The sequence below is a fragment of the Aotus nancymaae genome, unplaced genomic scaffold, assembly GCF_030222135.1.
Source record: "Aotus nancymaae isolate 86718 unplaced genomic scaffold, 86718_ANA_hifiasm-v0.15.2.pri h1tg000115l, whole genome shotgun sequence".
Lineage (NCBI taxonomy): Eukaryota > Metazoa > Chordata > Mammalia > Primates > Aotidae > Aotus > Aotus nancymaae.
Genome location: NW_026988530.1, coordinates 8,832,743 through 8,904,831, shown reverse-complemented (window position 1 = coordinate 8,904,831; position 72,089 = coordinate 8,832,743). Strand labels below are relative to the sequence as shown.

The window sequence follows — 72,089 nt, the reverse complement described above, 5'->3', positions numbered from 1 at the left end:
TTATGACTGGTAGAAGTCAGTGACTGATTTAGGGATGAGCATTTCACTCAGGGCTCATCAATAAGATGGGAGGTGATTCTGCCTGGCACACTTATGAGAAAATTTCCCTTCCTTAAAACAAAACAAGACAAACAAGAGGCAGCAAACATATTCCTTTTGTATTTTCATTACCAAATGGCAGGTGTGAACAGACAACACCTCCAGGTGCTTTTGCCATCTGGATGCCATGAGGGAACCTAGGAGAAAGACCAAGGAGAAAATGGGTCTGCAAAGGCTGGAGACAACCTTGGTACTTAGTTGTGCTGATGAGTTCACCAATCTGGAAACCTCTTTACTTCCAGAGTTCTTGTTATGTGAGATTTTTAAAAAAAGAAATCCTAATATTGTTTAAGTCATTTGAGTTGGGTTTTCTGATACTGACAACGAAGCCCAAAGCATCCCAAACCATTTCATGTCTCCTTGTTTGCTCAACCTGTCTTTCTAATTCCCCTCTCTTCACTGGTCTGGGGACTGCCGAACAACAAGGAGACTTTCTAGTAATTACTATGTCAAGTTATCAAAGATGTTGAGCCTCCATTTCCAACAGAAGACTAATTATTGAGATCATTTTTTAAGTGCTAGAAAACTCAGTGTTTTTGTATGGCATTTTCACTATTCAAAATGCCATTGCGTATTTTGCTATTTCAGCATGATTTCAAAGTCCAGCCATGTGAAGAATCCAAGTACAAGAAGACATTTAATAATCCCAAATTTACTGGGAGAAAGAAAACAGTTCTGTCAAGTCCCATGTTCATATATGCATCTATGTCACTCTTAAGTAGCTAAAATGGATTTTTTAAAATCACAATAATAACTTAGAATTGTTCCAAACATTCTGTTTCCTTTATGTTCTCCTCCCTATTTCTGCTAATGGTGCTATCATTCTCTTAGTCATCCACACTGGGAATCTCTGATATCTTTTTGGCTCCTCCCTCTCTCTTGCTCCAGAAACCATCTGTTGCTGAGTCCCTGATGATGCCATCTTAGAAATCTCCCTCACAACCCTTCCTTGCAAACCACCCTCGCCGCCACTAACCTAGGCCAGACTTCATCAGCATCCTCCCAAACTGCTCTCTTGCCGCCACTTTTCCCCCATTCATCAGTCTAAAGCTGGGGTCTGCCAGGCCCACTCACTTCTTGGTGAGTCCACACTGTCCAAGGGTAGGGCCAGAGCTTGCACACCTGCATTCAAGGTCCCTGAGCTAGCTCCAGCTGATGATGCCCAGCCTTCTTCCTCATGCTGCCTGCATCACATTCCAGAGTCCAGCTGAGTGCAGCTGTGCCCTTATGGCCATGATCTCTCTTTTGACATTGAGTCTCTTTCTTGGAAAGTCTTTCTTCCTTACTTTTATCTATTCAAATCATACCTACCATTCACAGATTTTCTGAAATCATCTTTTTCTTCACAAGGTTCTCTTGATTCCTCTCAGTCAGAAGTATGTTATGCCCTCTCTTGAATTTCACTAAGATTCTATCTCTTTATCAATGAAGACATTTATTACTGGAATTTATTACGTTCTACTGTGTATAATAGTTATTCACTGCATATCTGATGCAGTCTCCAAAAAAGGTGAAGTCCTTCAGGACAGGAACCATTTTTGTTCACTTTCATGTTCTCTTTGGAGCATGTTATTTCCTTGACTCTTGCAACCCTAATAAGTAAAATGGAATCACTGCAAAGTGAGTGGCTTTCTGCCAAATCTTCTCCTGGGTGTCCAGACCTTATCATCTGATTAATTAAAACATCATGAAGAAAAAAAGGAAAACTATTATTTGATTCAGCTGATTAGTCACGAGGGCAACTTCTTTCAGGGGTGATGAATTTAGAGTTATATCAGCTACAAAATCACATGCCTTAGTTTTCTGTTTCAGAGCTACTCTTAATTGAAAAGACACTTTTTCTATTTTTTTGAGATGGAGTTTCACTCTTGTTGCCCAGGCTGGAGTGCAATGGCACCATCTTGGCTCACCACAACCTCCGCCTCCCAGGTTCAAGTGATTCTCCTGCCTCAGCCCCCTGAGTAGCTGGGATTACAGGCATGTACCACCACACCTAGCTAATTTAAAATTTTCTTAAACAGAGATGGGGTTTCTCCATGTTGATTAGTCTGGTCTTGAACTCCCGACCTCAGGAGACCCACCCGCCTTGGTCTCCCAAAGTGCTGAGATTACAGGTGTGAGCCACCTCGCCCAGCCTGAAAGACACTTTTAATAATATAAATGCTTCAGGATTCTTTACCAAATTTATAACTACTTTTTTGGCTTTCATCTGAAGATTATTACTTGAACTTTACAAAAGGATGATTGCTTTGCTTCACTGAGAAACATCACTTTCTGATGAGTCAGTATGTACCAATATCAAGATGAGGGATATTTTTATAAAAACAAATGTCTATTTTTTCCTGGCCAACTTTTCTACTCCTCAGAATTAGTGCACTGCTGTTCACTTGTAGGCATCCTGATGAGACATTCAATTACCTAGTTACCAATTAACATAAAGGAGAGCCTGTGGAACTTCAGGAATCCTGAATTCACTGACCCGCAGAAAAGCAACACCACACACAGGCATGCAGGGGGGGAATTATGAGAACTACCTGGAACCACTGTCCACATTTTCCAGCTATTTATCCTAAATTTAATACACAGTATAAAGTAGAAATAGACCCAGAGTTATTAGATCAGGGAAACTGATCAGGGTAAATATGTCCTATTCATTTCTTTTATTTTTTTCTTTTGGTGAGACAGTCTCACTCTGCCACCAGGTTGGAGTGCAGTGGTGCGATCTCCGCTCACTGTAACCTCCACCTCCCAAGTTCAAGCAATTCTCCTGCCTCAGTCTCCCGATTAGCTAGGACTACAGGCATGCAATACCACGACTAGCTAATTTTTATATTTATAATAGAGACAGGGTTTCACCATGTTGGCCAGGATGCTCTCCATCTCTTGACCTCGTGATCCACCCGCCTCAGTCTCCCAAAGTGCTGGGATTACAGGGGGAGCCACTGTGCCTAGCCTGCCCTATTCATTTCTATGAACTTATTGCTTACTGGGTAAGAAGAGAATGTAACTCCATACCATAGTAGGATTTGTTCCGACTCAATCAGTTTAAGAACAGATTACAAAGTAAGCACTTTTATAATTGGTAAAATGGAATTCCTGAGTATTTAGTTAAGAACAATGAAGATTTTATTTGCACAATATTCTCGTAAAAGTAAAAAAACAACTAAGCCCAACTTCTATCCATATCTGGATCTAACACTTCCTTCAGGTCATGATAAAGAGGCCACGAGGCACTCAGAGACGCACAGCACAAAGTAGAAAAAAGTGATTTACACAAAGAGTTCAAAAGGATTTCTACCACTTAGTTAAATAATACCTAGAGTCCAGTCTCTGGTGACCCTGCAAATGCTGGGAAAGAGGATTTACGGCGAGGCTGGGAGGGGCCGATGTTACATAAGAAAGCAGTGGCTGAGCCACATACACTGCCAGATGCCAGGTCAGCCCGGAGCTCAGGGACCCAAGGCCCTTCTCAGACTCCCGTAGCAGTGATGATAGAGTTCAGCCATTTAGGGGAGTGTGACAGGGCGGGGAAAGAAGGACTCTAGAAGAAATAAGTTTGGAATCTGGTTCTGAATCCCACCCCTCACCGCTGCCTCTAGAGTATCATTAAACTTTAGGAGAGGAAAAGAATTTTAGAACAAAGACAAAGAACTGTCTTTGGTTGAGAGGGTGTTCCTGTCCACATGGTATGCCATGCAGGACATGAGAGGGGACAGGGAGATTTCCTGCATGTCATAGGATGATGTGGTTCTGCCATTATAAGATCAGCCCTCTTGGTTGGGCGCAGTGGCTCACACCTGTAATCTCAGCACTTTGGGAGGCTGAGGCAGGTAGATGGCCTGAGGTCAGGAGTTTGAGACCAGCCTGGCCAGCATGGTGAACTCCCGTCTCTACTAAAAGTGCAAAAATTAGCTGGGCGTGGTGGCGGGCGCCTGTAATCCCAGCTACTCAGGAAGCCGAGGCAGGAGAATCACTTGAACCCGGGAGGCAGAGGTTGTAGTGAGCCAAGATCATGCCACTGCACTCCAGCCTGGGCAACAAAGCAAGACTCTGTCTCAAAAAAAAAAAAAAAAAAGATCAGCCCTCTTGATAAAGTGACTGTTTCCGAGAATAATCAGAATGAATCATGAATCACAAACCTGTTAGCACTTCTTCCTCCTCCTTACCTGCCTCTGGTTGCCGGCCAAGTGCTGGGTTGAAAGTGTGTGGAGTGTGTGCGCAAACACATATGAACACATGTGCAGGTATGATGGGAAGGGGCACATGGGTGTGTAAGCAGTTTGTCACATAGGGAAGCAGTTTAGGGCCCAATTGCTTGAGGCCTCTGAGTGAGTTTACTTGTCCTGAAGAACACGGGAGAACAAAGGCAGGGTTCTCATGGTGTAACAGTGGCAGGGAGCAGTTCAGGAGAGGCTCAGAAATGGGAAAATGAAAATGAGCCATGAGGTCCAGGGATCAGGCCAATAAGAAGCAGTCAGGTTAGTGGCGATAAATTAGGCCTGATCCCCTGAAATCCCAGCACTTTGGAAGTCTGAGACAGGCAGATCACTTGAGGTCAGGAGTTTGAGACCAGCCTAGCCAACATGGTGAAACCCCGTCTCTATTAAAAATACAAAAATCAGCTGGGTGTGGTGGCACGTGCCTGTAATCGCAGCTACTTGGGAGGCAGAGGCAGGAGAATCGCTTAAACCTGGGAGGCGGAGTTTGCAGTGAGCCAAGATCATGCCACTGCACTCCAGCCTGGGAGACAGAATGAGACTCCATCTCAAAAAAAAAAAAAAAAAGAAAAGAAAAGAAATCTACCCAGAGAAACCACTGTCTTAGTCTCTCTGGGCTTCTGTTAATAGCACAGCCTGAGTGAATTATAAACAAGAAAATTTATTGCTCACAGTTCCAAGGCTTGGGCTGGAAAGTTGGACATGGACTGCCCAGCCCAAGCCACACCAGTGATGTCTGTATCTGCTCCCTTCTCAATCTTGAGATCAAGGTGAGCAATACGTTGCTTGGAACTGTGAGCAATAAATTTCTAACCAAGGGGCTGGCTGACCTAGCGAGGGTCCGTTCTGTCATAGATGATGCCTTCTTATTTTGTTCTCACATGCTGGAAGGGGCAAATGAAAGGGGTCTCTTTCATAAAGGGATTAATCCCATTCATGAGGGCTTCACCTCCATGCCGTATCTGCTCCTAAAGGCCCCACCTCTTCATTGCACTGGGGGGACACAGACGTCCAGACCAGAGCAAGCATCTGGAAAACGGGGTCTGGACAAGCATGGTTTTAGGTCCAAAGAGGTTCTTCGAAATGTACTTTTAACCTTTCACTGGGCTTTATGAATAAACACATTTAATCCAGTCCCCCCAAATCCTAATTCGCTGGAGGACAAACTGTTTCTTTTTACCAACATTTACTAAAGCCAGCAATCCTTAAAGTTCCCGGGAAGCATTGTGGAGGTAGGGATTTGATCTCTGCCTGCGCAGAGTTCATAGCCAGTAGCTGCAGCATCTACTGCGGACTTGCTATTCTTGGCCTTGGGAAACTGACTTTGCCTTTTCATTTTTTAAATATGGAACTGCCTATTACTTGAGCTAAATTACCTGTAAGACAAGGAGGAAGGAGAGGGAGTATTGTTATAAAGGGTAAACCAGACTCAAGGGTTTACCTGGCTTTATCTAAATACTCTTTGATAACAAAAAAAATGATGGGAACTGTTACCTCCTGCTGTTGATAAATAAGTATAAACAATTTCGCAAAACTAAAATACATCATGTGCAGAGAAAATAGAACAAAAGTTAGGTATTACTGAATAAAATTAAACATCATAGTTGGAGTGTGGACTATAGATTTTTGTGCTGAATCCTGAGTTTTGAGTGGAAAATACAGTATAGCAGTGTCATGGATGCTACAAGTATAAAGAACATTTTTGAGCTTAATGGAAATAAAGTATCCTAGTTTATCACTCTCAAAAAATGAGCATTTGAAGAATGCTTTAATGTTGCTCTTAACTCACAGGCGGGCCTTCCACTATCCAAGAGAATAATTTCTGGAAAATAATTTGACTAGCTAATTTTTTTGTTTGTTTTTTTGAGACAGGGTCTTGCTGTCACCCAGGCTGGAGTACAGTGGTGTGATCTCGGCTCTCAGCTCACAGCAACCTCCACCTCCCAGATTCAAGAGATTCTCCTGCCTCAGCCTCCTGAGTAGCTGGGATTATGGGCACCTACATGTCCAGCTAATTTCAGTATTTTTAATTAATTAATTAATTAATTAACTTATTTTGAGATAGAGTCTTGCTCTGTTGTCCAGGTTGGAGTGCATTGGCATGATCTCAGCTCACTGCAACCTCTGCCTCCCGGGTTCAAGTGATTTCTGGCTAATTTTTATATTTTTAGTAGAGAAGGGGTTTCACCATGTTGGCCAGGCTGGTCTTGAACTTCTGACCTTAAGCGGTCTGCCCACTTCAGCCTCCCAAAGTGCTAAGATTACAGGCATGAGTCACTGCACCTGGCCTAATTTTTGTATTTTTAGTAGAGACGGGGTTTCACCATGTTGGCCAGACTGGTCTCAGGCTCCCGGCCTCAAGTGATCTCCTGCCTCGGCCTCTCAAAGTGCTGGGATTACAGGCGTGAGCCATCGTGCCTGGCGACAAGTTAATTTTTATAACAGGACCACCAGATGGCTTAGACCAAAGTGCTTTAAGCATTGAGGTTTGCATCATTTAATAGACATCCAAGATTCAGACTGAAGGGTTATCTTGACTAGAAATTAGGTTAATGAGTATAACTTTCTGTGATTTTCAGGATTAATTTACATTAAGCGGACAGATTATTTGCCGTATTTTAAAAATTCATTGCTACCCGGGATGGCTGATCCTGGGGAGTAGGATGATGAAGTAGAAGTTAGTTTTCAGTTTCCCCATGCTTCTTTTAGGCAACTTGTGTCCTGCGCTTCTAAGAGGTCCGTGTTTCTGATGCTTTCTGGCTGTTCAGGTCCTCCAGCCAGGCCAGCTCTCCCAGAAGTCCCGCTGGAGTCAACATGGCTCTTCTTCTTTACCGTCTTCAACACCCCTGTCCCTCAGGCTTTCTGAGTTCAGGGGGTTGTTAGGTAGAGTTATGGGATTAAATCAGCTCATACTATGAATTAACAATTCCTGACAGGGCTAATGGTGATTACAAGTCTAGGGTGTTTGTGTAAAAAGAACAACATTCTACTGAAATAAACCTTTCATGGTGACATTTCAGTGGCTTTGAATGAGAACCTTTCCAGTGTCATTGACCCTGTTCCAGGGATCCACCCCCTGCAGCCTCCTTGGAGTTTGGGCCAAGGTTCTTTTCCTCAACACTGTGGCCATTGTTTTAACTTCAATATTTGAGATGGCAATTGGCATTAGGGGTGTTTTACCAAGCTCCTTAAACATTTCTTAATATAACAACATCCGAATTGAGAGATAGCTCATTATGGCCTGGGTGCTGGACGTATGGGTGCTCATACTAAGCACCTTCATAGCCAAGGGAGAAAAATGTAAGGATAAGACAACCAATATTACAGGGGCTGTCTGAGCCTTTATCTGTGATTTTCTTTTTCTTTCTTTTTCTTTTTTTTTTGAGACGGAGTCTTGCTCTGTCGCCCAGGCTGGAGTGCAGTGGTGTGATCTCGGCTCACTGCAACCTCCACTTCCTGTGTTCAAGCGATTCTCTGCTTCAGCCTCCCAAGTAGCTGGAATTACAGGTGCCCCCCACCACACCTGGCTGTTTGTTGTATTTTTAGTAGAGACAGGGTTTCACCATGTTGGCCAGGCTGGTCTCAAACTCCTGACCTCATGATCCACCTGCCTCAGCCTCCCGAAGTGCTGGGATTACAGGTGTGAGCCACTGTGCCTGGCCAACCTGTGATTTTCTACACTTGGTGGCCTTCTGGAGCAGTGGTGAGTACTAGACATTTTGATAATGGAGGCAGTATTTCTCTTTGAGACTTTAGAAGCCATGTACAAACCATGTCTTTCTTCTGTGTTCTGCATCTGTCGGCTGCAAGGGCAGTTAAGGGTGTAAACTGGATGCCCAGGAGTCCCCACTGTGACCTCCAGCTGTCTCAGGGTGAGTGTAGCAGGTATTCCTGCTTTTCAAGCGTTTTCTAGGCCTTCAAGTGTATGCATGTCTCCGATTCACAAACCAGGTCTCTATCTGCACTGTACAAGTTATTTAAAAGTGACGGGAAATCAGATGCCAAGAAACTGATAAATCGGCACGTATTTTTATGGAAAAACACTCACTACAATTGGTTTCAGACACGCTTCAGTTATCTAATGAAGCAGAGTTTACTGATTTTTAAACAATGTGTTCTTGGGTTGGGAGGGATGGAGGTGTGTTTATATATGGCAATGTGAAGGATCTTTGTGGTGATGGAACTGTTCTATATCCTGATTGTGGTGGAGGATACACAACATACAATGCGATAAAATTGTATAGAACTAAACACACATCCACATCCACACACACACACACACACACACACACAAATAGGTACATGTAAAACTGGGTAAATCTGAGTCAAAGTTGAAAACTGTATAATGTCAATATCCTGGTAATGACAGTTCTGCAAGATGTTATCACGGAGAGAAACTGGGTAGAGGATACATAGGACTTCTCTGTACTGTTTCTTACATGTAAATCTACAATTACCTCAAAATAAAAAGTCTAATTTAAAAATATGTGTTCTGGCTGGGTGCAGTGGCGCACACCTGTAATCCCAGCACTTTGGGAGGCCGAGGTGGGCAGATCATCTGAAGTCAGTAGATCGAGACCAGCCTGGCCAATATGGTGAAACCCCGTCTCTATTAAAATATACAAAAATTTGCCGGGCATGGTGGCAGGTGCCTGTAATCCCAGCTATTTGGGAGGCTGAGGCAGGAGAATCGCTTGAACCTGGGAGGTGGAGGTTGCAGTGGGCCGAGATTGTGCCACTGCATGCCAGCGTGGGCAACAGAGCAAGACTGTTTAAAAAAAAAAATCTCATAAACAAAAAGTCTTAAAAAGCCAGTTCAAATCCATATGTAAGAACTTGGAGGAAATGTGTCAAATGTTTTAAGGGGTCCTTGCAGTCTTTTTCCCACCACATACCCCATTTGCATGCATAGAGTAACAAGATATTAGCAGAAAGTCTTCCCTTTCTAAGCTTCAGATAAAGAAACATTTATAAATCTCTCAGCTGCTCTGCTTTTATAATCATACTGTAAATTTCTCATTGATTCAAAATGATTAAGGGTAAATACTGGGAGTTTGTGAGTATGTATGAAATACAGCAATTACCAGTTTTGAAGGATTCAAAGAAAGTAGAATATAGTTTAACCCAATCACCTCAAATTCATTATGGAATGAGAGAAGGTAACAAAATAGTCATAATGATAGTAAAATATTTATTTTTAAATTTGGATTTTTTTTTCAGGACCTGACAGGGTTCAGAAATATTATTAGTGTATCTCAACTATTATTATGAAATCAAATAATGGAGGCTGAATTGATACAGAAAGTTATTCTGCACATTAAACAATCTAACAATAACAGATTCCTCTTACTGACTGTCATTTTTTCCCCTATAAATACAATGTAGACTATGCAATTAATTTTTCTGAGGTCTTAACACTTTCAGATTTATTTAAAAATTTTCTTTTTCTTTTCTCAACAATCAACACAGATCAAATTTCTTATTCGATGAAAACACTTCTATAAATACGATGCTGAGTCCTAGTTTTTGGAAGGTTTGTTTTAAATAATTTCAGACACACCCAGCATTAAACTGATAAAGGGCCTGCTACATGGCAGATGAATTTTCTCCCGAAATCTATTCTATAACGAAGCATTTACATCATGCATAAGAAGTTGGTCTGCTGGTCAGACAGCTGAGGTAATGCTAGCAGGGAAGAGAATAGAAAACACCAGCTAACAATGAGGGCAATCTATGCAGCTGTCACAGGATCACTTGACCCTCTTCAGACAAACGTCTTTCTTTCCATTTTGTGTCAAAACTTTGGTGGTTTTCAGAATTCTGAATCCTCTTAAAGCTTTGGGACTTTGTTCGTCTATCTCACCAAGGATCTAAACAGAAGTCTACAGCACCAGCACACACAGTCAATCAGATTTAAGTAATAAATCTGACTTAAATCAGAGACACTGATCACTTAAGATGTCTCCAATATACATCAGCTTCATATAAATCATGAAAACTTTCAGGAAAAGGACGCTGTTCAGCATTTATGCTGAACAGCAGAAAGTCCCCTAATTTCATTGGATATCTATGCTCAGGTGATTTTTTGCATGGTTCACTGGGATTCCTATTCCATAATGAACTTTAAAACACAAATCAATTGAAAGAAAATCCACTCGTTTAGTTAGTTGCAAGGGCTCACCAAACCTATTCACCTTTTTCAATGAACTGGACCAGAGGCAGAAAATACATCGGTAGTGAGAAACTTGTTTTTTGAAAAACTCATATCACCCAACCTCCATTCATTTTTAAAGATTATTTAATATTTGTTACTTCATGTCTTAGGAAAATTATTTTCCCCTTAGTATCCTCATTTTATCTAATAGTGTAAATGCAATTGGTGCCAAATCTAATTCAATTGCTATTTAAAAATACCTCAGTATACCACTCCATCCATCCATCCATCCATCCATCCATCCATCCATCCATCCATCTTTCAGAAAGTTAATTCTAATGGTCCTTCAAAAACATACTAATCAATCGAGGCAATTAATCTGCTGGTTAATTCATTTTCTTCCCTGGTTATTGAACAACTCTTTAAGGAGCTGTAGCTTTATGGCGTCTCAGGGGGTGGGGGGTGTAACTGATTCTGTCTTCAACATCCCTGTTGGCAGAAACCATTCGCTCAAAAGGGGGTTAACCACATGCCATATAGCTAATATAGCAGTATTAGGCACACCCAATCTGTTTTTGTAGTCTTCTCTTTCATATATTTATAATTTTAGTTTTGTCTTGACAGTAAAGATGATTTTATTGTACCAGGACTAACTCATGTTTCCAGCTCCACATGGCTCCATAAGGACTGGTGGGGTACTATTATTAGGATTCTTGACTCAGCATTTGAAACCTAACAACAGAACATGATATCATGAGATCATTAGCTCCCCCTTTGTCTCAGAGATTTTCAAACAGAGCTGAACTACTACTTGGCAGGGATACTGTAGAAAAGATTTGTATAACACAAATCTTGAAATAAATCAGACACCCTCACATGTATTTTCCAACTCTGTGACTATATGCTTCTTTGAAAATCACTGGTTAATGTTAAGCCTTACTATGAAGGCCAGGCAGAACACGGCATTCCAAAACCTGAAAAAAAATTAGCAGCTATTTGTTCTGGGTCTTGACAATAGGGATCAGCCAGAATTTCCCAGTTAGGACAAAAGTTCCCTACTTTCTCTTTTGTGATGACACACGGTTAATTTTTCCATTTATACCAGTGTAATTTGCTAAAATCTTTTTTTTTTTGAAATTTTTTCTTTTTGAGATGGAGTCTTGCTCTGTCACCCAGGCTCCAGTGCACTGCTGTGATCTCTGCTCACTGCAACCTCTGCCTCCCGGGTTCAAGCAATTCTCCTGCCTCAGCCTCCCAAGTAGCTGGGATTATAGGCATGTGCCACCACACCTGGCTAATTTTTGTATTTTTAGTAGAGATGGTGTTTCATCATATTTGCCAACTGAGTCTTGAACTCCTGACCTCAAGTGATCCGCCTGCCTCAGCCTCCCAAAGTGCTGGGATTATAGGCATGAGCCACTGTGCCCAGCTTAAATCCTTTTTTTAATAGAGCAAACCTGTGGATGGCTGCAAGCAGAAATTCTGGATAACTCACTCTGCTGTTTTGTTTGCCTGTTTGGTTTACCCTGCAATACAACACTGATTTGCCGCCCTTTTCGTTTGTCACTTTCCATTTGGTAGTCTCCTTTCTTGGTTCACTTATATATACTCCACAAAATCATCTCATCCAAGAGGAATTTGGTTTTTGCTGTTTACTGATTGTCAAAGAAACCTCATACCTGTAATCCCAGCACTTTGGGAGGCCGAGGCGGGTGGATCACGAGGTCAGGAGTTTTGAGACCAGCCTGGCCAACATGGCGAAACCCCGTATCAACTAAAAATACACAAAATAGCTGGGCATGGTGGTGGGCACCTATAATTCCAGCTACTCGGGAGGCTGAGGCAGGAGAATCGTTTCAACCTGGGAGGTGGAGGCTGCAGTGAGCCGAGATTGCGCCATTGCACTCCAGCCTGGATGACGGGGTGGGGCGGGGGGAAGAAACCTACTTAGCATGTTCTTGGATTTGGTGTTGTCTAGGTGTTTTGTGGCATTCTGCTACTGATGCCTTCTCCCTATGGAATTCTTTAGGGATGTGAGCTTCTTTCTTGGATTCTCTAAAGCAAGCTCGATGTGATGTGCTAAAAATTATTTCTTGATATAGATTAAAATCGATTGCTATAAAATTTGTCAGGACAGAGTAAGGCTTCTGCAGTGGGACAAAATTATGCAGGTTTTACATATAAATTACTTCATTTTTCTCTTTTCCCAAGAAATGTTGCAGATGCAAAGGGCAGGGGTAAGGACCGACTGCAGGTTTTATACCACGGGAAGCAATGAGTCAAGCCACAGTTACACCCTTCAGGTGGGACTCGACACACATTCCACACACCTGTGCAAACCCTTTATTAAAGCATCAATCAAAATACAGGATGGATCACATGGTTTTCTGTTTTTGCTACTGTTATATCAACTTATATATGAATCATTTGTTTACATCTTTATTTTTAAAAAGTGAACATTTTACAGTTCACAGAATCACCAGATGGACATTTCTGTCTAAAGACATTGTTCCATTTTCCAATTTTAACAAAGGACAACCAGAACTACTGAAAAACAACAAACAAAATCTAGGTGCAAGCATCTTCCTTGACTCTCACTGTTAGCAGCTCTATGGTGTCTGAGATATACATTTGGAGGTTTCTATTAATGGCTAAATAAAAATAATTTATGCCAGAATATTCTTAGAACTATTTACTTCCTATTTTTACATTCTTTAGCTTCAATTTTGATTGTGGTATTCCTTAGTATTAACTTCTTTATAAATTCTATCTCTAAAAATAATCTGTTAAAGATTATCATCCTATGATATCTTCTTGAAGAAAAAAGATAAATGCATTTTCCAAAACCTTTTGGAAAATACAATAAGCAATTGTTTTATTTGATTTTTCCCCCACAATTGATTTGTTAACCCAAACCTGGTTGATCAGTGAAGAACCCCCAAAAAATCATTAGGAAAATAAACTGTGTTAGCTACTGAAGGATTTTTTTTTTTAATGAGCAATATCTTGATGCCCAAAATATGAATGTGAATATACAATGAATTTTGGTAGGTATTTAAAGAGTACTAGTAACTTGATTTAAAAACCAAGAATAGAAACACTTATAGAATTACTGAAGTGACTGCCAAAAGGATATGTGAAGAGAGGTAAAGCAAAGTATCTGCACAACGCTGAGAAAAAAGTGTATCTGAAATACAAGGTAAATGCTCCATTTTGGTAGCAGATGAAACACTGAAAGGAAATACCCAGTTAAAAGAACCATAGGGAGCGTCACTTAAGAGTTTTAGCACTGATCAACACTGTATTTCCTAGGGCAGAATAAAAAGGTATCTGGTTTGCCTTTCTGAACCATTTCTTCCAGCAGCTGGAAGTGGCATTTCTACAGTCAAGCCAATTTGTGTTGGCCACACTGGGCTCAGAGCGTGCTGTTCAAAACATGTAAATGTCCTTTGTACCTGACGTTTTCTTCATGTGCTAAAGAGCTGAGTAGATCCTAGATCACCAGTAAATAAAGATCCAAGCATTAGACTTAAAACATCTTGTCAGTCATTAAAATAACTTACACAGCCATAAATTCATCTAGTCTTTCTATCACATTGCTTTCTTGTTATCTCATATTTGCTCTTCCAAACAAAGGTTAGACAACACAGACTTGTGCAATTAAAAATGAAACAAACACTGAAAACAGATAAAGGAGAAAAGGGGAACTCCAGAACCCCATTGTGTGAGATGTCAGGTCTTTCAGCCTTAGTGGTGAAAAAGGAATGCTCATAAGCATCCAAGACAAATCATTCTGGACGTAATGACACGGCACAGTAATGCTTGGGATGGATAAGACATTCAGAGATTTTTAGAGCGATTTCTGTAAGTTATATATCACATGTATCACATTTGGTTCCTAGAGATTTTAGTCAAGTATTAGTATTTCTTTTTGCTAAGTATGGTATACAAAAAGATGAGGATAGATGTGCCCTAAAGATATGAAAATATAATATATAAAACAAAACCATTATAAATTACATAGATTTTGCATATAAAATTGGTTTTCCCATTTAGAATAAATATCATCCAAGTTTACAGATCATCTAAGTGAATTAAATATACACATATGTGAATCATTTTCAGAATTTCAAGAAAAACATTGCTAGAGATATGACCAGGATGACTCAGAAGCCAGAAATGGATTTTAAGAATGACTACATAAGACCCAAAGGACGAGGCTTTGGATTTAGTGTCAAGCTTTTAAAACTGCCCAAACAAGTCCAATGTGCACGAGTGTGTACACACACACGTTCAGTCACACACAAGAATTTCTATGAAGCTGAACAGTTCACTTTATCTTTGAAAAATCAGCTGAAAGTCATGAGGTCTTCTGCATTTCATATTCTAGCAAGAGGGCCCCTCTTATTTCATAAAGAAGCTGTGGGATGGATAGGAAGAGTGTAGCATTTTTGGAAAGAAAAATTCCTGTTTTAAGTCAAGCTCCCTTTATGTCAGCTATTATCAAAATTGAGAGCATTCTGATGCCTTAAAGAGGGAGAAAGTTTTGAAAATCTATATACTCTCTCCCCACTGCAGTCTAAAGCAGCAAAACCAATTGGGAAACATTCTTTGGCCACGTCTGTCTGCTCTTGCTCCACTAAAAATCTGCCCACTTCTAGCTTCTTATCACTACTCAATGTCTAGGTGGAACGGATGCCTTCTCTTGTTGCTTCCATGTGGAAACCTGCACGTGAGTTTGGGTGGAATAAGAACTGAATAGAACGGAGTAACATTCATACCATATCACAAAATGAACTCGAGTCCTCTGTGATTGCTTTGGGCACATAAACCCATGGTAAAGAATTTGGGGACCTTCATGACAATTGGAAAATTTTTATATTCTAAGAGCTGGAGTTAAAACTTTTCTGCAATCCCAAAACATACAATGCTAGTCCAGGGAGCCTGAACAGGAGTCATGATTTCTCTGAATTTCTCACTACTCATTTCTTTATGTGACCGCCCAAAGCACTTCTATCTAGAAGTCAACAGTTCAGTCCTTTCCAAGGGATGCCTGATCAAACTCCATGACTAGGTCCTATCAACTTCCACAACAGTTAATCTATAAACCAACAAATCAAGGCTAGGTTTAAAGCCAAGCCCACTGCCCTCCATTACAGAGCCAGATTATGTTTGTTGTAAAGCTGGCATGGCAAAAGCATCCAACTTCACGGACCCATTTTTGCTTGTCTCATGCAGTGAGGGTTGGTTATCCTGGAAGATTGCAAACTTTCTGTAAAACTATACATGTTTGAACTAGAAGGGATCCTGTAGACTCTTGAGTGCTACCTGCATATTTTACAGATGAAAAAGATTAAACCCCAGAGAAGGGAGTTGTCCAGACGGCAACAGGGTGAGGAGTAAACATCTGGGTCTGCTCTCATCACCAGTGTGGCCCATGCAATCTTAGACATCATAACCCCACCACTTGATGTGGCTTGCTAAGGCCCTTATGAGTTTAAGGTTACTGTCTCCTTTGCATATCAGAGAAAATGAAATAACATGACTCATTCTCACCAATATTAAATCTCAATTGCAGATGTGGTTCTAATGACTTTTTTGGAAGGAGAAGATCCATAATTTGTTTAAAATGCTACAATTTCTCAAAACCAACAATCTTATTTAAGTAACGAAGCGTGAAAATGTTAGGTGGATTGAGAGATCAAAGCAAAAGTCTTTAACGTGATTGTGAAAAGGAGCGAGGATTAGTTTGGTTCTGTAACAGAGTGAGACCATTTCAATGGCGCTCAGAGTTCATCTCCTCTGCCCCTTCTACAGATAAGGGACCGGAGGCCCAGACTTGCCCAAAGCCAGGCAGCTGGATATTGGCACAGTCGGGGAAGGTATTAAGCCTTTGACTAACTTTTTCTTCTTTCCATAACATCATGCACTTCACATATAACTACTTTCTTGCAAGACTGAATAATTATTCAATGATTTTGGCATGAAACTTGATGGCACAGTTCCCTTTGCTATTACCCGAACCTTTCCCTCTCCCCTTTAAGGACAGCCCAGTCAGCTATGCAGTTCACAAAGGTGGACCTGGTTATATGACTTCAAAATCAAATGTCCGAGTCATCCAGCAGCATATGGTCCCTGCAAGCCTGTTTGGAAGCCAGTATTCTACAACCTACAGGAATTCATTGACGACTCTGTCTTTGGAAGCAATACATTTTCCAGGTAAAGAATCAGTCTTTGTTTGGAGGATGATGTAACTTAAACATAAATAGTGATTTTCATGGGTGGTGTGGGTATATTTAACCTTTTCCTATTTCCCTCCACACCTCAGCTGAGCTCACCAAAAGGCTCTCTGAATCAGACAGGTAAACACATTTTTTGACTATTAAAGTGCTATTCCGGGGCAAAGTTTTTCTCAGTTTCACAACAGCAGCTTCATTAGAAATGAAGAAAAAAAAAGCGATCTATGAAAATAGGCCTGGGGAATGAAAAAAAAAAATAAGCCTCGTAACTACTTTGGAACATGACAAATGTAATGTGACTTGTAGATATCAGCCCTGGTACTGGTGACTGACACCAAAGCCTCTGAGGTACGTGTTCTAGGGGAAAAATAAGGACAAAAATGGCACCGAGGACTAATCCAGAAAGAGCAATTAGTATCAATCACAAGGACTCCATTAAAAAGGAACAGCCAAAGTAAATAAAACTGAGAAGAAAGTGCAAAAAACTCACGTACGTGCATTTGCTATTGTAGCAGACCTGTACTTTTTAAAAGAAAAAGCAATGCGGTGTGCATTGGACAGGGTTCTTGAACTCAGAATATCTTACAGTGGTGGACTCTTTGCCAAGAAGGCATCACCAATTAAGGTATTTGGCAGAGATCAGCCTCTGAAACTCCTATCGCGCAGACAGACACCTTCTGTCTGATATCAGTTCTGCACCCTGATGTTTCCTGCATCCTTTTCTACTGGGGAAATGCTAGTCCCATTCATGGCAGGCACGTGCTTCCTCTTTCAAAGTGGCGTCACTCCTAGCTAAGGGATGAGAGTCTCCTGGTAAGGCTTAGCGGCAAGTGCGTACTACATCTGTATTACAAGGAGCAGCCCCTGATTTTCTGGATATGCATAGCTTTTCGGGGTTGGTATTAGACATGGCTTTCATAAATAATGCAGGTGTTTTTGTCATGTGTCACTGCTGGCTCTGTGGCTTCCAGGGAAGCTGGTGGCAGTCCCTTATCTGATACCTCAACAGGTGTGGGCTCTTCCGATGTTAGCTCGGTGGACGTGACATCGGTAGAAGGCTCTGCAGTTTCAGGGGAATGTTCAGCCGACAGTTCTGTCTCCTCTACATCTTTGACTTCAAACTGTCTACCCTCTTGGTCGTCTGCATGCTCTTTTTTGGACTGCGGGTGAACCGACACCTTGATGGCAATTTGCTGAGGTTGCTCGTGCAGCGAGGAAGCGTCCGAGTCGGCAGCGGGAGAGTCGCTCCGCTTCAGAGAGTTGGGGATTGTGTAGACCTCATCCCTGTCTGTGGCCTCCTGGCCCTCTGGAGTATGCCTCACAAAATTCTGCCCCTGCTCTTCCAGCCCAACCACTTCCATAATCTCCTCCATGATCGTCCTGCAGTTCATGATGAGAGGTGGCAGAGGCACGCTCCTGGCAAGCTCTTCGATGTAGCGGGCAAACTCCATGGTTTTGAACTGGGTGACTTTGGCAAGCTCCAGAGTTTTGGCGGAGGTGATGATGGGGATGCGCTTGGCGATCTCGAACGCCTTCTGCAGCTTCTCTGCACCTTCTGTCCTAAAGAACTCATTGATGGCCTTCTCAGTCTTCTTCAGGTGGCTGCTCATCATGCACAGGCGGGTGATGTTGAGGACCATGACGATGGTGAAGGCCACCAGACACACGACCATGTAGTAGACGCCCATGTCTCCGGAGGTGAAGATGACGCGCAGGGTCACCGTGTTGTTCACCGTGCCGTAGATGTTCGAAGCCACACACGTATATTTACCTCGGTCCGAGAAGGATACCTTGGTGATGTTCAGGAGGCCGCTGTCGTGCATTTGCCATTTTTCTGTCGGAAGGGAGAGAAGAGAATTCAACCAAGGAACACAGAGCTCCTGTTCTACAAACTGATACATTTCTAAGAATAGCTACTACTAACTATGAACATCTACTTAGCGTGCTTGCAATGTGTCAGGAAGTGACGTCATTAGCTTATCTAATCTTCACAACAACTCTGCAAGGTGGGCCCTGACACTGGCTCTGTTTTACAGGATGAGGAAACTGAGGCACAGTCAGGTTAAACAACATTCCCAAGGACACCAGCGTGGAAGCCGTAGAACTGGAAGATGAACACGAGTTCCAGAGGCTGTGTTTTTTTTTTTTGAGATGGGGTCTTGCTCTGGTGCCCAGGCTGGAGTGCAGTGGCACGATCTTGGCTCACTGCAACTTCCACCTCCCAGATTCAAGCAATTCTCCTGCCTCAGCCTCCCAAGTAGCTGGGATTATAGGCACCTGCCACCATGCCCAGCTAATTTTTTTTATTTTTTAGTAGAGACAGGGTTTCGCCATGTTGGCCAGGCTAGTCTTAAGCTCCTGGCCTCAGGTGATCCACCTGCCTTGGCCTCCCAAAGTGCTGGGATTACAGGCATGAGGCCACCACATTCGGCCAGGTGCACTCTTAACTACCAAACCATATTGTGGAACTCCACCTCCCAGTGAAAAATGAGAGAAATCAACAATCTGGAAAACACCGTGCTCTTATTGAAAAGTTCCTGAACTTTAGAAGCAACTGATTCTCTAACCTGCCAGTGAGCATGCCTCTATTGAATATATGTTCACTGGGGAGGTTAATGCAATTAAATTATAATTGTTTACCTGAGTTTCTCAAATTTAAGATTGAAGTTATCCTTATATGATCTCAGTTAATTAAAGCATAATTTATGTCATTCATTTTGAGACTCCGCAATGAATTATCTACACTATTTAAAGTTACAAGCTAACACTGTGAATATTCAGAGGCTGGATATGAATTAATATCAATTTGTTTTAGCCTTGCAAATAAATTACAGACCCATCAAGCTGAAAATAAGCTTGTCACAAAGAACATACATTGATAATAAATGCGTGTTTTCTTACCCCCACCGCCCTCTCTGGAAGGGATCTAGTGTCACCTTAGGAATGATATTTTGAGTCCAGTGAAATACTTTGGTTTGAATATAGTCTGCTCGTCTACCCGCAGGTCAAAGACCCCAGTGAAACACGATACTAGGTGTGGGTTCGGGGTGTTAGGTCTGAGACCTTCTGAAACCCTGCCACCTCCTTCGACTGTCCCATAGAGCGAATGAAGATCCCAGTTAGGCTTTTGGGGAGTTCTAAAAGACAGGCAGATATTTCTCCATAAAAACATTCTATTTCCCCGAGCCGACTAGAGAAATCTCTCCTGAGAGCTGAGGCAACTGAACGCAGAGCTTCCTTCTACGTATCTATTATTGCACTGTGTATTACTTGTTTGTTCTCCTTACGGTAGTGAGTTTTAATTCTAATAAAAGGCTTGGTATTTCCCAAGACCAATTTTTTTTTTTTTTTAATCCAGGGTTCCAATGGACTATGGAATGAGGCAACAGAGGGCCCATTTTCCCGCAGTGTCTCTGCTCCAAGGAACTTTCTTAAGGAAGCTGGACGCGGCAACAAGGTACCTCCTGGGTTCCACAGTTCCTCCTGCCGATCAGCCAGGGTGAATCTGGTGGGAGGCCCCTCGGTGGATGCTGTCACATGACTGTGCCTTCTGAAAGAACATCTGTGAAGAGTACTTTCCGGTGTCCCTGAGTAACCCTTTTCTAACAATTCAGCCAGTGTATTTCCTCCAAGAGTAGAAAACACTGGCTTGGAAAATCAAGTGAAAATTTTCAGCTTCTTGTGAATGTGTGCGAACCAACCAACCTACTCGGTCTGTGAAATTCTTGCTAATTCAGGTGTGTCATGGGCAAGGCTTCTACCACGTTGCTTCCTTGAACACACATTTTGATATTTTGGATACAGATTTATTCAAATATACAATGGCCTGAGGCCAGGAATGTTACCTTATTTTCTTATAATTTGCATGTCTCATAAAAGCAGACTGCAGCACGCATAGAAAAAAAACAGAACAAAACTCTGATTGATTGAAAGCTTATTCCATATAGAAGACACTGGGTTCTAGAGATGTACAGACTATGCTTCTAGTTTCTCAGATTTACCTTCCTTTTGTTGGAAAATATAGCAGAAAATGGAGTGAGGAGAGTAAGAAGGTGAGGTTATTTGAGTGGAGGATGGTTAGAATCAGTTTGTTATTTGTGTGGACGAGGTTAGGATCATCGTCCCCATCTGCACCATTTTTGTGGAACAATTATCTGTAAATACAAGGATCGAGTAGTCTGAACCTGGGTATAGAAGAAGAGAACACCAACAAAGGCATCTGATGGTAACAGACACAGCTTTTCCCCAGACCTAAGTAACAACTTTAGTGATACTTATGCTCTAACTGTTACAGAAAAGTAAAATGTGAAAACACTAGTTACAACATCCCAATGCTTTCCTCTATCAAACATTTAAAAATGTTTCTGAATGTGAACTTCAGAGTTCTCAGAGATGCTTTTGTTCTACTGGTATGTATAACCTACAACCAAGCAGTTCAATTCAGACAACTACTTACAGACACTTCAAACGTTTCTTGTGACATTGTTAAAAGGGGGATAGCTTGGAATCAAAGCAGTCTAATTAGGTGATATGTGTGGTTTGTTTTGGGGAAATCTGTGAGACGTTTAACTGATAAATTATTACTTAGGAGTATAGTCAGATTCTTAGCCCAGTATAGTGGGTCCACAGATGAATGGTTTTTATATACTTTATCCGATATTTAATCTTATTTGTTCTGAAAGTTTGAAGCCCAGCCATGTACCTGTGAAGTGACTATTTTAACTATAACCATGACAAATATGGATAGATGATAATCCTGAAGCAGAGGGGTTCTTACCTATAGTGTGAGCTGTGACAATCTAGTTAAACGACTGACACCATTACAGCTCTCTCTGCCAACAACTTCCCATTTCCAGTGGAGGACAAAGATATCAAAATACCGCTTTCGTTTTCAGTCTACTGGTAGATTCCTCTTGAAACCATTGTCGTCTTTATTTTATGGGTTAATGTTCATGTCACTTAGAATTCTGGGTGAGATATGGTAAAATGAGTATGTGACCTGGATTAAAACATATATTCCCAAACCACAAAGTGAGTCCACGTCTTTGGAAGCCAACACACAGTTCTACAACTATCATAGAAGAACTAAGGTCCTGCAGCCTTGAAGGTTACGTATGTCTGTCTTCCCCTACTTTCTTTTTTGCAAAGGCCAAGACTCCAAATATTTCCTCTCAGCCTCAGCTGCCCTTCCATTAGTGAAAAATACAGATTTCTGCACATACTACTGCCATATACAGCTCTGTAAAGCAAAGATGGTACACATTCTGAGGCTCCTCCCACATCAGCTTTGGGCTCATGCTCAAGCAGCATCTCCATCCACACGGCACCTGTCCAGACAAAACATCTTGAAAACATTCTTGCTGCTGCATGTCACCATTCACACCTGTCTATAAACACCTGGCCCTGCGGCTCATTCTAGAAGGGTCCTGACTTCAGCTGCCAGAAAGTTGTACAAATACCCACGGTGACTATCACAGATCTTCAGTGCTTTACACGCGACGTGGGGATGCACAGTGTGGTTCCCATGTATTTTAAACTGTAACTGAGTGGGAATGTCAAGCTTATGCACTGAATGTTCATGAAGCTGCATCACTTCAGCACAGATAAAATCCAAAATGTCAGCAGCGAATGCCAAGTCAGTTCTACATGCAATGATTCTGGAGGAAACAACAGAGGCAGCCATCTCACCATGACCTTCTGAATACAAGAAGACAGACTCACCCTCTTCCTGCACCTGGACTCAGTTACACACTCCCTGTGCCTTGCGCAGATTGTAGCTCCCCTGCCACCATGTTGAAATGCCCTTCCTCCATCCCCTCCCTTTCCACTCCTGTTCTGGAAGGTGATGCACACCTGAGGCTTTAGGCTAAAATGCTCAGGCCAAGGACTGCTGCAGCTCATCTCTCCTGGAGACTAGAAATTGCCAGGGACCTGCCACAGTCTTCCCCAAGCACAAGAGTTAACTGTGAAAATCTCCCAGAGGTGGATAACAGTGTTGTGACAGCGTCTCCTTTGCAAAGAGAAAAGCCAGCATATGTTGTTTGTGAACTGTACTGCAGTGCGTGGGCTAGGCCACACCACAAAGCTGACATTTGTAGAAGGGCAGTGATCTTTTTTTATCTTGTTCGCTAATTCAGTCAACAAATATCATTGAGCAAACTCTCTAAGTACCAGGCTCCACTCTAGATGATGAGAATACCAAGATGAGCTAGACATGACCCCTGACTGCAAGAAAACAGCCAGTTCCAAGAGAAAAACAGACTCCGAGACACAACCACAGCATCATGTGGTAAGTAGAATGGCATCTGGGAAGGAGTGAAGGGGGCAGAGAGCAAGGGCTTCCTAGAGGAGGTCACTGCTAAGCCAGATCTGCTGGCACAGGTAGGGAAGAGGAAGGGGAGTAAAAGAGAAAGGACTTTTGAGGTCAGAGGGAGCACAGGAGAGAAGACAGTGAGCCACTGGAGCTGACAAACCACTAGAAAACCAAGAAGGGCTCAGATGGAGGAAGGCAGGGCTGGATTAAGGAGGGCCCCCAAATGTTCCATCTATCCTGCAGGAGAGCGGGAGCCCCTCCTGCTTCTCCCCGTCATTTACACGACCTTTCCCCTGACAGGTTGGCCTTACTTTATTTCTTACAGGGGCCACAGGGCCTTCCCACATGCTTCCTCTCTGGCTGCAAGGCCTCCTTCCTCCCCACCCCAAGTCCCAGCCTCACACACTTAGCCTAATTAAGATCCCATCCTTAAGTCTTGCTCCAATTCCCAATAAAGCCTTCTCTGACCCCTGATTAAATCAGCGGAGGAACCTGAAAGTGCTGAGCAGGTGCAGCAAGCGTGGGATGTTTAAAAATGAAGACGACAGCATTTCAAATTGGGGGGGAAAGACTGTTGGGATAGATGACTATTCGTTTACATGAAAATAAAGGCAAATGCCTACTTTATGTGATACATAAAAATAAATTCCAAGTATTCTGAAGATCTAAATGTAAAATTAAGTCTAAAATTAATAGAGGATATAAAATATTTTTATAACCTTGAAATAAGAAGTCCTTTTTAAGCATTTCAAGCACCTCAGAAGCTGTAAAGGAGAACACTAGTGGATCAGATTTCCCCTACATTAACTTTTTTTCACTATAAAGTATGCCTTATTAAAGTTAAAAGCAAATGACAGACCAGGAGAAAATTCTAGAATGTTTGACAGACAAATGCTTAATGACTAAACCATCATGAACAGCTATAAACCAAGGCAAATTATAAGTCAAGACAAACCCAAAAGAAAAAATGGGAAAGGACTATGAATAGATCATTGGCAAAAACAAGAAATGTGAATGGTGTCTATGTGTAGAAAATCACAAACAATTAAATTATAATTACATTTATAGGGATTACGGTCTTTTTTTCTTTTGAGATGGAGTTTCACTCTGTCACCCAGGCTGGAATGCAGTGGCATGATCTCAGCTCACTGCAACCTCTGCCTCCCAGGTTCAAGCAATTCTCCTGCCTCACCCTCCTGAGTAGCTGGGATTACAGGCACCCACCACCATGCCTAGCTAATTAAAAAAAAAATTAATGAAAAATATTTTTAGTAGAGACAGGGTTTCACCATGTTGGCCAGGATGGTCTTGAACTCCTGACCTCAGGTGATTCACCTGCCTTAGCCTCCCAAAGTGCTGGGATTACAGGTGTGAGCCACCGTGTCCAGCCATTACAACCATTTTTAAAACAACTTTTTCACCTTTCAGATTGCCAGATTAAAGGGGATCGGTAATGATGCTGCCAGCAGTGGAAAGCGACGGCTGCCTGGCTGTGTGAGGGGCAGGCCGGAGAGCTCGCCGCAGCCTGGATGGCCCACTCCTGCCCAGCTCAGCCTTCTTTCATCAATTCTTTTCCTTTTTTTTTTTTTTTAATGTTGCTGAGAATGTGGGGTAAGGGACACTCCCACTCATGCAGGTAGTCATCAAGCTGGTAAGGTTGGAAGGTTGATTTAATCACAACTTAAAGTGAAGGTAGCCTATGACCCACTTTTAGACTTCTTGAAATTCTTCAAACCAGGCAAGCCTAGGCTGACTGGGAAAACATTAATGATGTCAACAAACCAAGGTGATGAAAAAAATATCTTTTTAAGAACAGTGTTTCTTCCCAGGGACATAGTTTCCAAGCCTTCCTCCCCTGCTCACTTTCTCTGTGAGAAGCCATAACCGTGGTGGGTTCCACACCTGGGAGACGGCTGACCTGGTGCCCATGTGGGATGGCCCAATGTCTCCTCGACAGGACAGTGCCAGGTGGCCCATCTAGCAATGAGAGAACAGACCAATAGCATCCTATGGCTGCAATTAAACCAGTAAACAGCAAGAGATTCTATGGTACATGGGTGACTGCGCCTCAGTGTGAAACCAACATACAACAATATTAGAACTGACACTCACACAAACAACTTTTGAGCAACTTATTGCTGTACAGCAATGAGCAATGCATTCTGAATGGAAGACTCACAGGGAAAGTGACAGCACAACCTTCACAGACACTGTCATCATGCCACTTCTACCGAAACCCTACATTCTTTCCAGGCTTACCTTAGGATCACTGAGCATTAAAAGTTAACATTTTCAACTTGAGAAAGCTGACTGAAAAAAAAAAATAACATTATACGCAAATGCTAAGCTCTTAGAATTTCCAATTACTTGTTTGGAAAAAAAAAAGATCTATTTTTCCTCAGAGCAATCCTTTCATGAATGCATATGTGTAAACAGTGGTGGACGTACGGATTGTCTATATCCCCAATGAGTGGTATAAACAGATTAAAACTGTATTAACAATCCTGTTTAGACACTTAGGCTCTTAAGCCTCACACACCCATGCTTTTCAAGGAGAAGAATTTAATCTACTAAAACAAGTATGTTAGTTTCTTGAAACCAACTTAAAAATATTCAGATGGTGAGACAGCCAATAAATGTTTATGCAAACATAAACGAACTACAACATTCACTTAAATGACAATCATGTAGAATCAGCACCCTTCAAAGAAGCACACAGTGTGTATATATGTGTTTGTCTATAAATGTGGTGCATATTTTCCACTGTGTGAAATATAGGCTACTGAAGAGAAAGGATTCATGCCTTTTTACAAAACCTAATTGAAAGCAAACTTAGCACTGCATGGGTGCACCTGTTACAGGGCTTCTGCAGAAGATGACAGCTCCTTAAAGCCACTGCAGCGTCAGGTTATAAATCCCAGAAGCTGCAGGTGCTCTTGTGCCTCCCCGACTCCACCCACAACCCTCCCAAGAGACCTCTTCAGCGAGTACTAGGGCAGCTCTAACAAGCTATTTCTTACATCACGTGGAGTGAAGGTGGCCTGGGATAATATAGGCTTGGCTAAGCTTTCAATGCAGGAAGGTGGGGATGGAAGGATTTTGCTGTTCTGAGTCTGCAGTTCTGTTCTACATTAAGGCATTAATATCTGAAAAGAACCTGCGGTCTTTGTATTTCCTGGAAAAGGAAACATCTGTTCCTCTAGCTAATTTGATCTGGTAATCTTAATTTTAAAAGAAGTGCCAAGCATGTAATTCCACGTGGGCTCACAACAGTCTTTTCTAGAGAGTAGCTACAGGTGGTCCTCCAAAATAAGAGCACCCTACACTTGGTTCACATAAATCACTTCCATTTTGAGACTCTCAGCTATCATCCTTCTCTGAGATGGATCTGGAAGGGTCTTTTCACTGCTAAGACTAAAGCTATCTGGGCTTACATCCCAAGTGAAGCACAACTCACTAAAGAAATACACAAATGGTGGTTACCAGGTTGGTACTTCATAAGGCTCAATTTAGAAAATTAACTTAGTAACGTAAATTAAACTGCTTCTATGGGACCTACTTTAGAATGACTTTTTCTTTTTTTTTTTGAGACAGAGTCTCACTCTGTCTCCCAGGCTGGAGTGCAGTGGCGCGATCTCGACTCACTGTAACCTCTGTCTCCCAGGTTCAAGCGATTCTCCTGCCTCAGCCTCCCGAGTAGCCAGGACTACAGGCGTGTGCCACCACGCCAGGCTAATTGCTGTATTTTTAGTAGAGACGGGGTTTTACTACATTGGCCAGGCTGGTCTCGAACTCCTGACCTCATGGTCTGCTCGCCTAGGCTTCCTAAAGTGCTGGAATTACAGATGTGAACCACTGCGCCTGGCCACCGGAGTGACTCTTTAGTTAGCTAAGAGGTTGCTCCTCTGGGTTAGAGCAGGGTTTCTCAACTCTGTTACTCCCAACATTTTGGGCTGGATAACTGTTTATTGTAGGCGTCTGTCCTGTGCAACGTAGGCCGTTTAGCAGCACTGCTGGCTTCTCACTAAAAGCCAGGAGCACAACCTGCCTGACCCCACTGGTTATGACAACCAAAAATGTCTCCCGACTTGGCCACGTGTCCTCTGTGGAGCAAACAGGCCCCAGCTGAGAACCACTGGGTTAGGCAAATGCAAAATTCATCTAGTAGATAATACTTTGTAATTTCCACATACACTGCTTTCTTCCGAGGCAGAAGCACATCAGATATCAAAGGGCCCTTTGTATGCAGAAGCGATGCGCTAGGAAAGGAAGGCTCTGATGAGAAGAGATTCCCAAACTCGCTATCACAGCAGTTGGGACATTATTTTGAAATTTCAAATAACATTTAAGGGACAGGAATTTCTTCTGTATTTACTGAGTTTTTAAAAGGTTGAGAAATTGAGAGAGAGAATATCAAATTACCCAGAAAACACTTCCCTTTACAAAACACACTATATTAGGAAACAGGGATTTTAGCAATCGAAACCTACTGTTGTGAGGATATAATACAATATTAACAATAATAATAGCAGTGCCACTTACTGAGAGCTTGCTATATTCCAGGTACCTCTGCTAAGCATTTAAAACTCACAGTCCCACCTGTAGTGAAAGAGGATTCTCTATTTCACAGATGAGAAAACTGTGGTTCAGAAAAGTCAAAGAACTTCCTTAAAGACTATATAGTGTGAATCTTCTGAATTCCCAATAATATATTCCTAACTACCTATTTTCCAATAATCCATACATAATATGTTCACAAATGATAAATTGTGTTTGGTCCCTTTTGATGTTTTGTTTTTGAGATAGCATCTTGCTATTGCCCAGGCTAGAGAGCAGTGTTGTGATCAAGGCTCACTGCAGCCTCAAACTCCCAGGCTCAAGCAATCCTCCCACCTCAGCCTCCACCATAGCTGGAACTACAGGTGCGTGTCACCAAGCCCTGCTAACTTTTAATTTTTTTATAGAGACAGGGTCTCACTATGTTGCCCAGGCTGCTCTTGAATTCCTGGGCTCAAGTGACCCTCCCACCCTGGCCTCTCAAAGTGCTGGGATTATAGCCGTGAGCCACTGCACCTGGCTTTGATGAGTGTTTTTAAATCTCAAATATTTAATATACTAAACAAGGAATTCAGTATAACAGGTTAATACACCACTTACACTGATCTTAGAGGTTAAGAATAATTTACATTTAATGCTGTGGACACTGACCTCTTGATATACAGATATTAAGTAGGGAGGTGATAACTACAGTCTTAACACTGGCTGACACAGCTTGTCACGGTCCCTTGCTGAAAGAGGCATATTACAATCTATTCAAAGAAACCTGCAAAAGTAGAGGGAGAAACACAAAAAGCGATGTAAACTAGAGGCAAAATGTCTAATAATGAATTCCATAGCACTACAAGAGCAGTTGTGACAGTTGTGGATTCAGTGCTTAATTGTTTTTGGCAACCAGACACTACAAGAGTATCGAAAACAAATCCACAGAAAGTAAAAAACTAACTTGATGGAAGAATTTCAAACGTAATCTCTAACAAACCAGACCAGACATGTTTACAAGGGCCGAAACCAGCTGACTTTCTTAAAACCCTTGTTACTTATCATCTCAGACAGGTGCTAATGTTAATGTAAATGGTTTCAAGTTACAGTAAGAAGCAACAGTGAAAATACATTGGATAATTAGTGCCTGAAATAATCAGGACTTACTTCCTGGCTACTATACATTTCTACTCACTTCTTGCAAAAGGAAAACTGAAGACAGTTTATTTCGTGGTCATTTGTGGTTATTGGTGTTGTTTGCTTTATGGTGGGTGGACTACCGCAAACAGATTCTCTGCTGAACTACAAAAACGAAAATCAAAGTCTCCCGGAGACAGATCACACATTAGCCTCTCCTGATCCGGTGGAATTGAAGTGACAGCACCAGGCAGGCAAAGCAAACCCGCCAATAACAGGAAACAGCCCCATTCTCCCTGGGCCTGGAGGGGCTGGCAGGAATTACAGGGCTCTCACCTTTTCAGCAGAAACAAGATATGAGATTGCTCCTTTCCAGGCTAATCACAAAGTGAACGGTGGTATGCTCCTTGAGTGACTCACCTGATGACTGTGAACGCCTTTTTGTGCATGTGCATGCCATGTACACACGCACGTTCCAGCACAAATCCTAACCCTGTCTGACCTTGCCATTGGTAGTGAAGATGCCTTTTCCACCAGGAATTCTCACATTCGCTCAGTCTGGGTGAGAGGCTCTTCAACATTTTTCACCTACTGGAACCTAAAGGATGCTGCTGGTGGGCACAGAGGGAGAGTGAATACCAGCTGGCCACACTCTGGTAGTGCCACATCCTCTGGTTTCACCTTGTTTCTCATCTGTATACATAAGGATTAGTAGCACTTCACTACTGTGCTTATTATAAGGGCTAGAAATAACATGTCACTTGGTACAGGGGCTTAGTAAATGGCAGCAGTTGTTAATGAAAATTATATTAATTTTGTTTGGTTTTAACAGTAGTCTTAGTGTACCTAGGTAAGGTTCTAGGATACTAGCTTTTTTTTTTTTCTTTTTTTGAGACAGAGTCTCACTCTGTCACCAGGCTGGAGTGCAGTGGCGTGATCTTGGCTTACTGTAACCTCTACATCCTGGGTTCAAGTGATTCTCCTGCCTCAGCCTCACAAGTAGCTGGGATTACAGACACATGCTGCCACAGCAGGCCAATTTTTGTATTTTTAGTAGAGATGAGGTTTCATTATGTTGGTCAGGATGGTCTTGAACTCCTGACCTTGTGATACGCCTTCCTCAGCCTTCAAAAGTGCTGGGATTATAGGCGTCAGCCACCGCGCCCAGCCTAGTATTTTTCATACCATATTCAATCACCTCTTTGTTATTTAAAAAAAAAAAAAAACCCACTCCATTTAAACTTCCAGCCTATTGGCCTGAAAATGGAAATCTATGTTCATGTTGTAATATGACGTTTCCCTCATCAGAAATGAAAAGTTAAAGACTATAGGTTTTTCAATAGGCTATTCCAGCTCTTCGATTCTGATATTTTATGAGCAAGAACCTCTTGTTTCTGTTGTTTTCTGCGTGTTGCTTGGTTGTTAGGTACACTGCTTTGTATATCATCCCATGTTGCTTATGCTCTGAATTACCATTATGCATTGTAATTACAGAAGCTGAGCTGGAACATCAAGTACTGGTAGCACGAGTTCTTTTTAAAACTTGAAAGTGCATCTTCCTTATGAGATTTAAAATAGATTTACCAGCAAAGCTGCTGGTGACAAACAAGACGAGAGTGCTGGATTCTGATAGAGCAGTTCTGTGTGCCAAAGGCTTTTGACTGGCGGCCACCAGCTTGGGTCTACCGACCGGCTGCTACTATAGTCCATCTTAGCACCCAGAAACAAAAGAAAACGGAGCCAAATATGACTACCAACTGGTTCAACGCCCTCAATATACAGATGAAGGAGGCACGGTACAGAGTCAGCTTGCCAACGCTGAGTCAGCAGCTACAAGGCCCTTTTCGCTAAGATACTGCATAAGTATCTCTGAAGCAGTAAGATACTACACTTTGGGATAATCCTCAAAATGGTGCAACTGAAATCCAGGCCCCAGCACTAGGCTGTTCCCATAGTTCTCTTCCTCTCTAGGACTGAGGAGTTCAGCGCCAAAGCCCAGCTCTTTAACACCCGGGGATATAACCTTTGCTTCAGGGTCCATGTAAAGGTAGATCCAGGTATGGAGTCTTCGTTCCCTTTGATTCAGTCACCCTGGGTTCCCCAGCGATGGTCCGGCCCTGTGGAAAGACCTGCTAAGGTACCTGGGCTGCAGTGTCTTTGTTACCATGGCTACTGCCCTCTGTTCACGAGTGTGACATTACTACCTTTTCACTTGTGCTGGAGGAAGGGGCTGTAGGAACAGAAACCACTGTGGGCCAGGGGTTGTATTCCCTCATCTTTCCACTGTCAGTAGTAAAGGTTCTAGTCATAGCCACTTTTTTTTTTTTAACTGAGACAGAGTCTCACTTTGTCACTCAGGCTGGAGTGCTGTCCTGCGATCTCTGTTCACTGCAACCTCTGCCTCCTGGGTCTAAGACATTCTTCTGCCTCAGCCTCCTGAGTAGTTGGAATTACAGGTGTGCGCCACCATGCCTGGCTAATTTTTGTATTTTTAGTAGAGATGGGGTTTCGCCATGTTGGCCTGGCTGGTCTCGAACTCTGGATCTCAGGTGATCCGCCCGCCTCAGCCTCCCAAAGGGCTGGGATTATGGGCCTAGTCATAGCCACTTAATAGCAGGGCTTTGGGCAAATTTCAGTAAAGGGACATTTGAACTCTAACGTCTCCCAAGGTGCCTTCTAATTTATCTCTGCGACAGTCCCACGGTTCCTCATGGTGGGTAAAAGTTCGACTCTCCGAGGTTAAACACGATTCATAATATATCATATTTTGACTTAAAGGAAGAAGTTTTATAATGCTGTACAACCTTGACTGGCTAACCCAAAGCAACGTAAGTGACAGCATTACAGCAAACCCCACATCCCGGCCACTCAGATGGCTGGCAGCCCTAACCAAGCTGTGAACCAGAGGCAGGCAACTGCCAGAAAGCTCCATCACTTAGCTCCTAAGGAGATAGATGGCATTAGCCCCTATTCCTTTTTCAGAGCGATTAAGATAAAACGAGGGAAAGAGATTTAAAATGTAGGTTTTCCTGTAGCAGAAACTCTTCTGGGGATTGTCCATTGGTTAAAGGATTGTGGAACAGGAGGGCAGTGTGAGGACAAGGAACGAAAAAGCGACTGCTTCAGAACAACTGTCTTTTTACTCCCCAACCCCAGCCCCTCGACTTCACACAGCACATGCCTAGGAAAGCAGATTCACTCCTGCTCAATTCCACCAGGCTTGGGTTTTCAGACAATTACTTCTCACATCTAAAAGAAGAAATGCACTGATTCCCGAAGACCTAGTCCTCTCCCGGGCTACTCTTTCCTGGAGTGAGTGATTCATACATTTTGGTCGGAGATGCATTTATTAAAAACCCAGCAGTCTCCCGTTGCCCCACTCCCTTCCTTGCAATTGCATCCTCCCTCCCTCCCTGCCTCAGCCTAGAAACTGCAGCTAGGTCTCCAGGAACACAGAGGGACCCCAGCCAGTGGTTGAGACCTGCACTGAGGTTTCCTTTCCAAAGTGTGGTCTTTAAATCCACAATGAATTATATTGACATTTAATGATAAACACTGGCCACATTGTTTATTCTAGCCATCTCCATGAAAGAAAACAAAACTCCCCTAAAAATGGAATGTATATTTAGGAAAATCTATTTTACATTTGTGTCTATAATGTATCGAATGTATTAGATTATACAATTCCAAGAAGCCTTTTAAAAGACTTCTGTTTGTCCTTTGTCTTCTGTGTCAATGAGTGAAAAAAATGAATTAATTACTTCTCGGAATCCTTAAGAATATATATCCTCTCTCCTGCCTTAGAAAAACAAGACAAGGTCAGATCTTTAAATGATCTGTATGAGAACAACTAACATCAGGGGTGCCGGCTCCAAAGCTCCTGTTGATCTTTTACTATGACGTTTTACAACTGTAAAGCCTACCTCTTCCTCTCTCCTTCTCATCCTCTTCTTCTTTCAGCAGCTTGCCAATGGAATTATACCACTTGAACTGTGGGTCAGGGATGCCATGCACACTACAATTAATCAAGGCACTGTTCCCTTCCTTGACTATGATATGGTCAGTTCTGGCAATGATTACAGGCACAGAGCCCAGGACCACGTTAGTGCCATTTAAAGTGCTGTTAGTCACACTCTTCGCAGTGGCTAGAGTGGATACGAGGATTAAGAAGGGCACAGAAGGTAGAAAGCACACAGTCAGATGGCTCTTCAATTGATACATCTTCTTTGCTTGCTCTGTAAGGCAATAGAGAGATGGTTTGCCAACCGAATCTTCTATCAGACAACACACTGTTCACAGCAGGTCATGGGACAAACCTGTCCTGGATCCATAGAGCTGGTACTTGATCAAGAACCTGTTTTTAAAAAAAACAAAAATATATATACATAAACATTAGCATTCATCCATTAAAAACACTATTTACAGAATGTTAGCAATGCAGCTAAAATACAAACACCTATAAACTATTATTTGAAACAGAGTCTTGCTCTGTCACCCAGGGTGGAGTGCAGTGGGGTGATCTTGCCTCACTGCAACTTCTACCTCCTAGGTTTAAGTGATTCTCCTGCCTCAGCCTCCAAAGCAGCTGGGATTACAGGCACCCACCAACATGTCTGGCTAATTTTTGTATTTTTAGTAGAGATGGGGTTTCACCATGTTGGCCAGGCTAGTCTTGAACTCCTGACCTCACGCAATCCGCCTGCCTCAGCTTCCCAAAGTGCTGGGATTACAGGCGTGAGCCACTGTGCCCAGCAAAACGTACATACTTTTTAAGCAAAACACAACCATAAGATGTTACGGATGTGAATTATATTTTTCATAGAAATCATAATTTTGTTTTCTTGCTATCAAAACATATAGCTCTTATAGGAACAAATATGTTAAATGTATATATTACTTCATAGAGCTCAAAAACGAATTCAGGCTTCTTTCATTTCCCATGACAAGCTCTCTTTACTCCACAGTACCTGTCTTCATTGCAGAGGAGCTAATTGTCCACCTGGGTGTTCCTTAACCTCTTCTCTTCCAGTAAACGTGACTTCCATCTACGTCAGTGGTCACAGTGTGGGCTCTGCTGGCATTTGGAAGGACTCCGTCACAATCACTCTGCCATTCTCCTAGCTCCCCATTACAGCTTCCAGAATGCTCCTTACTCCCTCATTCAATTGCCCATGCTCCTCTGAGCTCCACCTCATCTAGTGCTCTCTGCTCTGCGTGACTGTTACCTATGGCCTCCAGATCACTCACGCACGACCTGGTTTCAATCTCATCTGCCTACCACAGGCTGGGGAACATCACCAGTGTGTAGGGGCTGACATGATGGCTGGTTGCACTTCAATGCTGAAAGATTTAACCTTCACCTTGTCCTCTATCCTCCATTTCATTCTCATCCTGCAGCCTTCTTCAAAGGCAGAAGTTATTATTTCAATTCTGTCTACAATAACACTGAAGGGTTACCTGGTGATGATAAATTAGCTTCAGATCGTATATTTTTTTTTCAGTAGGAAAGAAAAGAGTTTTGTTTTGCCATAGATTTCCATACACCCCCTAGGAAGCCAACACATTATGCCACCAGCCGAAAGAAACCCGGTGGTGAAGGGAGATAGCACACAGACTGCAAAGGCATGATAGACACCCTGCCATGACTTTGCAAATGTCTTTCTTTACTTGGCTAAACTTGTGGTTTCCTTTGTGGTTGTAAAGCTGACCTATTCAATACAGAAGAGCTGTGAAGAGCATGGCCTCAGGTTAGAGAGAGACAAAGCCAGGATTCTGGATGTAACCACTTTCACTGGCTGTGTGTCTCGTACAAGACAGTTACAAAGATTCACCATCAAATGTCTATCACATTTATGTCCTGCTTGCCTTGATAAACAAGAATTATTGGCATCCTTTATTGAAACTATGCTTCTCAAATCCGGTTTTAAGTTATGTCTTCTAAAAGCCAGACCTTGAGTTTTATTTAAAACATTATTATAGGCCGGGCGTGGTGACTCACGTCTGTAATCCCAGCACTTTGGGAGGCCGAGGCGGGTGGATCACGAGGTCAAGAGATCGAGACCATCCTGGCCAACACAGTGAAACCCCGTCTCTACTAAAATACAAAAATTAGCCGGGCGTGGTGGCACTTGCCTGTAATCCCAGCTACTCGAGAAGCTGAGGCAGGAGAAACACTTGAACCCAGGAGGCAGAGGTTGCAGTGAACCAAGACTGCGCCATTGTACTCCAGCCTGGTGAAAAAGCAAGACTCTTGTCTCAAAAAAAAAAAAAAAAAAAAAAACAAAACCAAAACAAAACGTTATTATAAATTACAATTATAAATGACTTTCAGCACCGGGTCCTTTGGCAGGGGCTCAAGTCTGAGAAAGCATGAGCTGCCTCCTTAGGTGTATTCTGTGGTGAGCATGTGGAGGACAGGAGCTGGGTCACTCATCACTGACTGCCTGCTGCCAGGACCATAACAGATGCCTGGCTAAATACCACAGGGGAGGAGCAGAGACGAGGCAGGCTGGGAGATGGGTTCTAATAAATATGGGTGGTAAATACAACTTTCTTCTCCAGTTAGAGAGAATGCAACAAATGGAAAATCAAACTGAATTTTAAATCGCATATCTCAAGACCTATTTTCAAACAGAGGCTCTCCACATTTGGCTTTCTGCTTTCTTTTTTTTTTTTTTCTTGAGACAGAGTCTTGCTCTGTCACCCAGGCTGTAGTGCAGTGGCACGATCTTGGCTCACGGCATCCTCTGCCGCCCAGGTTCAAGTGATTCCCCTGCCTCAGCCTCCTGAGTAGCTGGGACTACAAGCACGCGCCATCGTGCCCGGCTAATTGTTTTGTATTTTTCGTAGAGACAGGGTTTCACCACGTTGGCCAGTATGGTCTAGATTTCCTGACCTTGTGATCTGCCTGCCTCGTCCTCCCAAAGTGTTGGGATTACAGGCGTGAGCCACCACGTCTGGCCAGCTTACTACTTTCAAATGCATTGTGCTAGCAAGAGTAAAGAGAAGGGGATACTGCTGTGCTATTATATTTTAATAATGTCAGTAGGTGCTTTGGGCAGAAACACAGCAACTGTTCTGAAATGGAATGTAGTTCCCTTAGAGACCTTATGAGACACAGAAGCAGAGACTTCCATTTTATGCAAGAATTTCAGTTAGCAAACAGGTTTCCTTCTCTTCCTCATTTTCACTCCCATCCTCCCCCATCCGGAAAAGTTACTAAGGTACAGAAGACATAATGCTTCGTTTATAGGTTGTTTATATCAAAGTGTTAAGATTCTGTGAAAATGTATTCAAAGCATTGAATTCACCCTACTGAATTAATAGTTTTAGTAAGAATTCACTCTCAATTTACTCTTTTGCTTCAGATTTTTAAAAAGGTATTTATTATGCGCTGGACACTCTGCCAGGATTTAGGGGATGGGAAGTGCCAGAAAGCTCAATAAACCACAGACCATGTCCAGTCACAGTCTAGTTGGGGAAAGACGTACAGATAACTTCAACACGTTTTCCAGGTGCTGTGGGCTTGGAGGTGGGTAGGAAGGAGGGGCACTGGACAGCTTCGGTGCCACCTAGAGACGATGTTTGTTGACTGTCCGTCCAGCATGCAGCCCCGGTTCAACCTCGCCTTTCTTCCAGTCCCACGGCTTACACAGGTTCTAGTCCTTCGCCCCACCCCATGGCACCTGCAATTCCTACCAAGCTTGCACTCCTCCCTGGTGCATAATCGTGACTCCTACCAAGCTTGCACTCCTGGTGCATAATCGCGACTCCTACCAAGCTTGCACTCCTCCCTGGTGCATAATTGTGACTCCTACCAAGCTTGCACTCCTCCCTGGTGCATAATCGTGACTCCTACCAAGCTTGCACTCCTCCCTGGTGCATAATCGTGACTCCTACCAAGCTTGCACTCCTCCCTGGTGCATAATCGTGACTCCTACCAAGCTTGCACTCCTCCCTGGTGCATAATCGTGACTCCTACCAAGCTTGCATTCCTCCCTGGTGCATAATCGTGACTCCTACCAAGCTTGCACTCCTCCCTGGTGCATAATCGTGACTCCTACCAAGCTTGCACTCCTCCCTGGTGCATAATCGTGACTCCTACCAAGCTTGCATTCCTCCCTGGTGCATAATCGTGACTCCTACCAAGCTTGCACTCCTCCCTGGTGCATAATCGTGACTCCTACCAAGCTTGCATTCCTCCCTGGTGCATAATCGTGACTCCTACCAAGCTTGCATTCCTCCCTGGTGCATAATCGTGACTCCTACCAAGCTTGCACTCCTCCCTGGTGCATAATCGTGCACTATTCTGTTTTGTGTTGAGGAAATTCCTTCTCAATTACTAGGAGAGCTCCTGGACAGCAATAACTTGCACGCATCATTTAGTAGGATTTCCTTATTGCAGGGCACCCATAATCATGTTTACACACTTGCTGTATGAAGCCATGCTTATGTGGAATCCAAGTATTTAAGAACAAATGACAATGTGTTGCCTGAAGAACATAAGATATCATGTGACTTTGGATGCTGGCAAAATATTCTGCAAATGTACTTTTTCAACTTGTTGGATTAGGATCTTACAGACAGCACCAAGAAAAGTTTAGTTGAGCTGGGCGCGGTGGCTCACACCTGTAATCCCAGCACTTTGGGAGGCTGAGGCTGGCAGATCATGAGGTCAGGAGTTCGAGACCAGCCTGGCCAATATGATGAAACCCCATCTCTGCTAAAAATACAAAAATTAGCCATGCGTGGGGCTGCATGCCTGTGGTCCCAGCTACTTGGGAGGCTGAGGCAGGAGAATCGCTTGAACGTGGGAGGTGGAGGTTGCAGTGAGCTGAGATTGTGCCACTGCAGTCCTGCCTGGGAGACAAGAGTGAGATGCTGTTTCAAAAAAAAAAAAAAAAAAAAAAACCAGTTTAGTTGATAACAATCTAACACTGTGGAAGACATTTGAGCCAGCAACGAGTAAACTGTAAGTACTATAATCCAGCAGCTTAAAGTGCAGTCCTTCAAAATACAGGAACAAAGACAAGAGCTTTCAAAACCAGGGTTTAACAAAAGCTACAATGGACTGGTTGTTAAACCTCATAATCTTTGGGAAAACTCTGAGAGACTACTTTATTTTCTATAAATAGAACAAAAGAGGAATATTTAGCAAACATCAAATGTTTCTTATTTTGACCCTTTCTCTACCTCCCAGTCATTGTATTTTATCTAAAAATGTTTAATAAAATGCTTTGTTGAGTCCCATTTCTTCTTTCTCCACCCATAATCAACAAGACTGTTGCCCATGTATTTCTGGAATTGGAATAGTACAAAGGGGTACAAGTACAAATAGCACAATAGTACAAAGGGGTGTTTTGTACTAAGTGAATATTACTGTTTTTGCTTGACAGTGTGGGTATTGCCCCATCTACTCTGATGAATAATTTGTAGAGTGATACAACTGGATTTTGCTGCAACACCTACTGAGAGTTACCCCTATTTGCATTTGCATGGGAACGAGGCCACGGGCACATAAACTGCCTTCTGCATGAAAACACATTCTTCATAGCGTTATACTCATGAAGCATTTTTCATATGAATTGGAAAGTGGCACTAAAATACTCATTCAGACATAAATGCTAACTTTTCAAAACTGGTAATCAACTCAAGCCATGTACTTCCACCACTTCCTTTCCCATATATCATAATGAATTCAAAACATCCATGTCTTTTTAAGATAAAAATTAAAAATATTTTTTTGCATTTTTTTTTAAATAATAAGAACAAAATTCTCATTGGCCCATTCTATCCCACCTAACATCTTTCAGGATCAGCAAAGAGTCTCTTGAACAACATGGGTTTGAACCGCTCAGTCCACTTACATGCAGGTTTTTTCCAACAGAAGTTACGCTGAGTGTACCTGCCTCTCCTGCCTCCCCTCCCACCTCTTCCCCCTCTTCCACATCCACCACCCACAAGACAGCAAGACCAGCTGCTCCTCCTCCCTGGTCTACTCAACTCAAAGATGGTGAGGCTGAAGGCATTTATGATGATCCACTTCCCTTGATGAATAGCGAATGTATTTTCTTCTTTTTAAGAGTTGCTTAATAACATTGTCTTTTCTCTAGCTTACTTTATTGTAGGAATATGGCATATAATAAACATAGAGTACAAACTATGTGTTAATGAGCTGTTTATGTCATCAGAAAGGCTTCTGGTCAACAACTGGCTATCAGTAGTTATGTTCTGGGGAGTCAAAAATTATACACAGATTTCCAACTGCATGGGGGGGTGCCCCTAAGCATGTTGTTCAAACATCAACTATACTGAATTGTAGGTAATTAAGGTGATCTCTGAATGTAAACTATTCAGAGATACGGTTTGGCTGTGTTTCCACCCAAATCTCACCTGTAATTGTAATGACCCCCATGTGTCAAGGGCAGGGCCAGGTGGAGATAACGGAATCATGGGGGTGGCTTCCCCCACACTGGTCCTGTGGTAGTCAGTAAGTCGCATGAGATCTGATGGTTTTATAAAGGGGAGTTCCCCCGTACAAGCTCTTTTCTTGCCTGCCACCACGTAAGACATGCCTTTGCTTCTCCTTTGCCTTCCGCCATGATTGTGAGGCCTCCCCAGCCATGTGGAACTATGAGTCAATTACGCCTCTTTGCTTTATAAATTACTCAGTCTCAGGTATGTCTTTATTAGCAGCATGAGAACAAACAGATACATATGGGAATCTAAAGTCAAGGGCCAAGAAATCTGTGGAACAAGAATGTTCCTTTAGCAATTACTGCAGTCCAGAGTCAAATATCCAAAGTCTTATTACAGAGATTCCTACTGCCCTTTCTTGCCCTTTCTTGTCCGTGTTCTGCAGCCTGTTTCTGTACAGAGATTCCTGATGCTTTAATCACACAAAGGTAATACCTAATTCAGATAGCAAATGTGATCATCATAGGAAAATAAGAAAGGGCATTGCTTTTAGAAGCACCTAGAGGGGATCAGTTCGATACAAATCGATACGCATGACCTGAGAAATGACCTTGTGCCGGATGCACTGCCAGGGGTGAGGCGCACAGAGGTGAAACTAAGGGCTTTCCCCTCTCATCTCAAAATCCAGCAGGGGAACAGAGGAACATATGTCGACAGTTGTAAGACAGTGTGACAGCTGCCCATCACAGAGCATCAAAGATCCACTGGGGCATCAGAGAAGAGACTGAAGTATGAATAGTATGGATGGGCCAGGAAGAACTTTCTGGAAGAAGTGATCCTTTAATTTTAAAGAAGTCCCCAAGTGGACTAGGGGAGAGAAGCTGACCCAAAAGAGGACTGAATATTCAAAGCCACAGTGATGACAAAAAAGCTGGGTCAATGTCTGTAATTGGGCATTGATGCCCAGGTGTGTGTATAAGAACGGAGCAGGGGCAGCAGGCTGGAAAGGCAGGCTGGCCCAGATAACGACTGGATAGTATGCAATGCCAAGGGCGATTCTGAAAGGGAGAAGTGACAGGGCTAGCTCTATGTTTACAAAGACCAGCTTGATCCTCGTAGGGCTGCGATGTAGAGCTGGTTAGGAGAATAGCATTATACAACATCCAGGAAGGAAATGATCAGGGGCCTGAACCAACAGCAGTGGGGAAGGAAAGAAGTGGGCAGATTAAAAGAGGCACAGGAATTAGAATGCACAGAATGACTATTTTATAGCAGGTTCAAGTAGTGCTAGAGCTCCTGACAGTGGCACCTATGATTATACAGACAACAATTAGGAAGGGAGTGTCTCATTTGCTAAAAACCAATGCCTGGCACTGTCGGTGGAATCCACAGATGAAGAAATTCAACAAACCACTCCCTTGGGCGGCACTCTCCATTCTGCTGCCACTCTTGGATGAAGGCCTGTCTGCGAGCAGCGGCCTGGCAGAGGACATGGTGGCTCCTGCCTAGTTCCTCACGGCTCCTCCTAGCTTTACCATCTCCTCTCTCCGAACCCCTGACTGATGGAGGGTGTTGTGATGGCAAGCAGCAGTCATGACATTTAAATATATAAACTCGCAAATTAAGAGCTATATAGCAGCATGCCGTGAGAAGAATTAGAACCTGTCTTATTAAAGTAGCTGGCCCTTGGGAGGAAAATAAGACTCGGGAGAGACCTCATGGCATTCTTGGTACGACATGCACTTATTAATTGTGTAGTGTTAGGATAATTTCCAGCTACTTCATGGGTAGAACTAAATATACACCCAGACTTGCTGGATTGCTGTGAACAGCCAGCAGATGAGCTAAGCCCACAGAACCACTGAGAGGGGCGACAGCATTATTACTCCAATTACACCAACGTTCAGCCTCTACAGATTTCATTTTATGCTTTGTTATTTTTTTTTTGATACATAGAAGGCACATACTTTTTCAAAAATGGATCCATGTTAAATCACTGTTTTTCAAACCTAAAAACAAACTAGAGGCACAGAGATGCCATCCATCTTCATAAAACTTTATTTTTAATGGAGCAGAATATTAAGAAACCATTCTTGAATCTCCACACTTTTTCACATGGTGTGCGTTTCTGATTGAAAGTAAATACAAAATAAAGCTCTCAGAAATATAATGTTTAAATTGCCCAGGGTCATCAAATGATTATTTTAAAATATCACTCTAATATGCAGGTGAGATACTGCTGACATCCTACTAAACATAAGTGCTGGTTAAGCCTGGTCATCAGAAGGGAGATATTCAAGGGACATTTACTACAGTCTTTTAAAGAGAAAAAGAGAATCACAAACCCTTACAAAGGGAAAAAATTACATTAAAGGTTGTTCTCTATAGATATATAATTATTAAGCAAGTTAAAAACAGGTTTACACATCTGAGAACTAACTAGAACATTAGACTTGGAAAAATTTGGGTATCTTTTCATAAAGGTTTTCCCTTTTTCTAAAAAATGGAGGCCTAGAGAAGGTATGGTATTGCATATGGTCATGCAATTAATTTAGTGGCTTAGAACAAGAATAAAAAGACCATGACTGCTAATAATAATTCCAGATCAGGCCTGGGATTGTTTTCTTGATTCCATAAAGGCAATTTTTAAATCATTCCAGCACTTGAAACATGCCATGAAGGCTATTCTAACAACAGGTTTGTCATTAATGTTTTAGCACAAATTTAATGTCAAATTCTTATTCATTATTCATGTATTAGGACAGCATCTCACCGTCATCATGGCTCACCATAGCCTCAAATTCCTGAGTTCAAGTGATCCTCCTGTCTCAGCCTCCTAAGTAATTGGGATTACAGGCATGACCTACTGTGCCTGGCCAAATTTTCATTCTAAAGAAATAGGCTACAATAGTTTTGAACCCAATTAAGCCCTTAATTGATCAGAGAGACATTTCCCCAGAAATCTGATGATCCAAAGTATTAGCCCAACCTGGAAACTAAATACAAATGGGACAGATGCACTGGTGCGTGGGGCCTTTAGGTTGCTCGGTCAATCCCTAAAACGGATGACAGAGCACGTCAAAGGGTTACAATGCTGTCTCCAATTTTTCTTTGATCTTTAACATTATCCTGATGAGATTCCATATTCAACCTAAGCTGGTACAGAAGCATCTCTTGCTGCTGTCTGTCTTATCATTAGTAGATTTCCCCAACGTTTCCCCCCTTTAAAAAATTAAATCTTTTCAACACATTCTTCCTACTCATCTGGAGTATGCATATAGAGATTCAAATTCACATTCTTGCCCCATGAATTTATGTCACCTGCTAATCTGTAGACAGCACTACTTCTGCCAACTTTCAATTGCTTTTATTTGATCTCAAGCCCATTTTCCAAGAAGTTCTTGATGTATTTAGCGTGAAGCTCCTATATTCAGAGTGAAGCCAGGCAGGAGCTGAGGGATGTCTGGAAGCCTGGACACATCAGTGAGTCAGAACTCTTCTTTGGCTAGAAAAATGGCGAGGATGTCATGTATCAAGGAGGTGCTTTATGGGGGTGCCAGTCCCTGGCTGCCTGCCGGTAAGTCCAGGCTGCCTGTGCTCTGCCTGGGAGGAGGAAGCAAACCCTGTCCTCTCTGCAGCCCAGAGCACACTGTTCATAAATCAGAGAGCAATCTTCTTCATATGCTTTCCTAAATATGACTCAGGACCTGAAATAATTGTGATTTTACATTTTCTTGCTAATTCTGGATCCTTTGTAAACCCTTAACGGCCTTGATAACGAAAGTGCCTTTCTCAATTCCTACCTCTCCTTCCTATTTGATTGTGCACACACGGCTTCTCAACTGGCCAAATGTAACTCCCTTTTCTGGAACTGGGAGGGCAATGTCACATACAATCTTACAAAGGGTGGTTAATTATTTTGTGGTGGGACAGCTCATGATAGAGCTACTTCACTCATGATGAGCCTGAAGGATAGTATTAATAGCACCCAACCAAGACACAATAACTTCTCATGGAAACACATCCAGTGTTCTGAGCGACAGCCGGTGTGAAGAATTCACTGCAGGTCTCCCTGCAGCTGTGGAGCTGAGATTATTACACAGTAAATGGATAGGATCAGGTGCCTAGGATAAGAGATGGGTTGGGCTCTGAGGTTAAGAGCAAGAACAGAAATTCTGGGGTGATGTATGTGAAGAGCAGATCAGTTTGAATTTTAGGATTAAGACCCACAAGCTGGGAGTGAGGATACTCACTCCTTTCCTCCATTTTTTATTTACTAGTAGATGACCCCTGGGAGCTGGCTGATCTCTCTGGGCTGCAGACCCATCTCTTAGGTCCTTTCCAAATCTATCATTAAATGATGATAATCGGGAGCAAGACTGGGGCTGGCAAAGGGAAGAAACGGTGAAGGGTAAAGAGACAAGGGGAAGAACAAGGGAGCTCTTGGTGCATTGCTAAAAATTCTGCTGCAGTAAATACAGCTGGGACAAAGCACCGTGATGGCAAAGCCATTTGTGACTTGGCAGATGGCCACAGACACAGCTTGTGCACCATGTAGCTGTGAGAACTTGTTCTCCATAGGCAAGACAACTTGATGTGTGTCCCTTACGTTCTGGACAATAAAATGAGGGAGTAAATGGATTCAAGCTTTCATTAGGATGCCCCATTCATACCCTCTCCAGATGCCCTCATCTCACTGCAGATGTGAATCAGCCCAGACTCCTCTAGGACTTCCTATATGGAAGATGGGCCAGTTGTAGGTTTGGGGACAGTTGTAGGTTTCTCCCTCCAACTTCACCCCCAGAGCAGCCTGGAGTGAAGACTGAGCCTCACTACTTTTACCTCGTCACCCTAGATGTTATCAACTAAGGGCAGCCTCACTACTTTTACCTCGTCACCTTAGATGTTATCAACTAAGGGCAGGTGATGAACCTAGCACCTGTGGCCATGCCACGGACCCAACCTTTCCTCTTCAGACCAAGGACTGCTGGTTGTGTCAATCTGAGCTGCTCCACTGGGGGTGTGACCAAGGTCCGTATCTTTGGGCCTTGAAACCTTCATTTCACTTGATAATTCACTTCAGCGAGGACTTGTGTCTATTCTTGCAATTTGGAAATGTAATTTTTATCATTAACAAAATTCTCCCATTAAAAAAATGGCTGGCATTCAAATATTTGTTGATTGTGCTTAGCACCATGCATGCATTACTTTCATTATTGTTTAACGATTAGTAACAATCTGTGCATGGGGAATGTCTCAAAATATAACGAAAATAAAACACTAAAATTCTTAAATTATTACCATGTACATGTTTCCAGCAGTTCCTCACTCAGGGTAGAACTGGAGGCAGCCTGGCTATGGTCTGACGGTAGGCCCCCGCAGACTCACAGTCTCCATGTCTAACCTTTCTACACTCGCTCACTCCCCACCAGCCTCCCTGGGCTCTGTGAATCCTGGAATGGGTAAACCCTGGAATCCCTGAACTTACTATTTCCACCATTTGAAATGAGTTCTGGGATTCCTGGAACATTTCCTTTGGAGCCCTCAGGCCTCTCATCAGTGAGCCCTTCCCGGTCACCTATGTGAAACAGTGCCCACCCCATCATGCTTTATCTACCTTGATCGTGCCTTTGTCTTCACAGCACTAACTACTATGTATTTGCACACTATGTCTGTCCCCATTAGGATGGGAGCTCCTACAGGGCTGGGCTCCTGTCATTGCCCCTGTTTATTGACACATCACAATGTTCAGAAACACTTTGCTCACAGCAAACACTTGAATATCTGTTGAGTGAATTTATTCTACTTCTATGCCCTTAAGTTAGACCTGTTACTAACTTACTGATTGCCTGTGGTACAAATTCTATTCATTTCTTAGACGGTTTCGGAAAATGTCTATTCTTTAACCACAGAACTAAGTATAAACCAAGATTTCTTTAGGTCGGTCTTCAGAAACGCAACCTTTGCTTACAGTGGAACTTGAGAGGCTGGTGATAAAGATGGGCGTGAGAACAGGGGCTCAGGGTAACACAGAAGAGGAAGTGGAGAGGCCCGAAATGTATGCTCTTGTTATTGCTGAAGTGAAAAGCAATCGCCTACTTAATTTCTATCTCAAAATGTTGAACCGTTCCTCATTCCTGCATCTGTGGTTGTTTGATTAAGGCCATTCAAATTCACAGCATAGGAACTGGATCACCAGGGTTTCCTCTTTCATCAGGATAAAATTTCATCTGTTGGAAAAGATGCACTCCACAGCTGGAGAGGGTAGTCAAATAGCATTTCCTCCTTCCTCTTGACCAGCCCATTATCACAGAGTGGAGTTGCATTGTGAACGCTTCCCTGAATCTCCCACACAGAGTGTCATTCCAGGCTCTTTCAGTAAGAACTCGATCTCGGCGAAAAACGGATCAGAAGAGATCCCTGTAATTCAAACCCTACTGGATTTAATCCTTATTAACAATGCTATGGTAACTTCCCTTATAATTCACCTAGCATTTATGGCTTACAAAACACCCCCACAGATGTTATCTCATCTGAGCCTCAGCACCACTCTAAGGCAGGGACAGGCCTGGGATTCTGCCCACACGACAGCGTAAGAATCTGGGGCCAAGCCATCAAGGCTGCAGCAAAGGCCCCGTGCAGAGCCCACATCTTCTCTCAGTCCAGGGCTCCTATAACATGCACATGGTGAGTACATGCCAAAGCTTCAGCAACCCTCAAAACAGTGTAGGTAAGTATTTTCAAATCTTGTTCATAAAACCAATCCCTTTTTTCAGAATTTGCTTCCGTCTTAATAATAATCTTTCTGACTTTAGTGCTTAATATCAGTCTTCCACCTAAGTGTTTTTCAGTGTGACAACACAGCAAATTACTGCAATTAAACAAAACCACCAGAAGAAAGTTGAATATAGGGATTCAGTGGCTTCCACTTTGCTTTTCTCTCAGCTTGGATGGAGAAAGGCCCTACTAGGCTGAGTAGACTTTCCAGGTGACCTCAAGGATCTCTCCGCTGGTCAGTCAGCTTTATCTAAGTGATAAACACAATTAGGAGTCAGTCATATCAATTAAATGAACTCCGAGTGCTTATGAGGCCAATATTATCTATTTAGTAACAATTACTATGGGGATTAAAATCAATTTAAGACCAGCTCTTTGCCCCAAAGGTGTTAGAATCTTAGTGACACCTGCATACAAAGCAATACGGAATTATGCGATAAACTAGGGAAATTCAGAGGAGGCCAAGCTGGGAAGGTAACAGAATGTTCCTTGGGGTTGGCCAAGACCTGAAGGAGGAATGAAAGAGACAGGCAGTTCTCCCAGCAGGAGTAATGGTTTAGTCTAGACAAGTGATGGTAGAAAGAAACACAGCATGCCAGTAATAAAAACCGATGTGGCATTGTTTTGCACAAGCATCACACAGTGGATGTGCTGTGCAAGCCTTTCTTGAGAGCTCTGGGACAGCAGGGAACTCCTCCAGAAATTCTACTCCATGAGAAGGCCTCTGGGGCTTCTTAGGAGAAATGATAAAGAGGACTTTGGGACAGACCATCCACTACTTAGGCACAAGAACACACACCCCAGGGAAAGAGGGCGAGGCCGCCCTAACGTGGAAGCAGGGATGAGATGCCTTACAAAGGCAGGAAGAAATTAAAACTCCACTGCAGGTCCTGGGCAAGATGCACAGGGAGAGATGCTCAGCCCCCATGAAGGCAAAGGATCGGTGATAATTCATCTCCAGATGTTTTCTGGAGATGAATTTCAAGTTCGTCAAAAGTGTTTTGAAATGGAGAGAAACAGGCTACCTTTGAGAAGTTCTAATCAGAGCTGGACTCAAAGACCAAGTAATCTAGGATTTTCCAAACTTTGAAGAAAAAACAAAACAAAACAAAAACAGACAAACAACACCTTCCCACCAGCATAGGGCTGCCAGTAGAAATGGCAGGGAGATGGGAGACAGAAGCGCAGGCCTGGCCAGGAGCAGCCCAGTGAAGCCCAGCGCTAGCTTTAGCAGGTAAGCAAGATGAATTTCATAATTTAACTTAATAACAGCAGCTGAGAAGCAAGACAGCTCACTGACTGCTAAGAGTTTACGCTACCCACAGCCATCCTGGGCTGTAAACACCTAACAGGAAGTGTTGGGAGCCAAACACTCACTCCATCTTCACTCAAATACCTTCCCCTGCTAAGGGCCAGGGATAATGGGTTTTGAGTCTTTAAGCACAGGTGTGTAATCTACCTACTTCCTTGCAGGGCAGTCAGGCCTTTGGGGAGGAAAGGAGTTGGCTCTTCTCCTCGGGGTGGTCATTACTGCCACAAATATAGAGCACTTACTAATTTCAAGAAGGAACAGAAAAGTACAGATGCAACCTGGTGCAATGGGTCATGCCTGTAATCGCAGTGCTTTGGAAGATGGAGGCTGGAGATCACTTGAGGCCAGGAGTTTGAGACCAACCTGGGCAACGTAGCAAGACTTTTATCTCTACAAAAAAATTCATTAACTGGGCATGGTGGCATGCGCCTGCAATCCCAGCTACTCCGGAGGTTGAGGTAGCAGGATCACTTGAGTCTAGGAGTTTGAGGCTACAGTGAGCCATGATTATGCCACTGTAATCCAGCCTGGGCAACAGAGCGAGACCTCATCTACACACACACACATATGAAGGGTAGAGACTTGAGAACAGAGGCATCGTTTCTTGTTAAGGAGAGGTACTGCTTTAGTAAACCGACAAGAATGATTTGAGTTACTCTCAGACTGCACCTGAACTGGGTGGACCCCAGAAGTGGACAATTCTGGAGCACTTTATTCTAACCCATTTATTTCCTCAAGGAGCAAACCCTTCCCTTATTTCTTCCTTACACCATCAGCAAACTCAAATCTTCAGTGGAAGGAAGGGGGTGGGATTATATTTCAGTATCTGCTTAAGCAAGCTTTTCTCTTTCCTGTTGACTACAAAGAGTCAATTTCAGCACAGCCTCTAAGTGAGTTACCGTCTCAATCCAGAATTAGGAAAGTCCCACGCACTACAATTTTCTTTCATTCTCTTTAGCATAAGTCCCCAATGCTTCAGTCCAAAAGCCGAGGGGCCATCAGGGAATTAATTTCTTCTTTCTTTTATGTCTCTCTTACAAATTCTGTGCCCTGCCATGCTAAGGTTCTGACTTCTGCCCTCATACATGGTGCTGTGTGTGGGCTTTGCGGCTCCTCCCCTGCCTGAAGTTAGTTTCTCTGGTGCTGCAAAGACTTGCCCTCAGTAGGAAAACCCCTGAGGGATGCTCCGACCTGACTATTTCTCAAGACAGGTGGGCCTTCCACATTGCTGCTGCACCCGAAACAGGGAATCTGATTCACTACAAAAGCGTTGTTTATAATGCCCCCTTTCCTTCCCTGCCCTGCAACACCAATCAATCACTGAGTTCTAATGATTCTCAATCCTCAATATGGGGCTGCCACAACCTGGGCTTCTCCTGGGTTATGTGCTCATCATCTCTACCTGACTCCTTCTTTGCTGACCTGCCTCTAGTCCTGCCTGCCTCCAATCCATATACCATGTCATTACTAAAGTTGGCTGACTGAAAGATCGAAAACATATTCCCTGTCTTCGTGGTGTCAACAGTGTGAAACTCAAGTCCTTCGTAGGACCCAGGTGATTCTTCACAGTCTGACTCCCATCCACCTCCCTGACTGTGTCTCTGGAGCCTCCCCTCCCCCTCTCCCTGTCCCCACCCACCCCAACTCCAGCACATTCTCTTTCCTGAATTCCCAGGAGTTCCCCACAGCACCTCTGTGCCTCCAGCCACGTTCCCTTCCTACCATGCACATGTGGCAAACCCCTACTTAGTTCTGAAGTCTTGGTTCAAAGCCCTCCAGGGTGCCCCAGGTAGCCCCACACACTCCTTTTCTCACCGCCCTTTACTCATAACTTCCTATTTTCATTATGATTATCTTTTTGCACATCTGACCCTTCATTAGATTAAGATCTCAGGCTGTCACTAGTTGTCGAATGAATCCGGGAGCGGATGGAATACGAACTTCAGAAAAGCTGGACACTCTGCATGGGTGACTGATGCAGTCGTGAGGAAAAACAAGTCACCCAGAAAGAACATAGAGGGCCACAAGACAAGAGGACCCAGGTTAGAACCCAGGGGAGGCAGAGGACAGACCCTCGGAGAAAAAGCAATAAAAAAAAAATCTTGAGCCAGGCGCAGTGGCTCACGCCTGTAATCCCAGCACTTTGGGAGGCTGAGGCAGGCAGATCACGAGGTCAGGAGTTTGAGACAGCCTGGCCAACGTAGTGAAACCCCATCTCTACTAAAAATACAAAAAATTAGCTGGGCGTGGTGGCGCGTGCCTGTAATCCCAGCTCCTCAGGAGGCTGAAGCATGAGAATTGCTTGAACCCAGGAGGTGGAGGTTGCAGTGAGTCAAGATCGTACCACTGCACACCAGTCTGGGTGACAGAGCAAGACTCTGTCTCAAAAAAAAAGAATCTTGGGAATAGTATTCCAAAGGCCACAGCAGATGGGTCCTCTGCGAGGCTGCAGAGCCTGACACAGATAATCCAATTAATCACATGAGAGTTGTTTAAAATGCCCCCTTTACTTCCCTGCACACAGATAGAGTACAAGTCCACTGCTGAGTCCTGGTAGTTCTCACTCTAAATATCTGGCTACCATATCCTGGTTTTTCCCCTGTTAAGAGTCAAGAGAGAGGGAATGGTTTACACTGACCTAGTATTCTACAATAGAAAACAATTATTTTTGCATCATTCTATGAGAACATTTGGGTAAAAATCTTCTGAAATTATACAAATGGACACTAGCTATACAATATAAAGTTCTGTTTTTATTAGGATACATTTAGTCAAGTCTTGCTGTTATTTCCAGCATGACACTGCTAACCCACAGCTTCTTTCACTACATTGTCTGAAAAAATTTTTTTCTTAGTAATTTTCTCTTTTCTTTTCGTTTGAGATGGGGTTTCACTCTGTTGCCCGGGCTAGAGTGCAATGGCATGATTTCAGCTCACTGCAACCTCCGTCTCCTGGGTTCAAGCGATTTCTCTACTTCAGCCTCCCAAGTAGCTGGGATTACAGGCATGCACTACTATGCTGGGCTAATTTTTGTATTTGCAGTAGAGATGGCTGGTCTTGAACTCCTGACCTCAGATGATTCTTCCGCCTCAGCCTCCCAAAGTGCTGCAATGACAGGAGTGAGCCACTGCACCCAGCCGTAGTAATTTTTTCTTAAATATAGTTCAGTTTCAATTCAAAGCCACTCTTATAACACTAAGGTAGAAGAATACTTCAGTTTAGGTTTTCCAGACACAGAGACATCAATTTAACCAGGAGACAATACGCTTTTGCGAGGTAGATATTGAGGACTTGCACATAAAAGAGACTAAATGAATATGTTTGAAACTAATTACTAGAGGTCTAATAGTCAAACCCGGAAGTTAGTTCATCTAGTATTAAAGCTGTCAACTCCCGCACCCCCGACGACAAATATGGAGCCCATTGCAAACACTGCTGATTGATTGTGACAGTTTCCCAGGCGAACCAGTACAAGCCCACGACATTGCAAGCAGCTATTACCAACTGGTCAGAGATGGCCCGTGTGAAATCTCATCATTCTCAAGTTAATTATGTTAAATTTTAGCTTTCTCAGCTCCCTGCTGACGTGTGCATGGTACGGACACAGCAGAACAGCTGACTGCTGTTAGAGGACAATGGGCAGAAGCAAAGTGAAATGTGCCTCACCTCTGCTGCTTTATGATGTCCCACTTATTGTAAATAAAAGTTTTAATCTATTCATTTCATACACGCATACGAATGCTGCCATTTCAGATGAATTCAGAGACCTGAATTACAACAGGCTGGTTCCAGACCTCTATCAGCCACTGACCACCTCTGGTTGGACATTCTTTATCAAGCCGCCCTGTGAAGCCTGGAGTTTAGTTACCCATTGTGTTTTTAGCAAGTAAATCTGGCATCTGTCTGTTCGTTTCATGTTCTGGTTTCCCATATATTATTATCTATAATAGGAGAGAATCCAAACTCCTTCACATGACACTGAGCTCATCACAGTAAAAGGATGACTTCGTTCCCCTCCTCCTGCCCTTGCCTATTACTCTATTGCACCAAACCTTTCGGTGGATATGGCTGTATTTGCTTTCCACAGCTCCTGTAACAGATTTCCACAGACTGAGGGACTTAACACAAATTTATCTTGCAGTTCTGGGTCATGGAAGTTCAAACAGGTCTTAAAGAGCCACCATTCAGGTGGGCCCAATGTAATCACAAGGGTTCTTTCATGTGAAAGAGGGAAGCAGAAGTCAGCGTCAGAGTGATGCCTCTCAAGAAAGACTGGACTGGCTGTTCCGAGCTTTGAATGGGGGATGGGGGCTACAAAACAAGGAATGTGGGTGGCCTCTAGAAGTTTGCAAAGGCAAAGAAACAGGTTCTTCCCGAGAGCCTCCAGAAGGGACAGGGCCCTGCAGAGTTCCTGTCTTTTGTCCAGAAAGACCCATGTTGAACTCCCATGCCATAGAAGTGCATTGGGCCCACCTAGAAACTCCTGAATAATCTCCCCATGTCAAGACACTTAACTGAATCACATCTGCGAAGTTCCAAAGCCGACATCTCTGGTGGCGGGCAGTATTCTGCCTACCCTAATGGTGTTTCTTCTGCCTGGAGTGTCTACTTCTCTGCTTAGAAGACTTTTCTAAATCTTCAGGCATTCCTTAATGGAAATGTCACTCCAAGCATGAGGTCCTCTCCTCCTCCGGTCTATGGGGTTCATTCCCCCATTTCCTCGGCCCCGTGTGTGTACCTCTCTGGAGCACTCGTCCTGTACTGTATTTTATTTGTCCTCAAGCATATCTCTCTGACTCATCTGTGTTATTTTGTCTTATTCATTTTTGTGGCCTCAGGAGCCTAACTACACAAGTTTGTGGAAAGAAATGAATGTGATTATTTTAATAAGTAAAGACCTCAGATGGCAGCAAAGGCCAGACCAATACATTCACAGGACTTCTGTTTGGAGCCTAACTTATAAACTACTTCTGACAGCTCTTACATGGTTACACCATGACATAATCAACCAAATCCTTTGTAACCATCTTTTAACCATTCCAGGGAGGTATTATACCAAACTTAAAATTAACCATTTGCATGTTAAGGCCATTTGTAACCATAACGTGATATGCCATAGATTGAAAACACTGGCAAAGTTTTAAGTGTCCGCCCTGCGTTGGCTAGAAAAGACAAGTCACACCCCAAGTGCTGGGTTAGATGCCAACTTAGGGGAGTGATAGCATCTGCATGATTTCGAAATTCCAAAAACTAAGTTAGCACTTGTTTAACAAATCTGACTAGGCTGTGTTGAGGTTAAAAGCAACTTGGCTGCAATATTTATTTGTATTCCAGTATCTAAAAGTTCTTGCATTAAAAAGTAGAATAAAAAGTCTGAATGAAGCAAAATTTAAAATACCTTGAGTATTTAAATTGCAAGCCAAATAGGAGTTGGATAAATTAAGGTCACAGGGATGGGGGTAGATCTATTTTTAAAGGAAGTCATTTGCTGTAAATGTCTAATGTCACTAACATCATACAGTATAGAAATCTAAGCACATAGAAATAACCCTAAAAATCACGTGCCTAGCAAGTGAGCTGAAAGAACCCAACAATTAACTACAAAAGACAAGAAATGATCATCTTTTTTGTAACATGCCTACAAGGTTAACTTTTTTTTCCCATGAGCAGTAATACAGCCCCTTTTTCAACCTAATTTCTATTGTTTTTCGAGTTTTAGGTTAGGGTAAGGTGGACCTTTTGAAGCCAAGGGCAGTGTGTCAATAAGCCTTTGATTAAATTTCAATGACCTTCTTAACACTGAGAAAATACTTAGGATCTGTACTCAGGATTTCTGGATCAAGAAGGGGGCCTATTGATCTGTATTAAACCTCACAGTCACAACAAGTAAACTGAGGTCTAGCTGCTTCCTCCGGGTCAGGAAGAGCCCAAGGCTGAGGGGAGACGCTAGCTACTTCCACTGGGGAATGCTGCCTGAAGATATGAGACGTATTGTAAAGGACAAGGTGTACATCCAGGCAGTACTTCATGGAAGATTTTGAACCTGATGCATTTTTATAGAAAAGGGAAGCACAATTATTCAATATTTGGGTTGGGGTTTTCAAACTTCTTTTTCCATAACTGTATTTAGAAATAAATTTAGGAGCAGTGAACATCACCAACCAGATTATTGGCTAAAATGGAGGACTGCAGGTTCTAAATGCATGCAAATGGTAATCATGTTGTTGCTACTGCTGTTGTCTGCACATTTCAAGTCTTTCCTAGTATTAAACCTCGGTTATGCAGCAGCACAGGACAGAGCCAACTCTATACTGGGGGAAATCACCCCAGAGAGTATCCAGAATTAGAGCTGGAGCCATCTCAGGCTTGCAAGCATCAACCTTAAAGACTACCCACAACCCAATGAAAAGTCAATGCATTTCTGAAATCTATTAAGGTCTATTAAGAATGTAAACAAGAAGCTTTGTAATAAGCCTAATGAATAAAACAACTGAATCCATTAAGTGGTACTTAGAGAAATAGGCGTGAGAATGTAGCTTTAGTTAGCAGAACTAGTTCCCACTAGCACAGGATTGTTTACCTTGCCCCTATTAGATACAATAATCCTAATAGTATTCATGGTACTAAATGTTTTGGGAAGAAACAGCTGTAGAAACCACAGTGCGACACACGAATTGCATTTACTGTATAAATAAAACGTCAGAAGAACTACACTGTTATAACTTATGGTCTCATGAAAAGACATTTTTTTTCCATCTTGTATTTCATCCTGAAGGATTTTACTATGTTCAGCATAGTAGCAACTGAAAAAAAATGTGTTTCATCTAGAAACAAAAGTGAGAAAACTACAAAAAACACTGAGCTTCTGCAATGCTCGGTTTCCAAGTTTTTAACATTAAATCCAAGATAACGCAAAATAAAGATTGCCACAGTAACCAAACTTGTCTGTTAAGTATCCTTAAAAATAAAGACAGTTCGACCGTATCTTAACTGTTTTGTACAACGTGAGCAGGTAATAGACCTACAAACCTTTCTTTGCTAGCTTGCTTTATAAATCTTGCAAAATAAGTTTTTTTTTTTCAGGGGTGGAGGAGAAGACAGATTAATGATCAGGCTTAAAATAAATCGGTTCTGCAACCACTCTGTGTTTTAATCCGATGAAGCACGTTTCCCCCTTCCACGCCATGAAGCAATTCGATGTCAACTTGTTATGGAGTCAAATGCGACAAACTCCCAGCTCCAGGCGCGAGGCGGCGGCTCGCGGCACCCACTGCCGCCCGCACTCCTGCGGCATCAGGACGCAGTGCCCTCCCGACGTGGAACCCGCATTCACGTTCTCCGGAGCCCCGGCCAGCGCACCCTCCTCCCTGTCCGGGGAAACTGAGGCCCGGCCAAGCGAGGGATCCAGAGCCTGGCGAAGGCCCCCGCGGCTGCTCGGCGCCCCCTGTCTCCAGGACACCCGGGAGGCTCGCCGGCAGTCGGCTGGGGATTCCGCGCTCCTCGCCCTCGGAAGGTGACGGTTAGACCCCGGGCTGCGGCTGTCCACAAACGGCCGGCCCCCGCACCGCCCGGATCTCGAAGCATCCCGCGGCCCCCTGGCGCCCGCCGCCGGGACCCCGCGGCGCCTCGCAGCGCAGCCTCTGCCGGCCCTCACACGCCGAAGTTCCGCGGCCCCGGCGTCGATCCAGTGCTTCCCCTCCATCCCGCTCCGCCCCGGCCCGCCCGGCGCCCCCCTCACCTGACACCGCCGCGCCGCTCAGGTGGCCGCCGGGCACCCCTCGCCATGGCCGGCCCGACAGCGGCCTCTGCGCCGCGCTCTGCGCCGGACCCCGGGAGCGCCCACTGCGGGCGAGCCGCCTCCGCCCGCGTCTCACAGCGTTGCGGGCTGCGCCGCCGGCAGCAGGGAGCGCGGAGCTTCCCACCTCCAGGCGCCGGGGCCGGCCGGGCCGAGCATGCCCAGTGCGGCTCTCCGGGCGGCGTGGAGGCGCGGTGTCGCCGCCGGGTTTTCGCGGCAGCCGCGGCGGGCGGGGCGAGCCAGGCTGAGCGGCGGGCCGCTCCTCCCGAGGAGCCAGCGCAGGAACCCGCGGAGGCTGTCGGTGTCCGGAGTCCCGCGTTCCGTGCGCTCAGCCTCTGGGCCGGGCCTCGGCGGGCCCCTGAGCCCCGCACCCGCACCCGCACGCCCAGGCCCTCCGCGGCCGCGCGGGGCCTCACGCCGCTCTCTGTCACGCCGGGGCAGCGTGGCTGATCCTCGTCGGGGGCGGGGCGCTCCCCGGGCTTCCACTGCAACTTTTGTGGGCGTCGCATCCCACTCGAGTTCAAGGACACCCAGGAAAAGGCTCCCTAGGGTCCCATCCCGGGGCGCTAAGTGGAAAGCAATCAACCCACCCGGTCTCCTTGCAGTCACGCGCAGTCAGGAGCAAACCACTTTGCAAGCAAAAGAAGCTTCTCAGGCTCGCCCGGGCGACTGCCATGTCAGCCTTAAATGTCTCTTAAGGCAAAGCCCACAGATGGAAGAGTCTGGAAGGAAACCCAGCAGGACGTTCCCTGGTGGCTTCTTGAGTGGTGCGGTTCCAGGAATTGTTTTTCATTTTCTTTAAAAATATTTGTACTTTCTACATTTTTTCTAATGAAGCATAAGTGGATTTTTTAATGAAAAAGTAGATTACTCTAGAATTATTTTTAAGTACCTACAGTAGTTTCGCTGCACGATCCTGCAATGTAAGTGGCTTCTGCCCCTCCTTACCCACCGTGGGAGAAGAGAGCTCAATTTTAGGGGCGGGGCCAGGCTCCTCCCACACAGCTTTCAGTCCCGCCCCCTTGGCCACGCCCCACTCCGTCCCTTTTACTCCCGTCCCTCCCTCTTCCCGGTGGGTTGCTGCGAAAACCCGGAAAGGTGGACTTTGCCACGGACGCTCCCCGCGGCTCCTGCAGCTCCTGCAGCCAGACTGGGCATGTTCCGCCGCCGGGTCAGGGATGGCCGTGCCAAGAGAGGAGCTTGAGCAACTCTCCGTCTCTCACCTCCTCTCTGTTCCTGGCAGACTGACAAAGTAGTGCCTCTGACCCCCGAAGTCGGACCTGCAGAAGTGGGTCAGGACCCGACTGAGCATGCTCGGGGCAGTGCCAGGCTACCGCACGCGGCTGCATCTGGTTGCCCAAGGTTGATGTAGCCGCGGTCTCTCGTCACGACATCGAAGCTCGGGAAGCGGGTGGAAGCAGGGCTGTAGAGAGGCACGATTGCATCGACACGTGGGCAGGTCGTCCGTGCCAAGGGCCATGTTGGTGGGTGGGTGCGTGGGATCTGTCTTACGAGTGAGTCAAAGCCTGATTTTTTTTTCTCCAAGAAGATTGAAATGAGATATCATATTTTAACATTAATTTGATGGCATCTCGAATAGCAACACATTTTAGTTCAAGGGATATTTCAGCTGTTATTTAAAGAAACCTAAATCTTCTGTTTTCAACTATTTGATAAGCATTCTTTCCAAATGCACCAGAGCACGAACTTTTCACATGCTTTATTGATTATTACATGTGTGTCCCCACTATGAAAATATTCTGCAGTATTAGATCCCGTTTTCTTCTCCAGCATTTCTGCATTCACTCTGACTCTATTTCCTCCCCTCCTCCCTCTCTTTTAAATTCTCAGAGAACCTGCAAAATGCACTCATGCTATCTTAGAAACCACTTGAGGTCGGTGTGGGGAACTTGCTTTTAATTTTCATTTAAAGAAGACAGGATTGAAATGGAGAAAAGTCACAGGGAAAATCTTTTTACAGATTTGAGATTAGTAAAGAACCTAAGGAGAGCCTTTCATTGAGAGCAGGAAGGCAAATGGAATTTGCTGTTTTTTGTGTAAGGAGGAGGACGATGGGCAGGCACTGAGCTGCCCATTGGGGCTTGGGGTGAAAGTGGGAGACATCCTTCTATTTCCACCACTCTGTCTTGCCCAGCTCTAGTTCAGCTTCCGCGTGGTCAGAGACACTGTGGAAGGTCACTCCTGGAAGAATACATTTACTTAGCTGCTTCCACCGTGGAATCCTAATTTGTGCTGGAGTACCCTTCATCCTCCTGTGCTTTGAGAATCCATCCCTGAGAGTCCCTGCCCTGAGCACTGCCCTTGAACTTGCCCAGTTATTCCTTGACATCTACACTAGAAATAGTCTAGCCTTACAAAGGTGGACAAGAGGTCTTTTCAGCAGTCTGTACTGCCACTTCCATCCATCCCAAGCTTTCTGTTTCCCAGTCTATCATGACATTCATCTTTCTTGGTTCTCCTACCTCTCTTTCTGACTGTACCTGCACATCCTCCTCCTCCAGGTTCTCATCCTTTGCACCGCCCCATTGCAGGTGTTCTGTGGCCTCTTCTCCCTGAGGGCTGTCATCCTCCTCTCTGATGACTGTCACCGTCAAAGGGATGTTAGCTGGTGTGTTCTCACATGGCCATGCTAGGTGTTTACTTCTGGAATCCTTTCTGATTGATCAGACACATGTTCTGATTGGTCAGCGTCTTCCCTTTAGCCATAGTGTGTGTGTGTGTGTGTGTGTGTGTGTGTGTGTGTATTTTTTTGAGCCAGAGTCTCACACTATTGCCCAGGCTGGAGTGCAGTGGCATGAACTCGGCTCACTGCGACCTCCGCCTCCTGGATTCAAGCGCTTCTCCTGCCTCAGCCTCCCCAATGGCTGGGACTACAGTCATGCATCACCACGCCCAGCTAATTTTTTTTTTTGTTTTTTTAGTAGAGACAGGGTTTCACCATGTTGGCCAGGCTGGTCTGGAACTCTTAACTTCAAATGATCCACACACCTCGGCCTCCCAAAGTGCTGGGATTACAGGCCTGTTTGTTAATATGGTGGATATCGTCTTTACCGTAATCATATCTTCCTCTCCACGTCTCTCTGAGTTCAGATTTTCATATGTGATCTACCAAATCTCTTAACTGGTATGATCCTCAGGAAGCTTGAACGTATGACCCAAACAGAACTCATGACCTGCAATTGCTCTTCTGCTTGTATTCCCTCGCTTGGTTAGCAAGTAACCCTATCTTCTCAGTCACTTACATTACAAATCTGGGCATGACCCTAGATTCATTCATCTGCCTTTCCCCTATCATCCAGCTGGTCACCTGGCATTGTCTCCCCTGTCCTTATTCATCTCTGAACACCTCCCTTCCTGGCTTCATCGCCTGTTTTGCTTATTCATTCCCCATCATCTTCCTGATCAGCTACAGAGCATCAGATTCCTAGATGGTTCCTCTCTCTGTGTCCCCTCCAATCTATCCTCCATAGCTTCTCAGGGTTTTCTTTGTAAGCAAATTATATTCCAGTATGTCTGCTACAGATCTTCAGGTGAATTCATAATACCTTCAGGATAAGGTCCAAACTTCAAGCATGAACTGGCTGCTGCCTTCCTTTCCAGATTCGCCTCCGGCCTGTGTCCACTAGTTTCCCATATTCCTAGTCAGTCCAAATCACCTGCCATGTGAATTCATACCTCCATATATCTGTTAGTTCTTTTGTCTCTCTTTCCCCTTTGTTCACCTGACGAACAGGCCTTGGAGATGCAGTTCAGGCGGGGTATCCTCTGATCTTTCCAAGGTGAATTCGTCCTGAGTACTTCACTTGTCTTCATCTGACACCTAACCTGGATTGATTTTCCTGTCTTCTCTGCTACGCTGTAGGCAACCTGATCACAAGGGCCGTGTCTCAGCCATCTTTGTATCTTTGTTCATAGTCTTCAGTAGAATTTTACTTAATAAATGAATATTAAACATATGCACTGATACAATGTTCAAAGTTTATTAATTTTTAAAAATTCTTTTTGAGAATTATAAACAGGTGGCGAGGAAAAATGCCAGAACAAAGGCACATCAGATACCATCTGCCGAATAATTATGCCCCTAACCATAAGTGAGGAGACACATAAGTGAGTTCTCAGACTTGACCTCCTTAAGCCCAATGGATTTTCTTCCACTTCAGAAATCAGGAAGTATTTTGTGAGCCAGTCTGATAGCCTTGTTTTATTGGTCTGTAACTGCATGAATCTCAGCACTGTATTGATAATTGACCCACAAATTCCATTGTTCTTTATCATGGTATTTATTTCTTTCTACAATGTAGTCGTAAACTTCTAATTATGTGGTTACTCCTTAGAATAGATTTAGTTTATTTTTTTTCTGTTGAAAGCATGGCAGGCACCCCAGGAAGAAGACTAGCCTTTTGGGAATTAGTATAATTTTTTTTTTTTAGATGGAGTCTCACTCTGTTGCCCAAGCTGGAGTACAGTGGCGCGATCTCGACTTACTGCAACCTCAGCCTCCCTCGTTCAAGCAATTCTCCTGCCTCAGCCTCCCGAGTAGCTGGGACTATAGGCACGCGCCACCATGCCTGGCTAATTTTTTATTTTTTAGTAGAGACAGGGTTTCACTATGTTGACCAGGCTGGTCTTGAACTTCTGACCTCGTGATCCACCCTCCCCAGCATCCCAAAGTGCTGGGATTACAGGAGTGAGCCACCATGCCTGGCAAGAGTTAATATAATTTTTACAGTTCTATCAGCTCATAGTGTCTGCTAAGTGCAACTAGTACTAACTATGGGCGAACTGATTGCCAGCTTCAGGGTCACCTGGGGGAATGAAGTTCCCATTCCAGACTTCTGGATATAGTAGTCCAGAAGGCACTGATTTTTTTTTTTTTGGCAGTTTTATTTTTTTTTTAATTATACTTTAAGTTCTGGAGTACATGTGCAGATTTTGCAGGTTTGTTCCATAGGTATACAAGGAGGAGGCACTGATTTTTAACAAGTCCTCCGTGTGACTCTGCATGCTATATGTGAGAAACGGTTCTAAGTCATATGGACAAAATGAAGAATGATAACTCTTGGTCAAAAACTTCAAGTAGCTCCTGTATTGGGTTTTCTTTGGCAGAGAGATCTATGAGGATGGGAGAGGTATCTGCCCATTCATAAAAGCGCTATTTATATCTGTGCTTATTACATAGCCTTGGCTTGTATTAGAGGGTCTGGAGAACATAGAAAAGTAACCTAGCAAAGTAGTTGCTTGTTCTTCCACCTGTTGAACCTCATAGAGATTTCACTTGGTAATTGATGCAGGCCGGATGGTACTCTCCAGCTCCTACATTCTGAATTCTGCCCCCTCCAGCAGAGAGTGAGTGGGGGATTGGAAGTTTTGACCTTACACTCTTCGTGGAAGAGGACAATAAGAGTGTATTAGGCTTTCCCTTGTCCTGGGAGTTTGTAACAGCACAATTAGGAGGAGGGTTGGGGGGAGAATGGAAGGAAGCCAGTATGTCTTTCTAGTCTTGTGATTTGCTGGTTGAGGAGAGCAAGGCCTCTTGAAAGGGCTGAGTCAATACTGTATTAGGAAAATATTCCCCTTCCTCATTCTGGGTTTGGACTCAGCATTGATGTTGGTCCCTTGGAGGGGTGTGCACGTGTGTGAGTTAAGTGGTTATGCAGCTGGAAGAATCAGGAGATCAAATGGCATGCCTGCAACTCACAGCGGGCAGAAACCCAGCGTGAATGGTCACATCCTTCCTGGACCTCCCTCTGAGACGACACCAAAGCCCTTCCCTTCTGGACAGTTTGCCAGCTTGGAACACTAATGGCCATCACAGATGAGCTCCTACCCGCCAGGGTTTCATTTCAGTCAGTAACTCAGATGTAGGGCCATGGATTATTGGCAGGAGAAGGGATGCATCTGGAACTTTACCTCTTGGGTGTAGAGGTGGCATTTCTTGAAAGGTGGGTGGATATGTGCAGAGGAAAGTGAGAAGAAGGAATATCTTGGTGAGAAAAGTATGAAATAGAGCCCTGGAGACTCCAACTAGGGGGGATGGCTGAGCTCTAGTGGGAACCCCTTTGTAAAGAATTTAACTTCACAGGTACTTTGTTCTTGGATTCTGGGAAAGTCCTGACTTTATATATAGCTTGGAGTTTGTTCTTCTCATTCATGATTTCCTCAGGAAGGAAGGAGCCAGACAGCCCCTTTCCCACTCTGTGATGGAGGATGTTGGAGTTGGGTGACCCAAATAAACAAACAAGCAAAGGAACATCGGCACTTGACACATGGGAAAACACACATCCAACGATGCCAACATATTCTCCAAGAGTGTGGCCCACCGGGTGAATCGTTTGTCCCCAGACTTGACAGGGAAGCTGCGCCACTCACCTCCAAATGCTGCTCAGAAGAGGGGGCTCTCAAGCTCAGGGGAGGATCTGGCAGCTTCACTGTGATCTCAGTAGGAATAACTGTGACTTTGCTTTTGCATGATGAGAAATCCAAAGGAAACTCATGATGTTGATTGTAATTTTCTGGGCTGGTAACTTTCATACCTCTCTTTTTTTGAGTAGTTGTTTACTAGAATTAAGAGAGAAGAAACAGAATTCTGTATTTTATCTTTCCTTTTTCTTTTCTTTCTTTTTTTTTTTTTGAGACAGGGTTTTGCTCTGTTGCCTAAGCTGGAGTGCAGTGGTGCAGTCCAGCTCACTGCAGCCTAAAACTCCTGAACTCAGACAATCCTCGCATCTGAGCCTCCTGAGTAGCTGGAACTACAGGTGCACGCTACCATGCCCAGCTAATTTTTCAAGTTTTTGTAGAGATGGATATCTTACTATGTTGCCCAGGCTGGCCTCCAACTCCTGCCTCAAGTGATCCTCCCACCTTGACCTCCCAAAGTGCTGCTGGGATTACAGGCATGGGCCACTAGACCCAGTCTTGGCTTTTTATCTTTTGGATAAACGTGACACCAAAAGTCCTGGTGTGGACACAAGGACTTCTTTGAGGGCAGAGGCTGAGGAGAAGCCCCAAGGTGTGGCCAAGGCCAGGAGGGATGAGGCTGAGATGGATGGTAGAGATGTACAAAGGGCTTTTTAGTGGTGTCTGGGGGACTTACAGAGACAAGAATGGGGAGGGTAAGAGGCTGACTTGGCAGTAGGTGGAGCAAGCTGGCTTTCATTTGGTAAGATCTGAAGGACTCTGGTAGGCTAAGAAGGCTTGCTTTATAGGGGTATCTGGCTTTTCTTCTTGGGACCTCCCCACTGCTAAGTGAGGCTTTTCTAGAGTGTGGAACCAGCTGTCCAAAGCCTGGGTCCCACCCTGAGAGGCTTCACAGTGGGGAGCCCAGACCACCTACAAGTGGATTGTCACAATGGGAAAGTGGGTTTGACACGGAAGTCTACTTTAGATGATGTCACAATTTTGACTTAATCCAACCCCAGAAATGAAGTTTCCTAACAAATTGGACCCTTTCCCTTCCCTATCACAAGAGGCCAAAGGCAGTCACCTTCAGTATGATGGTGACTCTGTCTTCCCCAAATAATAAATACAATTTCTACCCTTAATTCAAGGAATGATTGGCTGGTTTGTTTTGTTCTCCATCATGGATAAATATGCTTATGAATAGTTTCTCTTTATTTATGGATTGTGTGGAGATTATGTCATAACTGCAATTATCCAGCTGAGGAAGTAGATTTCTTTATTCGGACCTAATTTCTTAAGAAATTATGTTCCTCCTATGATATTCAGGCATATATAAGCTCTGCAGCTTTTCTTTAGGACTCTTTTTGGTCTAATCTAGTATAGTTTCTGACACACAAGAGATGCCAATACATTTTCTTGAATTATCTGCTGGAAATTGGTGGTAGAACCACATGCTGGAGAATCCTAGAGGCAGGCATTTTTAAAATACAGATACCTGTCAGTCCACTTGGTTGGTCTGAAATACCAGTCAGGCATTGGCCTCAAGTCTCTCTGATACAGATTCTGCTTTTCTCGCTGGTGACATGTTTCAGATCTGTTACCAACATGTTTCTCCCTGACTTCAGTCATCCAGCAAAAAAGACAAAATTGATTAGTCCAGGATGAACGTATGGCCAGATGTATGGATGACTTTGAAGCAGTGGCTGTCCTTTTCAGCATCATGATTTATGGGCTCTCTCATCATAGGTGGGCGTTTCTCCTGCTAATTCCAATGAGCCTTCCTTGCTGCTTTAATAGGAATTGTAAAGGCTTGTTGAAATTAACCATCCCTAAAATTTGAGGAATGTTGTCATTGTGTTTATGAATGAAATGGGACAGTTTCCTTAAAATGAATAGAAATTGCAACTTGCTGCTCAGAAGTATGGAGCATGGGGTAAGAAGGGCAGCTAAGAATTGCAAATAAGCACAAGATGTGGGTTAGCAATGATGGAGGCGAGAAAGTGGAGCATAAAAGGACCCTGGAGATCCCCATCACTGTGAGTGATTTCAGTGATGTGTACTGCTGTGTGAGGATGTGCTTGGCCTGTAGTACTAATTACTGAAAATGGACTAAGATTAAAAAGGGAATAGCCAGCTGTCTTTAGGAATCTTGGACTGTTACATGAATATTACATTTAATTATATTAAAAGTCAACTATAGCTTATTGCCCATAAGAGACGAGGTAGGTAATGAGTTTACTCCGAGCGAAACTGCTGGTCCCAGGCTGGAGTGCAGTGGTGCGATCTCGGCTTGCTGCCACCTCCAGCTCCTGGGTTCAAGTGATTCTCCTGCCTCAGCCTCCTGAGTAGCTGGGATTACAGGCATGCGCCACCATACTGAGCTAATTTACAGGGTTTCACCATGCTGGTCAGGCTGGTCTCGAACTCCTGACCTCGTGAACCCCCCTCCTCGGCCTCCCAAAGTGCTGGGATTACAGGCGTGAGCTACCACACCCAGCCCTGAAACTTCAAGTTCTAAAGGTCTTAATCTGGTTTTCTATCTCTATCTCTTGTTTTTGCTCACATTTACTCTCATGATATTTATTTTTCTTGACAGCATTATTTGCCCTCCTTTCATAATGTTATGGGAAGACTTACAGGGAAATGAGGAACCAGAACCATTACTGGAAGCGTCCAAGAGACTTCTCAGATGTAAGCCTGGTTGTAGCTTCCAAGAACATTGCTGTCAGCCTGACTTCCGGGACCATTTTCAAAGACTACATGTGGGCCGGGCATGGTGGCTTACGCCTGTAATTCCAGCACTTGGGAGGCCAAGGCAGGTGGATCACAAGGGCAAGAGATCGAGACCATCCTGGCCAACACAGTGAAACCCCATCTCTACTAATAATACAAAAATTAGCTGGGCATGGTGGTGCACACCTGTAATCTCAGCAACTCAGGAGGCTGAGGCAGGAGAATCGCTTGAACCTGGGAGGTGGAGGTTGCAGTGAGCCAAGATAGCGCCACTGCACTCCAGCCTGGCAGCAGAGTGAGACTCTGTCTCAAAAAAAAAAAAAGACTACATGCATAAATGGTTGATTATTTCTTATAAGACGCTGGCTCAGGTATATGTTTACTTTACATAGTAGTTGTCTAACTTAAGGCATTAGAAATAAGATGATATACAAGTTAGGAACATATAAGTTGCATAATTCAAGGATCTGTGGCTCTTTGATTCATCACAAATATACCATTTGTGTATCTGTGAGATCTACCTACAGAATGCATTTAGCTATTAAGAAACCAATATTGCCTGCTTCAAAGAGGCTGCTGTATTGCCAACTTGCTTTTAAGATGTCCTTGCTTCACCTCCTCAGCTTCCCCTAAAGTGCCTCTGATCCTGGCTCCAGCAGGGTCTCTCTTCCTCAAGGAGAAGGCCATGATCTGAATGTACCTTTCTGCAAGCAGTGCCTGGGGGCACAGAAGCTGAGAAGTAGCCCAGGAGGATGGAGACCTTCTGGGTGCTCACGGTCACCTTTGGTCCAGAGTGTCCTACCCTGCTGGGCCACCAGGGTTGAGGATGATGGAAGAATGTAGTGGTCACTCACCACTGCCCTTAACTACCCTATGGTCTCCCAGCCCCTCCTGACAGCAGAAGAGGTTGAAGCCTGGGGTTGCGGCTAAAAGGACTCTTACACTGTCTTCTCTTTGCCCTGGCTTCCCCAGGCATGGGCTGTGGGCTTGCTAATTTCTTGCCAGTTTCTTCAAGCATTGTTACACCTGCCCCAGTTTTATTCAAGATACCTTGGGTCCTGTGGACAATCCCTGGGGATTTCCTCAGAATCCCCTAAAGTCTAGTCCACCTCTCATAATTGCAGCTCTGTCTGGGGTTACAGTTAGAGCAAGAAGTTCCTTGAGAGAGGCCTGAGGGTGAGACCATGGAATGACAGGAAACAGAAGTTAAGAAGGGGGTGGGTATGACTTCATTTCACACTCTTGATCAACCGAGTGCAACTTTTTAATGGAATCAATATCTTTACTATAAACAAATGCGTATTGATTGTTTTGGGGAGAGAATAGTTTTCATTTGTTGCATTAACTGTCAGACTGTATCATTCTAGACATTAAGATGACTACATATCACCACCGTGTCTCTGAAGCGGTAAATTGGGAAATATTGTATGAGCTTCAGTACGATTTGCTCTTACTGTCATCGTGAGAAATTAGCCATATAATTCATGCATCTTAGAATGGATTAGATGCAATATTTTGGACCAGTGAAACGAATATTGTGAATAAGTGGGAAAATCAAGTCCATTGCATACATTTTAATTTATTATAAAATAAATATGCCAGATTTGTCTAACAGTTTAGGAACATTGCATAATTTATGGTGACAGTTCATTTACGAAAGAACTAGAATGTCTTTTTTTAAGCCATAAAATAAATTGGACAGTGACTCTTATCCCATGATTTATTTGTGGTGAAAGATTAATACAAACATTAAGCATGATGAATGTTATTTTCAGTGAGAGGATTACAGCAAGAAAAAAATGCCAGCAACAATAAAAATAAAATGAATTTTACGTTTTTAATCAGTCTGAAGAATTTTGGTGCACAACAAAATAAGTGATATTGTTTTTATCACTCACATTAAAATCGTTTTGTTATGCAAACTATATTAACGTACATTGCTCACCTTCACAAACTGGGGGTAAAGCCCCTCGAGAACAAAGGACACATCGCATGTTCTTGTATCCTTTGCATCCAGGTATCGTCCTACACATAAAGGTATTGCTGAGTGTCTGTTAATGAAAATATAAACTTACTAACGATTTATATGGTTTTCTTTTTTTTTTTTTTTTTAAGACACAGTCTCACTCTGTCACCCAGGCTGGAGTGCTGTGGTGCGATTTTGGCTCACTGCAACCTCCACCTCCCAGGTTAAAGTGATTCTTCTGCCTCAGCCTCCCAAGTAGCTGGGAATACAGGCACGTGCCACCACACCCAGCTAATTTTTTTGTATTTTTCGTAGAGACGGGGTTTCACTGTGTCAGCCAGGATGGTCTTGATCTCCTGACCTTGTGATCCACCTGTCTCGGCCTCCCAAAGTGCTGGGATTACAGGCGTGCCCGGTGGATTTATACAGTTGTCAAATAAACTGTTTTATATTAGGAACAAGATATGTGGAAGAAAGGCAGTGACTTCATTTTGAGTAGCTGTTCACCTAAAAAACAAAAAAAGAGATTATTTGGTTAGAAGCCAGTTGGTATTCAGGGAGGTGTCTTCTCACGGAGGTTTAGGTTCCAAAGTTAGTACATAGTAAAAGTGAATCTAGAACATTCCTTACATTGACCATAAAATGTAACATGTTTGAGGGTATAATCTATGCAGTAATTCTTATGCACACAAAAACTTCCTAAATGAGGGCTGAAAGGAAAGTCCCTGTGCCAATGTCTGGTTGACAATCAGAGGCATCTGTCTTGAAGGGATCTGTCAAATTGCCAGGTGAGTGGAGGCTAGGGTGAGACATCCCAGGGGTTCCTGCTTGCCCACAGGATTTACTCCATTCGGTCTTAATACTAATCCTTGATGGCTTTAATATGTAACACTATCAGGATTAAACCTGATAAGGAGACACCTTTTCTGTATGTTATGGAGGGAAGGGCCAGATGCTGAAGTCAGGGAACCCACTGCCCTTTATCTTCTGACTATGGTTTGATCTGATGCGAAAGGAAACTGGAGATCCATGGCAGTTTTTGGATTCAGTTCCATCCTTTCACAGTTGCTAGAGCTCCATGCTTTAGCCATCCTGGAGCGGGGTTTGCTCAGAGAAGTTTTGATTCAGTAAAGAATTGCTTGATGGCCGGGCATGGTGGTTCACGCCTGTAATCCCAGCACTTTGGGAGGCCGAGGCGGGCAGATCATGAGGTCAGGAGATCGAGACCAGCCTGGCTAACACAGTGAAACCCTGTTGCTACTAAAAATACAAAAATTAGGCGGGTGTGGTAGCCATGCACATGTAGTCCCAGCTACTCTAGAGGTTGAGGCAGGAGAATCGTTTGAACCCGGGAGGCGGAGGTTGCAGAGAGCCAAGATCACACCACTGCACTCCAGCCTGGGTGACAGAGCCAGACTCTGTCTCAAAAATAAAAAAAAATAAAAAAAAATAAAGAGTTGCTTAATGAAATGCCATATGATTAGTTACTGCCCACAGATCATGATGCACTACAGTGTGACAGTAAAACCAAAGTATCATTGATGTTTGAAATTTAATTTCACCTTGTTCTGGGTCTTAGGAAAACTTTGTCCAGACATCTTAAGATGGTCGCAGGGAAGACTGCATAAGGCACGGTGTGATAGTGCAGTGCGGCACCATGATTGGGAAAAATGTGCAAAATCTAGTGAGCAGTCTAAAGCTGATGATGCATCCAAAGTTCATCGCTAACTGTTTTCGGGCAAAGACGTAGTATTTCCATCCATTTGTGTGAGCTTACTGTACATTTCTCAGCCTTTCTTTTAATGAGATCCTTACTAATTTAAGTCAGGCCCAGCCAGGGTCTTGTTTGTAGCTGGTTTGTAACTCAGGGCATGAAGAACTCGTATGGTCAAAGCTGGTGCAAGATTTATCCTGACACAACGGTTTAGTTGCCAGGAATGCTGACTTAAGTTTGAGCTCCAATTTCAGCAACCATGATGACCTGACTTAGCAATGAGATTTATTCCTGAAAATTCTATGAAGAACTTCGGCTTCAGAAGGGTTTCCTGGGGGTCACAAGAGCACTTTCATTTTCTACATTGTTGAGCTAAAATGAAGTGATGGAGAGCATGATTCTATGGGCTCCGTGAGTTTTTGTGCCCTTCTAATTTTAATTACATTTCATATTTCCAACCTGGAGTGCAATGTAATAAATCCCTTTCCAATGGGCTGACATTACATGGAGGCAGAGTCGCTGTCCCTGCACAAGCTGAATGACTCAGGAGTAGGAGTCTTCTGTAGACGGCTCTCCACCAGCATCCTTGGCTGGCCTGCAATGCCTCCTTCTCTCCTCCCACCTGTGTGTTCTCACCTTTTGAGTCGCCACCTCATTTCCACAATGGGGATAATGGTGTTTCTCTCAGATGCTTGTGGCCTCACGTATGTAACTGTAGAGTGCACTGTTTGAAAGTGAAGCTTCACATAAAAGTGTGCTATGACTTTTGTGGTAGTATGGTTAGTGCAATAGCAGCCTGGGTTACAGACTCAGAAGCGTGGGTTCAGTTCTGCTGGGTGTGTGTGCACGCATGAGTAGCAGAAAACATTCATTCATTCAGCCTGGGCAATAGAGTGAGACGTTGTCTCTACAAAAAGTAAAAAAATTAACCAAGGCTGGTGGTGTGTGCCTGTAGTCTCAGCTACTGGAGAGGATGAGGTGGGAGAATCCCTTGAGCCTGGGAGGAGGAGGCTGCAGTCAGCTGAGATTGCATCACTGCACTCCAGCCTGGGTGACAGAAAGAGACCCTGTCTCAAAAAAATAAAAAAGAACTTTGGGAGGCTGAGGTGGACGGATCATGAGGTCAAGAGATCGAGATCATCCTGGCCAACACAGTGAAACCCTATCTCTACTAAAAATAAAAAAAAAATTAGCCCAGTGTGGTGGCACGCGCCTGTGATCCCAGCTACTTGGGAGGCTGAGGCGGAAGAATTGCTTGAACCCAGGAGGTGGAGGTTGCAGTGAGCCAAGATTGTGCCACTGCACTCCAGCCTGGTGACAGAGCAAGACTCTGTCTCAAAAAAAAAAAAAGAAAGAAAGAAAGAAAAAGAAAACATTCATTCAAAACAGACATAGTGTCATACTTCATCAGTCTTACCGTGACTCAGGTCTGCCAGTACAGAGGAATCAGCTGACAATGAGACGATTGATTAACAATTCAGGAAGGGGCCAATATTAGTGTCATGTTAGTGCCATAGGCTACTCGGATGACTGGCTGACATTTTCTTTCTGCAAGGATGTGATTTAATGGAGCTTTCAGAGTAGAGCATGCTGGGTTGCCATGGAGTAGTTTGTAGGTGGTATATGTGGAATTGTGTTTCAAATGAAACCCTACTGTATATATATTTTTTGAAGAATGGTTCTTTCTTGTTTGTTCTGGGACACTTTAGGAAAATTCAAGGGATCTTGGAGAAAAGGACTGTAATCATTTTGCTCTTTCTAAAATAAATTCTTGAGCTCTGATTTCTTCTTTTAAAATTAAAATTAACTTGTTAAAACATTTAAATTGCGTAAGTCATTCCCCACCGCTACCTATTTTCTTGAATTGCATTTGTCAGGATTTGTAGTGCTTGTATTGTTATTTCTTTAGGAAAAAAATTATTTATTCATGTTAATTCATTTTTATTTCTCTGTTTGTGTGTGTGTGTGTGTGTGTGTGTGTGTGCGCGCTCCTTGTTTTCCTGTAATATAATTGGTTCAGATGGTAGCTTTTTCTGTCTCTTGCTTTTTAGTTCTGTGACTTACAAGTATATACAAATGCCAGGCCTGGTGGTTCATGCCTGTAATCCCAGCACTTCGGGAGGCCAAGGCAGGAGGATTGCTTAAGCCTAGGAGTTTGAGACCAGCCAGGGTAACCTAGGAAGACCGCGTCTCAAAAAATAAGAAAATTGGCTGGGTGGGGTGGTGCATGCCTGTGTGCCCAGCTACTCGGGAGGCTGAGGTGGGAGGATTTCGTGGGCCTGGGAGGTGCAGGCTGCAGGGAAAGCATCATGCTGCTGCACTCCAGCCTGAGCAAGATAGTGAGACCTAATCTCAAAAACAAAAAAAGTATACACAAGAACAAGTTCGAAACACACACACACAAAACATTTTTCTCAAAGTGAATTTTCCTACACACGGGGTTATGGTTTGTTACTGAGCCTGCCATAGGGAAATATGGTTAACAGATAATAAGAATGAGTAAAGAGAATTTCCCCTACCTTTTCTCTGCTGTTTATATTGACCAATTTATCTCTGATTAGCTGCTGTATGTAAAAAGTAATGTCATGGCAGATAAAACTTATTCCAGTCTTTGAAAGTGATGGCGGCAGCAGGAGCTGTCTGGTGGGGTGCAGTGCTGCCATCACGCCAGCTGCTGCAGAGCATGGGGAGGAGGCAGACAGCCCCCTCACCTTACCCCACAGCTTGCAGCGGGGGCTCAGCGCAGCAAGGGAGCGGGAAGATCAGGCAGAGAGGGATCGAGATGTGGAGCTGGGGGCTCTTGGGGGTTGGGAGCAGGCAGAAGCCCTGCCCTTGCTCCCACCTGCTTCACAGCTGCAGCTGTCCAAAGCAGCAGCTGCAGACTTAGGTATTCCTGCACTCTCGGGGGCCTGGGAAGGCTCCCCTGCCCTTGCAGGCTTGTTAGTGCCTCCTCCAGCTGCCTGGCTTCTTCCTACTGTCAGCACCAGCTCTGATCTTGGAGCGGTCTGGCCAAGCCTGGGTGCCATGAATGGCAGGAGGCAGACAGATTCCTAGGTGGAAGGTGTGTGTGTGGTCTCTGGTAATGCCCCATCTTTAGGCCAGGGAGGGCTGGAAGGCTGCGGGAGGGGCTGCAGTGGGGACTTGTGGTGACTTTCAGGGCCTGTGCGTGGCTGCCCATGGACCAATTGGCACATACTTCCTCCCCTGTGAGGTCCATAAATGTACCCCATCATCCCTCAGCACGGCCAGAGCAGAGCAGAGAATGGAGAGTCACTAGAGGACCAGCTGCACAGAAGAGCTACCCTCTCTGTGGAGAGCTGGGAAGATGATGGGGCAACCAGCTGCAGAGAGGAGCTGTGGTCTCTGCTGAGAGCTGCAGAGTTGATGGGACAACCTTCCTGCAGAAAGATGCCACCCACTGTGGCTCTCCTCTGAGCTGTTCCAACACTCAGTAAAGCTCCTTTTTGTCTTGTTCACACTCCATTTGTCTGCATACCTCATTCTTTCTGGATTCTTCCTGGACACGGGACAAGAACTTGGGCAAAGGTGCCACCGGACACCCCAAAGAAAAAGCAACACCCTAAAGATCCCAAAACATAAGCACATGTTGTTCTAATAGCACAGACCAGGCATGCATTTCCATTTGGTATCTGAGTAGAATTTTCCGTTCCGTGAAAGCCGACTTGATAGAATGTGTAACTACCCTGTCAATTTCAGACCACATAGTTGATCATGTACATCTTGGCCAGGTGTTTTTATTCTAAGTCATCTTAAGTCCTTTTGGGAAACAGGGAAGTCAATCAAATAAGTACACCAAATCCAAATAAACAAGGATACATAGACAGGTTTTTCTGTTTTCTGTTTGTTTGTTTGTTTTTTGTCTTCTCAGAATCGGCACAGTACTAACCCTGAAGATGGAGAGTCATAGGTTTGAGGATCAGAATCAGGAGCATTCTGGATCATCTTTCAGAGTGGCAGTCCAAGCTAAAAGCCCAGTTCCACCACACAGGGTACATGAGCCAGGTGAGGTAATGTTTGGCTGAGAACAAGAAAAGTGACTCAAAGCAAGCCAGTGTGGACACCCAAAGCCAGATGATGTTCCAACAAGCTGGTGGTTCATAGAGCGTTGGTGCAACCAGCCTTCTACCTCATGCAGAATCCAGAGAGTAGCCTCATCCAGACCCTTTTGCTACTTTTTTACTGGTCTCCACCACCTGCCACACTTAATTTTAAATTGGTGAATGAGGCCAGGTGCAGT

At 43.9% G+C, this 72,089-nt stretch overlaps 1 protein-coding gene across 7 annotated transcripts; it reads right to left on the bottom strand.

Annotated features, from left to right (window-relative positions):
• Window positions 1-12,797: 12,797 nt before the first annotated feature.
• MFAP3L (microfibril associated protein 3 like) lies at window positions 12,798-55,931 on the bottom strand. 7 transcript variants are annotated; one of them, XM_012457237.2, is made up of 4 exons: window positions 33,666-34,060; window positions 33,015-33,052; window positions 32,622-32,933; window positions 12,798-18,543 (listed from the first exon to the last, which is right to left on the bottom strand). In XM_012457237.2, exons 3-4 carry the CDS (start codon window positions 32,917-32,919, stop codon window positions 17,612-17,614), a joined length of 1,230 nt encoding a protein of 409 aa, XP_012312660.2. In that variant the 5' UTR covers window positions 32,920-32,933; window positions 33,015-33,052; window positions 33,666-34,060; the 3' UTR covers window positions 12,798-17,611. The 7 variants fall into 7 exon arrangements, with proteins under 7 accessions (XP_012312660.2, XP_021529685.2, XP_064227130.1 ...); XM_021674010.2 differs by lacking the exon at window positions 33,666-34,060 and adding an exon at window positions 55,895-55,931 and having other exon boundaries at window positions 32,622-33,052; XM_064371060.1 differs by lacking the exon at window positions 33,666-34,060 and adding an exon at window positions 54,942-55,101 and having other exon boundaries at window positions 32,622-33,052.
• Window positions 55,932-72,089: the final 16,158 nt, after the last annotated feature.

Excerpts from the sequence above, each read along its gene's own strand:
- MFAP3L (XM_021674010.2), bottom strand. The coding sequence starts at position 32,919 with ATGTATCAATTGAAGAGCCATCTGACTGTGTGCTTTCTACCTTCTGTG. Across the intron at positions 18,544-32,621 it reads TGAGAAGGAGAGAGGAAGAG|AAAAATGGCAAATGCACGAC; the intron begins GTAGGCTTTACA and ends CCCTTCCGACAG.